This window comes from Eschrichtius robustus, chromosome 9, assembly GCF_028021215.1.
Source record: "Eschrichtius robustus isolate mEscRob2 chromosome 9, mEscRob2.pri, whole genome shotgun sequence".
NCBI classification, from domain to species: Eukaryota; Metazoa; Chordata; class Mammalia; order Artiodactyla; family Eschrichtiidae; genus Eschrichtius; species Eschrichtius robustus.
Window position 1 is genome coordinate 28664218 of NC_090832.1, and position 72089 is coordinate 28736306.

The 72089-nt window shown below is 39.5% G+C and overlaps 1 protein-coding gene across 8 annotated transcripts; it reads right to left on the reverse strand.

Annotated features, from left to right (window-relative positions):
• Positions 1–4130: 4130 nt before the first annotated feature.
• MYB (MYB proto-oncogene, transcription factor) lies at positions 4131–36712 on the reverse strand. Of its 8 annotated transcripts, none has more exons than XM_068550900.1 (16): positions 36615–36687; positions 32050–32167; positions 30143–30214; positions 28544–28636; positions 28077–28297; positions 26134–26368; positions 24710–24790; positions 24174–24269; positions 22597–22851; positions 21325–21687; positions 19679–19821; positions 18574–18688; positions 18356–18481; positions 17131–17241; positions 14622–14729; positions 4131–4247 (listed from the first exon to the last, which is right to left on the reverse strand). In XM_068550900.1, exons 1-16 carry the CDS (start codon positions 36635–36637, stop codon positions 4131–4133), a joined length of 2277 nt encoding a protein of 758 aa, XP_068407001.1. In that variant the 5' UTR covers positions 36638–36687. The 8 variants fall into 8 exon arrangements, with proteins under 8 accessions (XP_068407001.1, XP_068407002.1, XP_068406998.1 ...); XM_068550901.1 differs by having other exon boundaries at positions 22645–22851; positions 24165–24269; XM_068550897.1 differs by having other exon boundaries at positions 24165–24269.
• Positions 36713–72089: the final 35377 nt, after the last annotated feature.

Consider the following 72089-nt stretch of genomic DNA (forward strand, 5'->3'; position numbering starts at 1 on the left):
CATAAGCTCACAGAAGGCAGGGAATTATTTTTTTAGATTTATTTATTATTTATTTTATTTTAAAATTTATTTTTGGCTGGGTCGTGTTTTAGTTGCAGCTCGCGGGATCTCCATTGAGGCGCATGGTCTTCTCTCTAGTTGTGGTGCACGGGTTCCAGAGCTTAGTCGCCCTGGGCATGTGGGATCTTAGTTCCCTGACCAGGGATCGAACCTACGTGCCCTGCGTTGTAAGGCAGATTCTCTACCATTGGGCCATCAGGAAAGTGCCGGGATTTTTTAATCTACGTTGTTCTGAGTTCTAACCCCAACTTCAAACACAGCACTTAGCACACAGTTGGTGCTGAACATATACTAGTTGAATAAGAGAAACATGGTGCATAAGTCAGATATCAGTCTCTCCAGTTTCCACATTAGCATCAAGAACATTTGTGTCAAATGTTAATTAAAAAGAATTCTAACCTATTTATTGCCCAAACGCTAAGTTCCCTAAGATTTATAGTTCAGCTTCCTCTTACTGTAATTCCCAAAGTTACTACATATAATTGTATACAATTTCACTTCATTTCTCAAAAGAGGTTTTGCCTTTTAGCTGATTTCTTTCCTTTACCCTCTAAGAATGATGAATAAGGAAGACCTTATTTCATAATAGCAAGATTAAAGGAGAAAAATAAGCACCAAATTTGTAAGTATATTAAGTACAGTGTAACAGATCTGCCCGTCACATTTTATCTACTAGATAGTTTTCTTTTTCGAATTAGAAACCCATGCATTTAAGGAAAATATACCCCATATTTCCCACATACAGTTGTACCAGAAGGAGGAACATATATTTAAATATGTTTAGGAATATTTTGAATGATTAGGAGTATTTTGAAAAGATATAATTTAGATCTAAAGTTAATTTTAATACAAAGAGTAGATTTAACACACAATCAAGGATGTGGGCCTCAGTGGTACTCACTTCTCCGTTGCTAGGTTACAGACCTGCTTTTTCTTTGATGATAGTCATTATAGTGACTTATGTCATCAATAAGCCCGACAACATTTTACAAAGACACAAGAATGCATTTACTATCTCATATAATCTTCACAATACCCCACAACCTTGAGATGTATTTTTATCTCCAATATAAGTAAAGTGAAGTTTAGGGAGATTAAGTAAAACTTACCAAGTCACAGAGCTGGTAAAGGGCAGAGTCTGAACTTAAAACAAGACTGTTTGGGCTCCAAAACTGATTTTCTTTCAATAAAGCAGTGTGGAGAACCTCTTATTGGAAGCCCCTCATGTTGTTAAAGGTCCCTTGCAGTTCTAATGTTGTATAATTTCTAAAGAGAAAAAGTTCTTCCTTGTACATTTTATTCACCTTGGATTATCAGCCCTATTAATGGCTGAGAGACAGTTTAGAATATTCTCTGTGTCTCTCCTATTCTCCGGATGTGCACATGTGGACTCAAACTTTACACACAGTGACTCAAAAGGACAACCATCATTTGGGTGGCAAGTAATGCTGTTTCTATTTATTTTAGTACTGGAATCTCTGCGGTAGAGAGCAGGAGGATTAAAAAAATGTCCAGGACAGATAAAGGTTTTAGAGATGCTTGTGAAATGGGTGTTACATTAATGTATTTATACGTAAAACCTAAATTTACACTTCTTTTCATTAGTTTAGGTGTTTAGTCTCTAGTTATTACGTTATGTGCTTATTGGAAAAGTAAATATTTTGGTTCTATATAATGCTGAATTCACTCTTGCCATTAATTTATTTTAATAGATATTCAATGACCCCTAGGTTGAACTCTGCAATTGGCAATGCACATTATCGATGAGATGAACATTTGACACACCACACAGCATGCATCACTTAATTATGGAAAGCTTATGCAATAACGAACATTTGTATAGTGCATTATTTAACAAAAGTGCATTGCAGGAATGAACTCATTTTACAGAAGGAGAAAAAAGGCTCAGAGAGGTTAATGACTTGTTCAAGTTCAAGCTCCTAGCAAGTGGCAGAATTAGCACCTGGAAAAGACTCTGCGGGTGCCTGAATGTAATAAGCTTCCTAACACTGAGATGATGTGTTATTATCTATTAGAAAGACAATCAAAGAATACTAAGCGGTCTTAAAGACTAATAATTAAGGGCAACAAATCCTTGGCTCTAGGAACACCAAGTGTATCATGCATATGAGAATTCAAAATCTGAGTTGGAAAGGAGGGACTAAAGGAAATTGTAAGGAACCTTTGTGAAAGGGATATTGTAGCACAGTGAGGAGAACACTGAGCTGAGAGATGGAAGCCAGTGGGAGTTGGACAGAATGGATGCCTCGGCTGGGTCGCCCTGTCCTTACCCCAATGGAGAAATGTCCTCTGGCTCTGCCCCAGGAGGCTGATCAGCTGCCTTGCATCCAGGTACTCCTGTGCCTTCTAGCTTCTGGTTGGTTCTGCCAATGAGGACCCTTGGCAGAGATGGGAGGGGCAGGGACTATAAAGTTAGGGATTACCCTTGGCTCTCTTTCTGTGAGAATTCCAAAGGTCGCTGCTCCTTTCAAGAGCTCCTGCTTTCCATGACTCTCCCCTTCCACGTGACAGTGTCCTTCAGGCCTGCATCCATGAGTACGTGCTACCCTTTGTGGTCCTGCTACCCCCTGCCCACATCCGTGGTATCAGTACCCTTGTAAACGACCTCTCCTTGCATTATCCCAATTCAAATGCTGCTGGAACCCTGAATGATAGATTCTGGAAGATTCTTCCCAGCTGTCATTCTGCACATGATTGTTTTGTGAACTATTGAACTTGGTTTGCTTGTCCTTCTTTCTCCAAAGTTATAATTCTTGGCTTCTTCAAGTGAAGTTCAGATGGTGTGCAAATTATTAACAGAGGAAAGTGCTCTGCTTTCACTCCATTTTCTTAAAATTATGACTATTGTCCACAGTCGAAAGTAAGACAGAAGTCAAAAGTAAGTAAAATAAGGGCACAGCTTTATTTCACTACAAGGCAGTAAGTACACTGTCATATCAAAAGTTCAGTACCGGCCATCTTGCACCAAATGTTCTTAAGGCAGCAACTGGCTATCGACCCCAGCTGCAAACACAGGTTCTGTGTGGCAGTTCTGAGACCATACGCTTAGAGACCACGGGGAATGCTGATTAAACACATAACTCCTGAATTAAAGAACAGTCAGGCGGAACTCAAAACAAAACACAGGACATCAACAACACAGATCTCCCAAGAAAGAAGTGCAGTGCATGCTCTTATAAACCAACAATAACAAAAGACAAAAAACAACCACAAATGCAAAATCTCCCAAACAAGTTTTCCAATGTATTACAAAAGGAAAAAAAGTATATATATATATAAAAAATAAAAAAGTTTGAAATACTAGTGCATAGTCAATTACCTAACACCAAGTTTCTTTTCTCTCCGTCCCAAGCTCTACTGCCCCTCTGATACTAGCAGCATGTCTACAGGCTAAGACCATAGCAGCAAAACACATTTTTTTTCATTTGGCATATACAAAATTAAGTTACTGAATAAAAATATAATTTTTTATAAAACTATTTCATACAGTAATAATTTTTAAAGCAAGCTAACAAAAAAACCCTCATAAAATGGTTTAGTACAATAAATGTACCTCCAATGTTATTAACCATAAATGAGCATTTACAATATTGATTACTTATTCCATGGTGTTAAGCCAACATTTATAGTAATGCATTGTGTTTAGTGATTGAGAAAAGTGAAATATTGGAGTACCTTTTTGTGTAAAATTTCAAAAACCCCATCACAGAAAAAATACTGGTCTGCTGGATCCTCTTAAAATACAGATAAATCATTTTATGTTTTTTTAAAAAAAAAATCTGCAGTAAGATACTAACAACTGACTACAATTCATGACCTAATAATTTAGGTAAGACTGTTATTTATTAATTTTTTAAAAAAAATTCGTTTAGTTGGGTGAAATCTGATACGATTTCATCCACCTAAATGCACTTGGTGCTGCTCTCAACTGTTGTACCACAACAAAAATAGGCTCTTCTCCCATTCATGAAAAGTTTCATGTAGAGGAATGCTATATCCCAAATCAACTTGAAGTGTTCTGAAAACCATAATGCTTGTCTGCAAACGTCTCACATGACCAGAGTCCGGGTTGAGAAGGCGTTCACGTATTTACGAGCCTGACCGGAAGCCGTCATCTGATCGTCTGTCTTCCCACAGGATGCAGTTTCCCAGGCACCGCTACAAGGCTAATGGGGAGAGAGAAGGCAACGGCAAGGTCAGACCGGGAAGCACACACTTTAGCCCACAAATGGATTCCCAGTCCCAGCAGGGCCAGCAGAAAAAAATGTTGACCTCCAGACAGCAAGTAGTAGACACCAGGGAGCCTTTGTCAGATAAAATCTTCCCTCTGACAACCAGGAATCCAGCATTCTTAAGTGATATTAATTATCAGAAATTGTTTATCGCGAAGAGAGAAAACCCACTCCAAGCAGTATGATAAGATACAGCTGTATCTTCACACTTGAGTGCCTTTTGTCTATTAGGAGATTTTACAGAGTTGGAGACAGGAATGAGTCTAATCCCCCAGATACCTAAGGTGAGCTGTGGGCATTTACTCATTAAGCAAACTGGTCAGTGCTTGAGCCACCCAGCAAAGAAGCTCCTGTAGGTGCTGGAATTGATCAACACCTACTAAACATAGTATATCTTTTTAATCAATTAAATTAAGTTGAGTTATGAAAATTTAAATTTAGCAATTAAAATGGATATTTATCAATTAAATACCAATTAAGAAATATCGGTTTACTTGGATAGCTTACTTTTTAAAGATACATTGGAAGATGCAGAAGATACAGGATGGAACTAATATCTCATGGGCAGCATCTGGATCCTTCACACACATGATCTCATTTACACAGCACAACTAACCTGGGTGGGAGGTTCATTCTCTCTTAAACTGGGCAGGAAATGGAGACTCAGAAAGTAAGGATAACTTGCCCAAGGCCACTCTATGGGTAAGTCGTGTAATGCTTTTGAACCTGTGTCTGTCTTCTGCGAGCCCTGGCTCCTGCCTTCCCTCCATGTTGCTTCAAACCAAAATATGTACTATTTGTGCCCTACTTATTTCCCAAAAGGATTTAAGATGCTTACAAAATAAATATAAGCAAAGAGAGTTTAAAAAGTGGACAAGGCAGGGTCACAGAGAAATGTGGAAAAAATAAATAACATGAAGATGAGGTGAGATTTGTATTCAAAACACTTGCCATGAACTATAATGCACCAGTAAGATGTAAACTCCAAACATGGCTCTGAGCTCTCTAGCAGTCAATGCAAAGAAGGAAACAGAAACACAAGCAGATATAAGATTTGCTGTCTGTGAGCTCAAAACTAAATCAGTGGTTTTAAAAAGCACAACTATTCCTAGTATTGATATCTAAGAGGGATGTTTTTCATGGGCAAAAGAAGAATAAGAAAAGAAAGGCCTCTGCTGTCCTTTAAGAGAAAAAATGAACACATGTGAAACTGGTGGAGTGACGACAGGCAGATGAAAGGTTTGTGGTCCCACGGCCAGATGAGGAGGAGACGGGACACCAAGGAGCAGCCAGGGCAATGCTCTAGGCAAAGGGCATGAATAGGCAGGGTTTAGATAGACAAGTGGTAAAGAGGGTAACCCAGGTGGAAAAATAACATGAAAGAGTCAGGAAGCTGCAGTTTGTACATTGCTTGTGGGAGGGACTGGGAGACAGAGAGGAAGGGACACAATGGATTAAATGACAACATTTAACAAGTGCTTACTACGCACCACTCACGCTTCTAAGTATTTTACATGTATCATCTCATTTAATTCTCATACAAAACACCAGTGGCATAAGTATGGCTCATTACACCTGTTTTACAGAGCAGGCAATTTTAAAGGAAGAGAGAGCTGAGGCAACGTCCTTAAAGTCCCCCAGCTAAGAAGTGATGAAGTAGAAATGTGAATCCGGGCTCTAACTTGCTGCTTCCATTAGAGTTCTTATCAGTGGGAAATTGTAGGGTCCTGTCAGCAGGGCCTTGGAATGCAGGAAGAAGTGCTTAGATGAGGCGTCAAAGTCATCAGACTTTTAGCAAATAGGCAAGATAATTCTGAATGAACGTGGTATTTGTATGGTGATGGGGCTTCCTTGCCTAGGGTCTGGAATAAATTTTCAGTGACATAAGGTTTACAGTGCCATGTTTCTAACTTGTAAACTTTCACAGGACACAAAGTAGATTACCCAGTTTCTGCCCAATCTGTCATGCCATCTCACTGCCAATGTAAAGGCACCATCCAAGTTTACATATATTTACTCTCAAGGCTCAGAGGCTCAATACATAACTTGAAATACTACATAGGCAAGATTGATTATCATAATATTTTCCCAGAACTGTGAATCACAAAAATGGCAGGACAAAGATGACAAGGCGTTCTGGGCTGACTTCTGCCATTGAGTCACATTTAATGTTTTCCTAAGTAAAATCACCAGAGTAGTTTAAGCATTCTTTGATACAGTTCTGAATAAATGATATTTCTCTAGTTTGAAGGAAGTGGATTACATATACATATTTCTTTGGTGTGTTATCTGCCCATCCAAATCTCATATTTTAGTTTAGTTGACTGCTTACATGTTGTTGCTAACGTTTTTCAGTGCAGCACTGAAACACCTAATTGACACAAGGCATCCAATTAACAAAATAAAATTTAACGTTATCATTGTAATTTTGAGCTTGTATGTGTAGTGACACACATAGAACATATATGACAATGTGACATATAATAACAATGTGACATCCTAACATATGACAATGTGACATGCAATAACAATAGGACATATACTAACTACCATTTGAGAGTGAATAGTTAAAGATGATGGCTGTCCATCATGAGTACTATGCAGGGCTTAGAATCAATGATGTACACAGAACAAAGTACATGGATCTTAAAAGCAAGTGACTAAAGAAGATGCAGAATAAAATATCTTAATATGCTAATATATGTAAGCAAAAAATAACATAAAGATACACACAAAACCCAAAAATACATGTTTCGAAAGAATACATACAAACAAATGAAGGGGAAAGGAGAATGTAGGTGAAAAGGGAGATAAAAGTGAGGAGCAAGGAAGAAAGGATTGTTTGTGTTTTTCTCTGGTTAAGAATTTTTCTACTTAGCTGTGCTTCAGTTAACATAGAATTAATTTTCTATATTAAAGTAAATTAAGTATCTTAAAATCCTATATTAAAAGAATCTCATGCTTGCTTTTACAATGCCTCTTGGTAAAAGTCAGGTTCTGATCCTTGACAACATAGTACTTAATTCGGAATTCCCAATGTCTGTTCGAGAGAATCTAACACAGTTATCGGCTTAGTATATTTTCAACTTGGACTTTGACTGTGTTCTTGTTGGATCTCCCAGATGGCTCATCACTTCATTCATGTTTGGCTCTTCCTCCAGGACCAGATATTTAAAACAAGATCAATATAAAGAAGGTACCATATATTTTTAGTTAGTACTTTGAAAACACTTTTCAAACAGTCAGCTTCCCCCAAGTCAAAATGAAATTTATGAAGAAATAAATCAAATTGACTAACTATCCGAATTTCAGAAAGCAGAGCATTTCAGGGGCACCTAAGCCCTGAAGCTTAGAGTTGAGGGAGGGCAAGACGACTTGGAACACCTGAACCTCCCAGTGTAGACAGACACCAAGACACAGTAGCCACTGTGTGCAAGAACCACTGAGTGCAGAACAAAAAGGCGAACGTGAGTGGGCAGCTCCTTTTCCGCACCGTGAGAGTACAAAGCAAGCACTTCTTACAACCATGAATGGAAATACTGGTCAGAGCAGACACATACCTACCCGAATACTCGGGTAAGAAAGGAAATGCTGAGGTCCACCAGCCAAAAGGGCAGCTGCCTCCTCCTGCTATTTCTTTCTCCCTCCTTACCTTGAAGCCCTGGGGCCCTGGGCCAACTTTTCAAGCTGATGGAATAGTTCTGACAAAGGAGGATTAAACGTCTTCGTGCTAGAAGGATGTTTTTTAATACTGTCATGTAGATCCTTGTGCTTCCTCATTCCCTCTCCTTAAATGTTAGTTTCATTTACACTAAAGAATTAGTAAGAATTACAGATTTCTGCACATGAATTCTTGTTAAATGACTAACCCATGGTGCTGTTGCAGACATGTCACTCTACCCTAATTCATTTCAACATCAATAATCCTACCGCGCACATCCTCCTCCTCTTGCCCGCGAGTTATCTTACGTATCCCATAATTTACCTTTAATTGCCCCTGGGCAGAAGTGAACTGAAAACGGACTGTCCGAGGTCTAACTGGGATATCCTGCTGGAGCACTTTAAATAAATACTCAGATCCTTTCCAGAAAACAGAAGAAAAAAAAACGAGACAAGACCATGTCCACAGGTGGTTTTCTGTCAGAATTAAATTATCTCCACATTTTCACTTAGAATATGAATGGTTTTTTCATCATGCTGAACAAGAACTGCCATTGTTGTTATATTCATAGAGCAGCTTCACACAATAGCTGCTGATGTCAATAGCCTTGGCAGGGTATGTGCTTTACAATTCACAGACCTCATAAGAAACTTGCGTGAAGTCATAAAAAAATGATTTTGCAAAACCAAAACAACTTATAAGATGGTATTACGTTTTTCTGTTTCAGTTTTTAAAATAATAAGCAGATATAAATGGTGTCTAAAAGACTAAGAATTATTTGATAATTCCATTTAACCTATCTGAAGAAAAGACTTACTCTGGACTAAAATTCTAAAAGTCAGAATTCCTTCCCAGTGGGGCATCTTTTAAAATGTATTAGTTATCTAAGAGATAATGTTGAAATCTTTAGCTGTATCTTGAAAGTCAAGAATAAACCTGAGATGAAGTGTGGCTAAGGTAAGGTTAATGGTTATCAAACTTTTCCCACGCATAAATGCTTCCCTATGTCTGCACAAAACAATTAAATGCTCCCAACTTCAGAGTTGCTAACTTTTCATAGAAAAGAGACCTAAAAGTTAGGGGGTCAAAGGTCCAGATGGTGATGGAGGGTGTCCCATCCACCAGTGCCTCCACATCCCACCCAGGTCTAAGTTAACAATCGCTAATAGGGATGGACTTTTCCCAAATTTGGAGTTTGTCCCCAATGTCTCTAGGGTTCTTTTCATCTTACATGTTGATAGACTTCCCAACAGTTTTAATCACATAGCCTCAGATGTCACAATTTTTTGGAAGAATAACTCTTTCCTTAGTCACATATTGGTTTTCAACTATTGAGATTGAGATAAGTGCTAAATTGCTCTAAAGCAATTCTATCTTTGTTGGCCCAAGGAAGATTCAATATCACAGTGTTTACCAAACCCAACCAAACAAAAAAATCCAGGTCGTGTACTCTGTAGGGTAGAGCACTCTGAATTTGAGCTCAACTTGCCTTCCCCACTCATTTAGCCTTTCTCAGTTCACCCCAAAAACTGTACATGGTAAACTTGCTTATTATACAAGATATATTGAAAGCAGGTCACTGAAATATTACTGACAGCTATGTGAAATCTTGCCAGGGCAAGTGGAAAAAAGTGACCCAAGGGAGAACCAAATGGATACAGAGGTATCTAGGGGAGTAGGTCAACAACAGCACACTAAGAAATGCCTGGAAAGATCTATGTCACATGGAGATGGACTGTTTCTATGTCAGTTGACATGCCAACACAAGCAGCAGAAAAATAGAGAAGACCCGTAAATCAGTTGTTTCATCTCCGTAACACCAAAGAGATCTGACTACCTTTATTTCAGGAATCAGTTGAATCAGCAATCTCTTTTGGTGACCCACTGACACAGTTCTGCCAGAGTGGAACAAGGAATGAGAAAGAGCATGTGAGAGGAAATAATACACCAGAGTGCAAATGGACCTGGCTGTTGGTGAGGCCTCCTTGCCTATGTTTCTAAGGACAGAGACAGTGCATACCCTTTGCCTAAAAATAGGTACCACCAATGTACATTGGCAAGTGTGCTGCCATTTTGAAAGTAATATTATATCCATTTGCTCTTCATAGAAACCTTGTATGATAAGTGGAGGAAATACTATAGTCCCCAATTTAAAATGAGAGCATTTTCATCTGAAGAAGTTAATGAATTAAAAACATGCAGTTAGAAACTGGTGATGTCTAGACTGGAACCCAGGTGCCTGTTGCCTGCATGCTAGCTTATTACACTCCTTAGCAATGCCGATCATGCAAAAAGCAATCCAAAGCACTTGGAACTGAAGAAGTGAGCTTCAACTGCTTGCAATAATATTGTAAGATTCTTTGATGCTGTGCAAATGTGTTTAAGTATTAATGGCTTGAGGAATTTACTTAAATTAAACTCACTGCTTTAAAAAAGTAAGGCTAGGACAAGCCAAGTCAGGAAATTAAAATTTAAGGCTGTCATTCTGTGGTTACAAAAAAGAGGAAAGTGAGTGAGTAAAAAGCATATGAACACATCTTTTACATTTGGGTTTTAAACAGGAATAAAAGGAAATTATAATTTAAGAGAAAAATACAGAAGTTCAGAGGCTTATAACTTAAGTACAGTTTCAGATCTACCAATGAAAATGTCTACCTTAGGAAATGTTTACTGGCATAATGTATTTATTTCAAAATGTAAAGCAAATTGAAAGCACATTGAGAAAAACAGGCAGTTCTTTTCTCCTTGCTGACGGAGCTGTGTGTGTGTGTATGTGTGTGTGTCTGCCTTGGGCTCTTTCAGGGTAACTTTTGAACAGCAGAATCCAGTAGTGTTCCACAGTGAATCTGCCTGTCCTGCCCCAAACTGCAAGCTTTCTAGGCTGAATGTCTATTTCCTCATTTGTGTACAAGCTTCTAGACTCCATTCTCTACTACCATACAACGTGAGGAAAACAGCACAATGGTCCGAAAATCTCACATATTCTGAGCTACATGAAAGACACAAATATCAAAAATGTCTCAGAACATTTTTATTATAAGAGTCCCTGTTTGTTTTTACAATTAAAGTTAAGGCAACTAAAAAAAAGAAGAAGAAATCCAACTATTACACTATTATGCAGCTGCTGCAAATTCCTTTTAAAAAAAGATCAAGCATAAATAATTTCAAAAACAAATATAACATTATGCATAATGGCTTATAATAGCCTCTAAACATTATAGCTTATGGACTAGGGGTTATATGGAAAGCTCTGAGTTATTAAAATTCTTTGCTTCTCAATGACAACCTGCATAAAAAATGGGCATACTTAGCACCCTGAGTTTGGTCTCTACATACCATTTCCCACTAAAAGGATCACAGCACCTTAGGGAAATGGCTGGTTCCAAGAAGAGAGGAAGGAAATGTAACTATTACACGTATTCATGTGTAAGCACATGCATTTATATGTGCATTAGAAGCTGAACTATAAAGCCCCAATATTTGGGGCCTCAAAATAATAACTACTCTGTCTAAAGTGTTACAGCTATAATTAAGCTAAAGATCATTACCACTGAAATGACAGAACACAGAATTGTACAGTTAGTGTAGTCTTCAATAAACTTTTCTTGTACCTAAGTAAATTTATTTAGTCAACTAGATGGATAGACAATCAACTGTATTATACAAATGACATTTTACATTTTAGAAGTATTGGAAATTTAAAATATTTTAGGAGTCACATTTAGTTGTTTTAATTAAATGCACTCTAACAAAAATGTCTAGATTATTTGGTTAAAATCCCATTTAACATTTGATTTATTATAAGTACAAATGACAAAATTTCTAGGTTATATAAAGTACTCAAGTTGAATAGCCAGATCATTTAACAAGTGCACAATATGTTCAACAATACTGTTCATGAGAAATCTGCCTAATTAGGTCAAATTGAATTATCAGTGGAAATATATGATAAAGCATAATGGTTTTAATAAAAAATTACCAAATTGCTTAAAAACCTACATAAATATTGAGTCAGGGTTATATGAAATATAGGCAATATATGCTTAAATATTTAGAATTACCTGACGCATTTTCTGAAATTTATCACAAAAGTTTGAAACATTTTAGAAATCACATATTTCTATGGTACGAGAAGCTAGGTTTCCATGACACAAAATGAAGGAGATACATGGTGCATGCCATTCACTCATTCATTCTTAAAATGAATTAGTTATCTATTATAGCAGGTTATTAAAATATATTTGAGCGGTGTAAATCACTAAAACCATATAACGTAGATAGAAGCATTGACTCCAAAATCAACTTATAGGTCTCAATTATTTAGTTTAGTGGAGCCGACAAATGTTACCTTCACCATGTGATGTACACAGGTGGCTTAATCTCAATATACAATATCAGAATCTGTAGAGTGCCACATACGACTCACTGATATACTAGAAAATACTAATTAATAAAAATAGAGCTACTAGACTTCCCTGGGGTGCAGTGGTTAAGAATCTGCCTGCCCATGCAGGGGACACGGGTTCAAGCCCTGGTCTGGGAAGATCCCACATGCTGCAGAGCAACTAGGCCCGTGAGCCACAACTACTGAGCCTGTGCTCTAGAGCCCGCGAGCCACAACAATTGAGGCCGCATGCCACAACTACTGAAGCCCGCGTGCCTAGAGCCCATGCTCCACAACAAGAGAAGCCACCACAATGAGAAGCCCGCGCACCGCAACGAAGAGTAGCCCCCACTCGTCGCAACTAGAGAAAGCCCGCACGCAGCAACAGAGACCCAGTGCAGCCAAAAATAAATAAATTAAATAAATTTAAAAAAAATAGAGCTATTACTTAATACTGAGTTTCAAACATAAGTAATATTTCCATCAAATAAAATATAAATATGCTGATAATAAAGTTCCATACTGATTATTTTTTTAATTAGTGTCATTAAAATTTTCAAGGTAAAAATTAGACAACCGATTTTTTAGAAATCTGACACTCTTGCCAAATTTTATGTAATATATATTTTATATCTGTACCATGTTTGGCTGGATGTATTTTATTTATATCTGCATAAAGGTTTAGATTTAGGTTTTGCTAAACACTATTTGGTTAGGCCAAAAGCTTTAGGATTTAGTTTTAGGGAAAGAACCAGGGGTTTTCAACCTACATAATGATAACTGTCCCTAAATATATATATATGTTGCACTTTGCCACTTAGAATGCACTTTTTTTATACTATGATAAATATAGGTCAGATCCTAGCCTAGGTTACAAAATACACATAAAACTCAACCTAGTTTAATTAATGCACTAATAGCACTAGTCAAATTCTATGCTCTGGAAACCTAGGGCCAAATAATTCAGGGAGGAAGAAGGAAATAAAAACAAAAAAAAGCATTTTCATTCTGGATCTAGGATCAGCTCTAGGTAAAATTTTGAAGTGGCTGACCTTTGCCTTAACATCCTTCTAACCCCCTTTCTTTGTCCCCCTTATGTCCCCCTTCTGTTCTTTTCCTCATCTTCCAGTTCTTTGCCATATTCTGAGTCTCCTTCACATGGCTACCCAAGCCTGATTGACTCAGGAAAGACTCCAGATTCCCCACAAGGACAGACCTTCCCTAGCCCACACTCCAGTCAACAGTCACCTTTCATCAAAGCAGTTGGATCAGACAGAAGCCACAAGGAGAGCAATCTGATGGAATTAAGACACAAAGTGTGCCTACAGCCCTTCCAGCTGTATCTGTATTTCTTAAAAATAATGCTAAATATCACAAATGCTTTAAAGGGGGTAGTCTTAAGAGTCTCACAATTTGGAGAGAGAAGGCCTTACTGCAGTGATGGGAAAGCCCTTCCAGGAACAGGACACTCTTTCAAATCACACTGCCTAAAACAGTGCCTTTCCGTCACAGCACAACTGTGACTTTCCACTTCCTACTCCAGGTTCTCTACATGCTGCAGGGTCTATGGCTTTTCCCTCGGTGTAGCGAGCTCAGCAGGTGGCTGGGTATCGGGCTATTGAATGTTGGGAACTGCTTTAAATAATGTAAGGGAACAAATTTGCATTCTTATTTACATTTGGCTCGGGATTAATTTGGAATTTGTTGTATTTCATCAACACACACCTCCTTCAAAAAAGGGAAATCTCTTTTGATATTAAAACCCGGGAGCAGATGTTCAACTACAGATTAGCCACATAACACTGACAGTTGACTTTTACATTCTGATAGTCAAATATGTTGTAATTCTTTTCTAGCTATCTAATTTCAAACTTCATTGAAAATCTAAACAGGGTCTGAGCTTGGATGGCTTAGTGAGGGAGCAGAAAACATAAAAAATTTCGAAACTAAAATTAAACTATACCAATTTTTTATAAAACCTTTAAAAGCAGAAGAAGGAGATAGTGACACATGTGTAATTAACAATCTTAGTCTCAGTCACAGTAAGAAATGTTTCACTTCATCAGGCTTTGGGAGCCTCCTCTAATAAAAAATTTCCCGCGAGTCTCATATGAGTGGCAACAAGGAATTTTAGGAGTTTTTTAGACATTGGGAGTTGTTTAAAAGCATCACTCTTCTATGTCTAAAATGTTTTTCTTTTTTTTAAAAAAAAAAGTTTTTTAGTGAATGGCTTTTAAGATACCAACGTTGGAATAATAATTACCTGCAAGGGACTCGCCAGGGACCTGTTTTTAGGTACTGTAAATGCTTTGAGAACTTTGTCTTCATCTTCTGACACTGGTGTCATTAAAACGGAACTTGTAAGAATATTCTAAAGGGAAAGAGAATAATTTGAAATTTAAATGAGTTTGGATAATAGGAGAGCCGACACAATTCTAACACTTTAGAGAGTAGATTACTATGAGTTGACACACATTGGCAGGAAAAAAATGCAGGTATCTGCCAGAAATTCTCTTCCCAATGAGCTAAAGTGAGAACTCCACTATGTACTAACCCTAATCCCACTGTGGCAAACATCACTAAAACAAAAAGCCTCAGGGTCCCACACAGTTCTAGGCATGAGGCAGTCACTCAAAATACATCTGCTAAATGGATTAATAAATTTGTGCTTTTAAAAATTTACTAAACTCTGGTGACAGAACTGTTTATTTCATATATTGGTAAAGAAATATTTTTGAGTTACAGATTAATGGCAGTATAGTATAATGGTGAAAAGTATGGAATTTAGAACTAGACTAAAGTTCTAACCCAGAACCGCCACTTATAAGCTATACAATCTTGAGTAAGTGACTAAGCCTCCCAGTGCCTCAGTTTCCCCCCTGGTGTAATGGAGATGATAATGTTACCAACCTTGTGAGGATTAGATGAGTTAATGCATCTAAAGCTCTTAGACTATTACTCACCACTTAGTACACACTGAATAAATATTAGCAATTGCTATTAGCTCTGATTCTTCATAAGAGGAAAGGGCAACCATTCACAAGTTACAAACTTTAAAATCGATGGTTAACCAAGGGCAAAACAAAACAAAACAAAACAAAACAAAACAAAACTACCAAGCCACGAAAAGACACAGAAGAAATTTAAGAGCGTGTTACTAAGTGAAAGAAGCTAGTTGGAAAAAGCTACACGCTGTATGATTCCAACTCTATAATATTCCAGAAGAGGCAAAACTAGAGACAGTAAAAAGATCAGTGGTTGCCAGAAGTTGGAGGGATGAATAGCAGCAGAACACAGAGGACTTTTAGGGCAGTGAAACTACTCTGCACGATACTATAATGGTGGATAAATGTCAGTACAAATTTGTCCAAATCCATGGAACGAATAACACCAAGAGTGAACCCTAACATAAACTCTGGGCTTAGGGTGATGATGTATCAATGTAGGCTCACTAGTTGTAACAAATATACCCCTCTGGTGGGTGTGTTGATGATCGGGAGGCTGTGCCTGTGTGAGGCCAGGGGATATATGGGAAATCTCTGTACCTTTTGCTCAACTTTTCTGTTAACCTAAGACTGCTCTGAAAAATGAAGTCTATTTAAAAAATGGTGGTAACCAAAGCAATGCAATATCGGGTATAATAAAGGGAATTTACTATAGACACTATGATTAGCACTATGCTAGATGCTACATAAAACCAAACAGGAGACAACTTAGCAAGGAGGAAATACAGGTATCCCCTGCTATTCAAAGGTTCACTTCACACCACCTTGCTTTTACGAAAGTCCTACATCAGTACCTAATATTTTCGCTAACTGCTAACCAAAAGAAATCCTAAGAGAATTTTTGCTTTTCTTTTGCAGCCACCTGTTACAGAGGCAGCACACACCCTGAGCAGTTAGAGTGGCCCCACCAAGCTCCTTCCCCAGGCACTACACTCAGCATCTCGGCATCAAGCCCCATAGTTTTGAATTGTGTGAGCATCTGTGCTTTATCTCAATTTTGTTATTTTTATTCACTTTTTATTGAAGTATAGTTACTTAAAATATATTAGTTTCAGGTGTACACCATGGTGAGTTGATATTTTTATAGATTACACATCGTACACAGCTATTAAAAAATACTATCTTATCTGTGCTATACATTACATCCCTGTGACATTTACTTTATAACTGGGAGTCCGTACCTCTTAATCCAGTTCACCTATTTCGTCCCTCTCCCCACCCCTCTCCCCTCTGGCAGCCACTAGTTTGTTCTCTGTATCTGTGAGTCTGCTTCTATTTGTTACATTTGTCTTTTTTTAAAAAAAAATTTTATTTATTTTTTGCACCTGTTAGCAAGATATGTCCCAAGGTAAACTGCTGCTTTGCTTTATGTCATTTTGGCCTTCTAAAGGTATCATAGGAATGCTCTACTTTCAGATAGTAGGGGAAACCTATACTACCTTTAGAAGACAAATAAGTAAGTTAAAAGAAAATGTAAAACTTAACATTCTGTTTTCATGGAAATGTGTATATACATGCAGCAGATTTTTTAAGTGGCAAGGACTCTCAGATCATAAGAAAATAAACAAGTCTGCAATGGAACAGAGTCATTTCCAACACATGTAGAAAATCTCACTTTATATTCAACATTAATAATCATAAGAAAATAAGCATGTGAGAGAATATTTAGAAGTATGATGCACTAAATGCCAAAACCACAGTGGTCCCACATGCCACACACAGAATTCTGTGAGCCACCAACATCTCATAACGTGGGCGTGTACTTACTGGCACATCTGCCACAGGCGATGCCTGTGAGAACAGCTGAGTGTTCAGACTCTCCCCTTCCCAGTGGTCTGAGCAGAAGAAGTTTCCTGCTTTATCAGTTGGAGATTCCACCTAAAAGCAAACAGGAAGTGCTTTGTTGTTTCTAGAGCTAGAACTTCCCATGAAACTGTTAAACTCAAGAGTAAACTTCTGTAAGATGAATAAGGTCTGGGGATCTAATGTATAATACGGTGACTGTAGTTGATAACACTGTATTGTATAACTGAAATTTGCTAAGAGAGTAGAACTTGAATGTTCTCACTGGAAAAAAAGGTAAATATGTGAGGAGATGGATGTGTTAATTAACTCCATGGGGGAGAATCCTTTCATAAGGTACACATATATCAAAACATCACATTGTACACTTTAAATACCTTGTAATTTTATTTGTCAATTATATCTCAGTAAGGCTGAAGAAAAAGTAAATCTATGGCCAATCTCTCAACCACTTATCCTTATGTGAAAATAAATTCAAGAGGCACTGTATCAAACCTGTTGGAAATGCTTCTTGACACCAATGTAAAACAGTTAGCTAGTGGGAAGCAGCAGCATAGCACAGGGAGATCAGGTCAGTGCTTTGAGATGACCTAGAGGGGTGGGATAGGGAGTGTGGAAGGGAGGCTCAAGAGGGAGGGGATGTGGAGATATACGTATGCATATGGCTGATTCACTTTGCTGTATAACAGAAACTAACACAGTATTGTGAAGCAATTATACTCCAATAAAGATCTATTTAAAAAAAAAAACTACAATGAGATACAATGTCACACTCATTAGAATGAATAAAATCAAAAAGACTTACCAAAAAAATAGATACTATTAATTTAATTAGTTTCAATTTTCCATGATGTCCAAAAATTAAATATCTATGTATCAACCAGTCATCCAGCCATCTATATATCAGTGATTTTAAAAAGTACAGTACAAAACTGCTTCCTTCTATTTCCTTTATACTCTCTCACACGTTTTCTGTTCAAACAGGAAGGAAATAGAAGTGGCTCGGCTTCCCAAATGCAAGATCGCATGCCTACAGCTTGGCAGTACCTCGTAACTGCATCTTATATGAAAATCTTTTATGAAAAGTGGTGCTGTTACACAGTGCCTCCCCCCTCCCCCAGACACATCAAGCTGCCCCACAAGGGACAAAAACAGCAGGGTTGTTCCTTCCAAAGGATCTCGTGTTTACCTCTTGTTTGATCTTCTTCAGTAAAGGTGGTCCATTTTCGTGAAACTCAGCAACAATTCCAGATTCATCAGATTCCTGTTTAATCACATCTTGTAGGTCTTCTACTAGATGAGATGGTGTCTGAGGCTGAAGGGATGATTGGGTACATTTGCATCAGAGGAAAATTTCTGTCTGTGCTAATAAACCAACTAAACCCCAAGAACTTTGTGAGAACTTACTAGCATCTTCAGGGGACCATATTTAATTTCTTGAGCTGCGAGTGCATGTTTGAATGGTGTAGGAGTTCTCGGAGAGCTTTCTAGGATTGACCTTTTGATAGCTGGAGTTCTGAAACTTTAAAAGGAAAACAAGTGTTGGTTAAATATAAAAGAACATATGTCTCTAACATTTCTCTACCTATTAAATTTAATATTTTTCTACTGAATACAATAAACTCATTGATATGGAATAGGGTATGCTGATGAATCATATATGTATTGTTAGGGAAAAGATAATATGTACATCACATATTTCAAAATATCATACCCCAAAACTAAGAGCATTAAAATATTTCTCATCTTTCTCTAATCATTCTGAAAACACATGAAGTACCCCTAAGCCTTTATAATGACCGTAAGTATTGTGAAGATCTGATGTCGTTTAAAAATCAGTTTTATCTATTCATTATCTCTTATCTACCCACAACAGAAAACATATGTTAACCTTTTAAAGTGTATTTTATATTGGAAACAATAAAATTGCTTTTTTAAAAGGTTTCTTATAATTCTTATTGATGTTCTCTCCCATTTCTTTATATTGGTTAAGGCTTTATTGACTATAAATGACTACTTAATCACTCCTTGGCTTCTAATCATGTAATTTTCCTGGGGATGGCAAAAGAGGTCCTATCTATAGATAAATTTCAAAAAGAAAAAATAAGATTAAAAAAATATGAACTAAGTAAAGAACCATACTCATTCTGAAGTTTATAATCAAAGAGGAAAGGAGGCTGAAAAAGCTTGTTTTTGGTGAAGAAGAAAAGGACTTATTGAACAAACAGAAAAACTGAATGGAAAAGTTATTTTAAAATTACCTTTGCATATATAGGAAATTTTGAAATGAACTACAAAAGGTAATTTAGTTTATTCTCCCACCTTCTACCTCTAGGTAGTTCTAACATGCCCAGGACAGACATATTCAATGTGGAAATACACATGACTATGTATATAAAAGTGGATCAGTAAAATTACATATATAAATAGATCAGACATTTGGGGATTATATTCTATTAATTAAATATAAGTAAATAAAATAAATAATTTTTTTCTTGAAACAAGGACTTACATAGTATTTTCCTTTTGAGTTTTCACAGTCTGGTCTCTATGAAATGGTGTTGTAACAGTCAATTTGTGACCATTGAGAGGGGTGGAAGTTAAAGAAGGCATTTCCAAGTCTAAGTTTTCATGGTTATTGGAAGTGTTTAAGAACTAAATATGGGAAGAAAGAAAAAATACTTAAACAGTGATCCTTTACTCAGCCCAATTTAAAAATCACATGTTGTTAACAAGTAGGTATGTTTTACTGACCCATTATATGAGATAACAATGATGTTAACAAGCACATAGTGTTTTATTTCAATTCAGCACCCAAGATTTGGAGTATGATTTCCAAAAAATAAAATCTAGAGTCAATGCTGAAAAACTTGCAAAATCCTAAGGAAACATTCTCAATAAGTGACACTTGTCATTAAAGAGAATGAGATGCACTTCTTATTAACATTAAAGGTGTTAAAGTGATTTTTTTGGGAAAGTAATCATTTTTTTCTTTCATACTTTGTTTTTTCTCTTTAATGATCTATGAACCATTATTATATAAAGTTGACATTATGTGGAAAATTCTTGAATAATTTAAGCTGTATCTCTCAGAACACTGATGTTCTGGGAAAGTACTAGGTGTTCCTCAAATGGTTCCAAGGTAAAACAAATTTGGGAAACACACATATTGTAATCTCCTCCTGGAAATTCACAATGCACATCCGTAAATTAAAAACTTTGAGAGGTCCTGCAGTAAAGAAACCATTTTAATTTTGTTTGATTCAGTGTTTCCCAAACTCATATACCTATATATTTAGATGCTTTTCTGGAACATCATTAAAGTCTTGTAGAACTAATATACTTTAGAACAGAGTTTGGAAAATACAAGCAAAAAATAAGATCTTTCTTTAGTGGGCATATCATTTGCTCATACCTAAGTTGTTCTTAAAACAGACTCAACAGGCATAATTGGAAAAATGTTTTAAAGAGCCAAATTATCCTTTAGCTTCAATTATTTTCATAATTAAGGACCACAAGTCTTTGACAAAAATTCTAATTTCCATGCCCTAAAAAAGCTGTACGAAATAAGAACATTCATTGGCAAAAACTGCCAAAAAATATTATGGCACGACTCAGAAGAGCCAATGCTGAGAAATTGGAATTAAAACATACGTTATTTTTCTTAAGCATTTGTTCCTCATTTTCTCCCAAAACTTTTTCACTTAAAGATGGACTGGAACCTTTAAATTTTCTAGTTGCAGCTCAAATGTGATCTAAACATAATTTGGTTCCCTCCTCCCCTGGGTCAGTGAATCACATAGCAATAAGTGAACAAAGAGGCAGAAAATCTGTTAAAGTTTTTAAAGGGATGGGAGAAGAGGAAGAAATAGAAATGTTAAACTCTAGTGTTGAAGGAAATAAAAGCACATCCCAGGCAACTAACTCTCTTTAGAATCACCAAAAAGTCAGAGAGAGAACTAGGACAAAATCATCAGTCTACAGACAGCCTACACTCTGGGAGGCGGTATGACTTAGCAACAGCCAGAGGCAACAACGGAATGAAATCAGTGAAGACAACAGTCATGAGTCATTTGTTCCAAAGGATTAGTTTCTAGATTATTAAGGTTCAGGTGTCTGTTGAAAATTAGTAACAGCTGTGCAGAAATTGTGCTCTACCTGCGAGGGGGAGAAAGGTAGGCTTTTGACAGGGGAACGCTTGGGAGTTGAACTGCTGACGTCAGCAAATATCAAGGAACTAGAGTGTCCAGTGGCTATGGGGCTGGCCTGGCCCCGCTTTTTTCGAAGGATGACCCGTGGAATTGTGCTGGGCCTCGCAGGAGGGAAGGGCTTGGGCAGGTCAAGTGAACCCTCACTCAACTTGCGTTTGTTCGCCCTCGTGCTAGGCTCTCCTGCAGGTCTATTCACATTGCCCTCTCTTTGCTGAAGCTGGAGGGCTTTGCCTGCGTGGTGTTGGCTAGGTGAAAAAGCTGCTTCTTCAAAGAATTCAAAACTGCTGAGATCACCCCACGATGAAGGATCCTGAAACAACGTGGGAGGCGCGGAACTTTGAGACAGTGTGTGCATGATGTGTGCCATCACCTGAAACACAGCACTGAGAAAGAGATGCTGAATGCAGAGAAAACACCTGGCCCGCTTGCTTGACCTCCTAAGAAACAGCTTCGGGATGAACAGTTGTTCTGGTACACTGCATGGTGCGTCTCCCATGCTGCCTCAAGGCTGGCCCTACCCTGGTGCTGCAGGGACCTCCTGGTACTCTATCACTTGCATGCAGTTCAAAGCAAAAAGAAGACCTTTTTGATAGCACATTTTGGCAATGTTCATCCTCTGTCTGATGGGGGATGCAGTAAATGCTTTTTAACCAACTGGGAAACAAAGGAAATGAATTGAGTGTCTGCTTTTGTGATACTGAATTCAAGTTTGTTTCACCAGAGATGGTTTGTCTCGGTGAACCAGTTGGGACTGGTAATCAATGTTTTGTGGAGAAAGCCATGCGCCAACCAATGAACATATTACCACTTCAAATATATTGAAAGATGGCTTTAAGCTCCGAGTGAACATAATTCTTAATGTGCTATCCAAAAGCAAAGCACAATTTTAGGGAAACACAAAGGAGTAAACAAAGTACAAAAAGAAAAGTTAAAAATAATCCAAATATCATTCCTATCACCCAAGCTCTACTTATAGGTCATTAACTTTACTATTTTAAAAAATATGCATTTTTGAAGGAAATAAGTGAAAAGCTACCTTTTTTATCTGGGTAGCCTAAGAAATCAGATATTGAAAAGATATATACACAGAAACTAAAGTCATACGTTTACGTTAACATATGCTAGTAACACGATATTCGCCGTAGAAAATGGCAACAATTTGAGGAGTTTCCTAATTCCCCTTCCAAAAACATTAACTTGTCTTAAAAATTCTACTTACAGAATCTATAAATTGAAGTGTTTCTGCAAATTCTAAGAGGTTCTTTACATTGTCCAGAATGGTGCCTTGGTGGACGATCATGCACCTGGCTGGAGAGGCGCTTTCTTCAGGTAGGGAACCAGGATCCACCGGCAGAGATGGAGTGGAGTGGTGGTCTTCCAAACAGGAAACAGGTGCACTGTCTCCATGAGGTCTGGTGTGGTCGGCAATGGTGGTGCTGTGCCACCCAGGGTAGCTGCATGTGTGGTTCTGTGTCTAAGGAGGGGGTGGGGGAATAAAGAAAAAGCGGGGAGGAAAAAGGGAGAAGGAACTTAGCAATGAAGTTGCACAAGGTATCAGATGCTGTTAGAGGAAAGATAAAAGTCATTGCATCATCCAAAACTTGCGCCTATGAGACAGTTGTCAAGATGTTTCCTTTTATCAATGCAAGACCCTGCTTTTTAATAATGGTATAGCCTGTCATCTATAGGATTACCTTCACTGTCATCATTTTGTTAAAGCTGCAAATAGAGGGATTATGTTACAAAGTACAACTCTCACATGGAATGTCTTAAAAATCTACTTTGACATAATTTCCAGTAGGATCATAAATGTTTGCTGCAAATTAAGAAGTGGGCTATTCTCATTCTAACCTACAAAAAGGCTGGAGGATTCAAGAGTTAGAGTTGCTTTTATGTGCATATATTCTTGTGGCTTCTACTCCTTTTTTAATGCTACAGATTGCACTGATGCAGTGAAGGGCTGCCAAATCAACGTGGTTAGGAAAGCAGAAGAGCAAATTAACAGAAGTCTCCTTTCAGCATGACCACGCAACAGGAGAAATTGCAAAACATTAACTAAAGTTAAAAAGTGGTCGAACTATCATATGCACATAATCATTTTATTATTTAACCAAAAAGAAATCTACTCCTCAGAATACCTGCTGGGTATCACATCTTTTATTCTCTTTGTTGGTTAATTACATACGTTACAAAGTGCAAGCTGCTTTCCCAGTTTGCTGCCCAATCACTAGAAAAGATGTCAAAATTCAGTAATGGTCCACACAGCTTTTGTGCGTGCAAACAAAAGAGTCATTTATGTTGCTTATGGAAAGATTTAATATATATCTTTTTTACATGTATATACTGGACATACATCAAATCATGTCTGAAATGATAAAGTATGAAAATCTAGCTTAAAAAAATAATAGAAAAAGAAAAAATCGAATGAACAGGCACCCGACAGATACACAGCTTTGTAAAAAAAAAAAAAAAATGCAAATTTTCATTTTTTCTCTGCTAGTCTTTGAATTGATTACAGTCCTTCTGAAGAAAAAAACATCAAGGATGAGAATCACAAATGGATATTGAGTTTCTATGGCAACACCAAAGGACTACTTCCAACTTAGTCAACACACATCGTGATACCAACTGCATTTTATTACAAGCAACCTCTAGTGTTTAACCATTGTTAGTGGATATACAGAGTCTTGATTAGCGTGATATTTAGAAGATAAGGGAAAAGATACAGAAGAGCACTGGGGTCAAGCATTATCCCCCACCCAGATCAAGTAGGCGGTGACGTCTTACTGGGACTGCCTGCTGTCCTTTGAGTTCATTCTCAGTCGACATTAGAAGCAACTCTAGCTCCTTTATTCGCTTTTCTTTCTCAGGGTCTTCATCGTTATAGTGTCTCTGAAATTAAAAGTTACGGGAGAAAAAAAAAAAAAGATCTGGTGGGAAAGTGTAAATACAATGGTCGTGGCCTGAGGTTCACGAGGGACCACACAGAACCCAAAGAGCCCTGGCGTGGAACAAACGCCAACGGAATCTGGCCACTGTAGAAATCTCTGAATGTTATCCCAGACATAAGGGAGGGATGTGAAACCTGAGGCTAGAGGAGATGCTGACGGAGGGGTTGTTTCAACTTCTAACATCAGAGAACCTGAGAATTCTGGCACTAATTCACTCTGGAAGTGTAGCTTGCTGGCCAGAACTCTGCCCACCTCTCCACGGCCCCCTTTTCTTTTAACTTCAGTGGATCAGGTGCAAATAAGCATTTGGATGAAAGAAACAGAACTGTGCCTTGAGTAGCTAATGAGTTTCTTCACGAAATGATCTTAAAATGGGCTTACCTGAATGGCTGCAGCAGCTGGCTGAGGGACATTGACTATATTTACATGTAACGCTACAGGATATGGGACGTGACTGGAGACCTACGTCAAAAAGGCAAAACACATATACACTAATATGTATAAAATAGATAACTAATAAGAACCTACTGTATAAAAAAATAAATTAAATTAAATTTTTTAAAAAAGGCAAAACAAACAAAGGCCGAGTCATTCATGGTTCCACGTGCTTCAGGGAACTTGTTGGCTTCCTGAAGTTTTGCTCTAGGACTAAGGAACACAAACAAACAAACAAACACTCTTCTGATAAAATTCACAAAGCAAAATAAATAAATAAAACCCAACTCCAATTTGAAATTTTAGCCAAGCCTTTAATAATGGTTAAAGAGCTAAAGCAACAGAGCGAAAGAAATTTAAGGTGCTCATCGATCCCGATAGGAAGTATTCCTTAGAGTAAAACAGAAAGAAAAATATAATCTAAAATACATTCACGAGTGTATGAAAGAAGTTTTGATGGTAAAAACGGATGGCACTAGCTGTTTATAAATAAAAATATTTTTCTGTGAATTATTATGAGCTTTAGGAAAGAGTATAGCACCTCTTAAGATAGTTCATTCACCTGAGACCAGTCAGGAAGGTCTGTAGTCAAATATATGGAACAGACAGAGAAGAGTAAAAACTACTTCTGATATGTTTTGCATAGAATTTGCTTATGAGCTCTGAATTCTTGGATAAGTTTCACCATTTATTATTGTTGATTTTAAGATTCAAGTTTCTTGATTTTTTTCTCTTTATTCTTCTTTTCCCACCCAATTTGAAGATTTTTTTCCATAAATATAAATATCAAGAAATGAAGAAAGAATCACACCGATTCAAAGGAGGATAAAAGATGTCAGATGTCAGTCACAAAACTGCTCCTGATTCACAGTAAGAAGGTAAGCACTTACTGAATGAATAAATTAAGATACTTCAGCTAGATCACTACCAGAATTGAACTTACGATCATCTGTTAAATTTCAGTGTCAAACTATTTCCTCTTTAAATGTAATATTACATTCACTTTTCATTTGAGAAAAGTATTAGATACAACTGCACCTCCATCCCCCCATTCTTCTTCAGCAGTACCTTGTTAAGTAAATTTATATTCAAAAGCTAACTTCCCAAATTAGATTCGAAGCAGCAAGTTAGAATCAAACAACTTGGATTTTAGTCTGTACTATCTCTATGAGCTGTGTAACCCTGGACAAATCACTTAACATCCTCATTTCCGGATCCATATCAGGGATAACAACACCTACCCCTCTCGATTGATCGTGATCATGACCATGTTCATGAAAGCTGAGAAGTATGCACCTGAAAGGTATCATTATTACCTGGAGCTAAAATAACATCTCTCTCATTAAACTAAATTCTGAGGAATGGCTTACGTTTTGTGCTTCAGAAACGTGGTAATAGGAATAGTCATTGTTAACTGAGGGCTGGCCAGTTGGAGGGAGTTGAGCTGAAGGTAGAGCATGGGCAAAACCCATCAAATGGCTGTTCTTCTGAAAACTTGTGGCCACTGGTGGCTGGCTGGCTTTAGAAGACTCCTGCAGATAACCTTCCTGCTCGACCTTGCGACGCATGGTAGAATTCCAGTGGTTCTTGATAGCATTATCAGTTCTGCACAGAAATATATCACATACACATTTTACAAACAAAAATTTCAATTCAGATTACAGTTAATTGACAGAAAACTGTTTCTAACAGAGACCCTTTCTTTTGGTCCACTACGAGTGTTTTTTTCCTTTTAATTGTTTCTGTCTTCTCTGCCTCCTAAAAATCATGCTTCCACTATCACCTGATTAAAAATTGATAGGTTTCTCTAAGTTACATAATATGGAACTTATACAGTTTTCTATAAATGCTGAAATCTTTTAGCTATTTTGTTTCCTTGTTAAGAATATTTCCAATACAACACCCTTCATGTTTATTCTGATTGTGGTACAAGACTAATACAACTTAAAGTTCTGGCTGTTCTAGAAAGTTACTCCTTTGAGTGTGGCTTAGCAGGGCCTACACATCACAACAGGCACTCAGTAAAGTTTGGTGAGCAATAACAATGTTGCTGCCGCCTCAGTGTCTACTCTTTATCTAGAATGGCACTAGCCAGAGATTTTGAGTAAAAAAATTCCCACCTTTTGAAAACTACCTCAAATTGTTCCATAACCAGGCAAATGAAGCCATAACCAGAGGCGAAAATGCAAAATGGGATCCAGAAGGGAAAGAGGCTAACTCCCCAATATATTTTCAAACTGCAAAGCATTTTTACTAAAGTTTTTCAATTCTCAGGAAAACAGTTTCTCAATTCAAAAAAACCGTTTTAAGCCTCCCTTTTACTATTTCGATGGGGGTGGGGGAGTGTATGCTAAAGAAAGAGGAAGTTCAATTGCCCCTTAAATTTTTGGAAGAATCAACAGCATATCCTTTCAGACCATGTGGGAGAAAAGGCTTCCTTTTATCAACCTCTTGAATTCTCTAAGCTTATACTGAACCAGGAGGGAGGAAATGTTTTAGAACATCACAAGAGAACACTGCATAGACCATGAGAGCCATAGCCTTCTTTGAAATGACCCTTTCTCCACTTTGGGGTTATGAAGCTCAAGAATAAAAATATTTAAAATATTTCCTATCTTACAATATTTTTATGTAAGATTTATAATTAGTATCTTCCAAACTAAATGGCATCCGTTATAAACTGTTTAAATGGGGAAAGTGGGACAAAAATGAGCTTCCATAGATATCCCTCATAATGAGGTCATTTTTGTGCTTTGTTCATTAAAAAGAAAGCTTAACAACGACATTATTTAAAAACCTGGAAGCAGTACGATAATTCTAGAAGTACAATCTTTCTTTATTCAAAAGAAAAAATTAAGCCAAGTGGTATAATGAAATGAACATGGTATCAGGAAAATGGTAGCCAAATTCCTTCTGGTCACTTAACCAGCTGTGTGAACTCAGACCAAAGACAAACTGTCTACCTTTGGTTTCCTTCTATGTGTTTAGAGTTTCATAGTTTACAAAGTGCTCTGACATTCGTTTTACTTGATAGTAGCATCGGCCCTACGAAGTAGGTTATACTCCGTTTTGCAAATGGGGCAACTGAGGCTGAGGAAAGTTGGCCCAAGCTCACTGTTGGGTGGATTCTGGAAGTCCTCAGCGAGGTAAACTCTAAGATCTCTTCCAGTTGTAAAAGCTATGGATCTAGTTTATCTCGTGAAACATTTACCATCGATAAAATGTAATTCACTCACCATACATTTTAAAGCAGAATGTTCAATACCCACTCCCTCATTCTTCCCAATCAATATATTTTTTGACATATTATTACCGTCCAGGCAGTAGCTTTGCGATTTCTGCCCATCTGTTCCCCAGTCTCTTGTGTGCCTGGTAAATAATTCTGTCTTCCTCTTCTGTCCAGGAGGTTTTCTTAACTTCTGGATTCAAGTGGTTATGCCACCTCTCCCTACATTGTTTTCCAATTCTCCCCTTTAAGTGCTTGGCAATAACAGACCAACGTTTCGGACCGTATTTCTGTACAAGCTCTATCACCTTCAGATAAACACACAAAAATAACCTATGTTTTAATGTTATGTAATGAGTCAGTGTAATCATTCTTCATGTTACAAGATCTTTAGAAAATTTCTAAAAATCTGCTTTCATTCATGGGAAATATGGGAATGGAGTCCTCTGCTTCCTGTTTGCACACTTTACCTGTTTCTTCAAGTTGGGAAACAGTCAACAATGTTGGGGAATATTCATAATTGTGATTCACACACCAACGGAGAAAGAACTTACTCTCTGATCTTCTTCTTTGGTCCAAGGACCCTTGATGAGCTCAGGGTTTAGTACTTTCTGCCATCGGTGCTGGCACTGCACATCTGTTCGATTCTAGGCAAATAAGATAAAGTATGCACTGTCATACAGATACGATGTGATAAGCACATGAAGACTGTTGTAATATAAATCACACACGGACAATATGCAGTGAAAACATTCAAGAACATATTTTAGGGCATATTTGGAGAGCCCATTACTTACAGCTAAAGAACATACAAAGAATATATCTATCAAAGTTGCATCTAAAATTAGAAGCTCTGCCTGCTGAGGGAAATAGTCCTGCCATGTGAACTAAAGGATCATCGTACTGCATACCTGGTTGTCAATTTAGCTTAACCTTAACCTCAGTGTATTGAATTTGGAAGTACCCACGTGGATTAGGACTTCTTAGAGATTCCATATTGATGTTGGACTTTTATGGGAACCCACTCGAAGTGACTCAAGTTTGATTCCCATTCAAACTAAGAGATGTGCTTCAATTTAGGACCACAAGTGTTAATATTGCAGAAAGAACAAAGATGAATAAAGACAGGCCCTGTTTTATAAGAGTTTACAATCTTGTAAGAAGTAAAAGACAAATATATAATTAACTAATAGAGGGCAGAATTTGATTCATATGCAAGAAGAGACCAAAGTAAAATGATATTGGGGTGGAAAAAGGAGCATCTTCTGAGGAGGAGAAATTATGTTTCCTTAGAAGGAGTCCAGAAAAGCTCTTGGCATGGACTTTGAAGGATGGATAGAACATTTTAGGAGGTGGCATCACCAGGGACAAAAGCCCTCAGGAGGGAAAGCAGAAATGAATTCAACCAAACCTGCTTACAGAAGGGAAGTAGGAAACAGAACTGGGGCTGTAAGTTGAGGCATATGGGAAGGCCCTCATGTGCCAGGCAGTTTACCTGATGTGTGAGACTCGAAGTTACTGTTGCTAGTTTTGAAAAGTAAAGTACAGCTGCATTTTATGAAGCTCCATCTGTCAGTGGTGCCTGGGATGTACGGGAAAGTGGAAAGCTACAAGTAGGAAAGCCAGTGATGAAGGCAATGCAATCGGCCAGAGAAGAGGGAAAGGGGCCGAACATACGGAACAGTGAGAAGAATAAACAAAGGAATCCCAGATTCCTTAATCCTTGCTTGGTTGTAGGGGATGGGGGAGTATGATAAGTCTAAAAGAATGCCAAAATTTTAAACCAGGGTACCAAAATTATGGCTATTGAAAAAATAGGAAATTTAAAAGAAGCTGACTTGGGGGAAATACCATGAGTTTAGTCACCTACCATACAACAAATCATCAAAATGCTAATTTATATTATCCTAAAACATTAAAGGATAAAATAAGAAGCAAACGTTTAAAATATATTGTAAAAATCCTTTAACAATATATTTAGAAATTTTAATTATACGCATTACAATAGAAATATAAGTTACAGATAAGGCATTTCTCCCTTACTTCCTATATACAAGCAAATATGTCATGTCTTAATATCACCTCCTACAATATCTTATTTAAATCTTTGGGAGGAAATTTCCTTTTACAGAAAGAAAAAATTACTAACTTACCGGGAGATAATTGGCAATAACTTTCCAGTCATCTGTTCCATTCTGCTCCACCAGCTTCTTTAGTTTTTCATCCTAAGACATTTAAAGGTAATCCTAGGATATTAGTCATTTACTGTACAACTCTATTCAAGTTAGAGTTAAAGGAGAACCAACCCGCCCCCCAAAAAAGAATCTCTCAAAAATAACCAAATTCAACAAATATTAGGGTGATATACTGGTTTACAGCATAGATTTATTTAGAGTCAGACAGACCACAGTTTGAATCTTAACTCAGCTACTGATTAGTTGTATAAACTTGGGTATATCATTTTGCTTTTCTGGACATTAGTATTGTCATCTGTACAATGGAAACGATGATGTCAACAGGGTTATTTGGGGATTATATGAGTTAATTATGCAAAACACTTAGCATAATGCCTGGCACATTGAATGTTTAACATATGGTAACTTTTAAAATTTTACTTTGTGGGAAAAAAGTAATGAACTCCAGTGTTTGACTTCAGAGACATTGAACTATGGCAATAGATAGGCTCTCAGTAAGAAATAGTTCAAGCTCTAGTCTAACATTTAGTAAGTTCAACCTCTTTCATATAAAAAAATGTAAGATCACTTTTCTTAATTACACTCGAAGGCATGTATGATGTAAGAAAATCATTTAGCTTTTGTATCAATGTGTTGACAATTTAAATGAGACCAAACTTATTAGAACACAGAAGACGCTAAACGTCAGGGTGAAATCTTTCAGTTCACAAGTGTCTTTCTAAACATGTTCAAGCAAAAGAGAATCCTCATGTTTCTGCAAAGGTAACTTTCACACACAATGTGAGTCCCCGCTATGACACAGTCACAGGAATTAGGAAAACAGTGTTACAAACAGAACTTCTAAATCACTGAGAATCACCGAAGTGCACAATTTCCATAGGTAAAATATGGATTTCCTATGGACCTCACTGGAAATCCCGTCTGCCTGTCAATGAGAGCTCTGGTTTAAGTGAAGGAGGACAGGATGAAACTGAAGAGGAGTCAATACCATTTATTCTCACATGAAATCTTCTACAACTGGTAGCAAATTTTTTAAAGAACTTTGAAGAAAAAAGCAATTTTTCTCTTACATTAATAATTTTGCCTCCTAAGCATTTTTCCATTCCCATAGAGATCAAGATTTGATAAGCTAGCAGAAAAAGAGAGGTGAGGAGACACATCTCCATCCATTTTTGAATGCTTTCAGAACAGACATCCACATATATTTCTCTGTGTAATATTATATACCAAGAATGTTAAATGAACCCATTATAACAAGACAAGTTCTGTGAGTGCTTTGCTTTATTCTTTTGTTTTGTTTTTGGAAATAGCAATTCATTCATTTGTTCAGGGAACATCTGTTAATATCCCACTTTGTGGCAATCGATTCTGGGTTCAGGGAACGCAAAAATGAATAGACGTTTAGCCCTGCCCTCAGCAGACTTACAGTCTACTGGGCGGGGGGGAGGGGAATATACATTACAGCAACAATAAATAAGAACATGTATCCATTGGCTGGAGGACGAATCCAACCTGTCTGGGGAAGCCAAGGATGGCTTCACAGAAGAAGTGATGTCTTCACAAGTGATGAAGAAGTAGTAAGAAGTTGTGGGGCAAAGGGACAAGAGCAGAATAGGCAGAAGGAAACGCAGATAAAACAAAGTGAGGAGGGGACCTTCAAACAATTGCAGAAAGTTTGGAAAAGGATGGTATAGTGTCCATGTGGGGGAGTGGTGAGGGGTATGGACGCGGCACAGGCAGGCTAGGATAAGAGTCAAAGAGCCCGCTAATGAGTTTGAACATCTGTAGTTTAGCTGAAATTTTGTTTTTTTATAAATGGATGCACTCTAGGTTTTTCCCCATGTTTTGATTACGTGATTAGTTACCTCTTCCCTGGTCCACCTAGTTTTCCCCAAGTGACGCTTTCCAGACTTGGGAAGCAGCCCATCATAATCATGGTCACACATCTCAATGTCTTCATCATCCTCGTCACTACTGTAGATGCTGCAGAAATAAAAACGGGCAGATGCGGACTGAAACAAGAGGATTCAAACTACTGGATTACAAAACTTACGCCAAAACTCCTCAACAATCTTTTCAAAGGTTACGAAGGTAAAACTTTGAAAACTTGCATAACGAGACTGTTTTTGGCACTCTGTTGCTCTAGGATTGTAAACTGGTTCTGCTGTTATTGGTATCCACAGATACGGCAAAGGACCTGGCACTTTCTATTGCTCTGCATGTTTAAACCTGCTGTTAATGTTAGACCAGTGACAAGTTACACAATTGGCAACCTTCCAACCAATGAAGGTTTAAGTTTAAAACTTAATGTTAAGGACAATAAAAGGAACGAGAGCCCATGTCCTTTACATAAGTACACTCGTAAAACCTTTGGTATATGTCCCATCATTTAAGTAATATTTCCCAAATACAATAAAAAAAAACCTCAATTATGTTATCCTAATGGGACTGGTGTTTTATTAAGAGAAAAAAATTCAAGAAGTAATGCACCCAACAATATAATTATAGTCATCCCTTAAAGATTAGAAGATTAAGAGAACCTAAAAGGAAAGGATTTAAAAACCTGAGAAAGGATAAATGATCAAGTGATCAAACTGCTTTGTAAATAACATTAATACCAAACAGTTCAAAACTCCAGGCCAGGTTGATCCAACTTGTGGCCACGTTTACAATCCTCAGTTTCCAGAGTAACCAAGTGAATAATTAGGGCACATGATAGAATCTTACTCATGTTTTTCCTACCTCTGACTGAATGGTATTTGAAAGATCTTAAAATGTACCTAATTCAAAACTGAGGGATTCCCCCAGGTGGGTTTAAAAGGAACCCATTACTGTTTTCAAAAGAGCTTTTTCTTTTACCTACTTGACCAAAACTACAAATTTTGATGACTTTTGAAGTAACTCTATACTTAATGTTTATTAATCGTATAATGGATAGGTGAGAGTCATTTTACAGCCAGTTTACTTTTAGTTATAATTTTACTTATAAAACTTAAGATATGAGGAAAAATTATACTATCTTTAAAAATTTACTAAAATTTATCATTGTAATATTGAGAATTCCATCAAACTAAGAACAATAAAAATAATGATATAAAGCAATATCATAATGCAGGTTATTATTCTAAAAAAGAAAATATATGTTCATATCAGGTTTTGTCTTCCAAAAGTAACTTATAAGTATATATTACCCATCCCTTACAAGCAACCAAAAATGCTTACCAAAATTCCTGAATTTGAGGTTCTTATAATTTAAAACTATTATTTTGGGAAACAATCTGAAGGTCCAGGATGCATGGTGACAAGTAGGATGTGATCCAAACTTAAAATACCACCACAAAAAAGACCACCAAACTGTGTTTATGATCTATAACCATCTTTCATTTAGTGTCTATCCTTTTAAACAAGAGCCTGATCCTGTTTCACATTGTCAACAAGGGGCTCTAAACCAACTTCTGATTAAAAATTACAGTAGTTTCCCTTTAATAAAAAGCACAAGCATCATAAGGTGAAAAAAAAAGTTATTATAATCCTAGCGCTTTTGAAAGGTTCATAGGGAACTCCTTGGAAAGCCCCCCCCCCAAATGAGGTGGCACCCTTGTGAAATATCAGGGATACCAAGAAAACCAGAGTAATCTGAAAGTGGAGTCATAGATTCAACTGAATTTAACTTTGGGGGTTTGGGTGGATCTGGAGATCACGTTTTCAGAACTGAGGACTATTTTTTTTTTCAGGTTTTTATTAGTTATCTATTTTATACATACTAGTGTATATATGTCAGTCTCAATCTCCCAGTTCATCCCACCACCACCTTCCCCTTCCCCCCCCCCCGCTTGGTGTGAGGACTATATTTTCCAAACCAGTAATTGGACACCACTGTCTTGGCAACAGATCAACACTCAGGAATAAGCAACAAATTCAGCCGCCCATAGGGGGCAGCCTACACCAGGTGAGACAGAACAGACATCAAACAGGACTAGGGTTCTGGAGGCAAAGGTGCTAGTTCTGCCTCCACCTAGCTGCGTGACTTGGACAAATCACTTCCTCTCTCTCACGACCTCAGTTCCTCGCCTATACAGAGGGCTTGGATTTTACTTCTAAGGTATTTTCCAGGGCTAATAAGGGATAATTCCACATCTTCCATGACTCTTAAAAATTAAGCAGAAATGTGCAAAATCAGAGATGTGCAAAAGCAAAGTCTTGGGGAAAACTTGGTGTGTAACTTCCGCAGGTCCTGAAGAGGCCATGAGGGGAGCAGGGCGAGCCCAGGGCTGCTCACACTGTCAGCTCCTGGGTCCATCAGTAGGCTAGGCGCGGGGCTCGCCTTTGAGCTTTGCATGAGATTTCCTCCTTCTAAATTGTCCGGGTCGTCTAAGTAGCATGATTAATTTCTACTAAGGACCTGAAATAACTTTTCCTTTATCTACTCTGAGAAGATCTCAGACCCAACAGTCAGAAGACTCTCAAAGGCTGATTTCAAGCTTGATGCACCCGACTCCCCACCTGCTAGACCTGGTGTGGTTACAAGAGTACGACTATGAATATTACATTCTGTCAAGGAAACAAACCGTGCAAAGAAACGAAAAAGAAGAGAAGTGTTGGGGGTTGGGAAAAGGGAGGGGAGCGGGAGGAAGTGCCTTGTGGCCGCTACTGTGATTCTAGAAACAGGGTTCAGACTCATTTCGCTGACCTGGTTAATAATCCCTGCCGAGTTGACGTTCGCCTTGCAAGAAACGGCTTAGCGCCCGCAGCCGGGTTTCTCTTCCCCCTGAGGCAGGTTCAAGGCTCCCGCCCCTCCTGGCCGCCTCCCCTCTCCGCTACCTGGGAGCCACAGGGAACCTGCGCGGCCCCGCCCCGCGGGGACAGTCGAGATCTCGGGGCGCGGAGCCTCCCCCGCGTCTCCTCCCAGCACCCCTTCCCAGCTCCCTCCTTCTCCTCTTCCTCCTAGTTTCCGCTCTCGAAAAAATAGGTGACCTCCGCTGCTCTACTGTTAAGTCCCAAGGGCGAAGGTGAAACCACTTAAGGGGCAGCACCCCTGCCCCGCGCGGCCGGGCCCTGGGCGAGGCTTAGGGAGCCAGCGGCCCCCCAAGTCGCCTCCCTTTTTCTCCGGCACCCGGCCATGCCTTGGCGCCGCTCCCCGCCCGGCCAGGCCCGGCCGAGGGTGCTGCAGCGGGGCCCACACCCACGCTCTTTGCAACTTCCTAGCTCTGCAAGAGGACCCGTGCCCGCTGACTCGAAAACAAATAAGTAAAAGAAAATAAAAAAACCCGAGGAAAAGAGGGTGGGTTTACTTTGCCTCCAGGGACTTCTCCCCAGAACCTCCTGGCGAGGGTCCGTCCCGTCTCCCCTCCTCCGACAGGGCGACCTGAGGCTGCAGAGCTGGGCGCGGGGAGGAGCGGCGACCTCGGCCGGGTCCACGTGCGCGCGCCGCGCCGGGACCTCTTGCACAGGGGAAGAGCTCCGGGGGATTGCGTCCCGGTTGCGCGGCAGCGGCCTTGGGTGCTGCCCGCCTCAGTCCCTTTCCGTTGAGTGGCAACCGTGACGGCCGCCGAGCGAGCCCCTACACCCGGCCACCCGCAGGGAGCTCCGGCGCGTCCAGTCCGGAAAGTCCAGAGACTGGTGGAAGCGGGAGCTTCAGCAAGTGACAGTTCGGACCAGTCTTTTCCTCCTCCGCTCCCTATTCCCCTCCTTCCGGCCGAAATGTAAGGGCACTTCATTCAAGATACCCGGCGAGCCTCCCCAAGTGCGGTTGACATGTGCGTCGCGGGTGCGTGTGAGTGGGTGTGCAATGTTTGCTTTAGAAGTAAAAGCCTCCCAGAGAATAATGATTAGAACCTTCAAAACCAGGGCTTAAAACAATTTGCAAATGTAGAGACCCTTTCCTCCCCTGCAATCTTCTTTCCAGCCGCCTGTCAGCTGACACTCTTCTTCGCCTCCATAAAGAATGAATGAAATTTACATGAACTACCTGCAGCTACTATACAATCCGGCATTTTCCCTATATCTGCCATATGCTCTGCACTTCCAAGTCCAAACATATCGCAATGCATCCAGCAATTACGCTGCGACTCCCTCGCCGACACCCGCGGCATCAAGCCAGGGACCTAGTGGGCTCCCCGGGACTGGTGGGCACCGCTCTGCCCCCGGCTGGAACGTGCTGCTTTTTCTCCCTAGACAGAATGTACCCCCGTGCAACTTGCAAAATGAGGCGCAGGGCGTGCTTCCCAACGTCCTAATGCATTTCTCGCATAGACTCTTCCATTCATCAGTCCCTCGAGCTGCTTCTGCTGCCAAGGCAAGGGCTCTAGGTCCTCGCAGGATCTGACAGCCCCGCAGAAGATCCGGGAACCATTTCCCACCTGCTCTCCCGGCGCCTGGCGCCCAGCGCGCCCCCGCCCGCGGCCGGCCGCCCGCCCGGGATCCCCGTTACCTGTGCCGGGGTCTCCGGGCCATGGCGCGGCGGGCGCGGGGCTCCGCTGGGAGCCGCGGGAACCGCACTGGGCTGCCGCCTCCCGCTGCCCGCCGCCTGCCTGCGTCCTTCCCCGGCTGCGCAGTGGCGCTCCGCACCGCCGGGGCGAAGTTTCTCAGGAGAAAGAGGAGGAGGAGGAGGAGGAGGTCGCGGAGGAGGAGAAGGAGGAGGAGGAAACAGGTTGATATTAAAGTGTAAACTCTGTAAACAGAGATGCCATCAAACAAAGAGCTTTGGACACTCCCCCTCCCGCCAAATCTGGCGCCCCTGCAGTGCGCACGCGCCCTGTCCACCGCCTCCGCGGTAGCCTTGTCTGCCGCCCGCCGGGCTGCCCGGCCGGCGCGGCCGCCGCGCTGCTCCTGGCGCGCTGCGAGGCCCAGGCGGCGCGCGGGCGGATAGCCCGGGGCCAGGGAGGGGCGGCCGGGGGCTGCAGCGGCGCCCTTTGCTGAGCAAACCCCGCTCCGCGGCATGGGCCGCGCGGGGCCGCGCCACGTCCCACTGATGCCTCCTCCCCTCCTTTTCGGTGGCCGCACCGCCGTCGCCCCGCTCGGCTTGCTCCTGGGCACCCGAACCGAGCTCGCCGGGCTCTGCCTTACTGTCGCAGGGGCGGCAAGGGGGGCGGGGGGGGGAACTCCTCCGGCATTTGAGATTGGATTTTCTGCAGGGTTTAAAACTCAGCTCCCTGGCGATGGGGCAATGTTGAGTTGGGGGATAGGTAGTAGGGGATGGGAGCGTACGTTTGCATAGGATGTTTGGCTATGTTTTTGTTTTTGTTTTTTTAAATAAAGATCACCTCTAATTTAACTTGGTGACCAAAGACACTTAAGTACGAGTGGGGCTGGAGCTATCACCGCTCACACATGGCGCACCCCGGCGGAGCTTTCACTCTCCACCCAGATCCTGGAGCCAACACGCCACCTTCGCATTGTCACATGCCTTCATTCTCACCGGGGCACACGCCCGGCCCCACCCACCCTGCCCGGCCCAGGCGGCGCCCACCACACACCTCTGCCCATGCAGAATGCAGCGCGCGCCCTGGATTACACACCTGCAAAATCCACAGGGTTCCAAACAGCCCGCCCCCAGCAGAACTCAGGATACCCCACGTGTGCTTGCATGGTTTTAAAAGTTAAACAGTCTGTGATACGGAGGTCGGTATCCACGTTGAGCATAGTTTACGACTCTTTGTTTTACGAGATAAAAATCACGAAAGACCTTCGTGTTCATCTAACTAGGGGCTCCCGAAGAAGTAAAGGGAGAATATAAGTGCTGAATTTATAAGGATTGATGATTGGGGGATTTTAGGGGAGTTTTAGTTTTACTTCCGTTTATACACTTGTACCATTGGGGATTTTTTTTTTTTTCATTCTCTGTACACACTAATTTATTTTTCCTTTAATCTTATAGGAGTTTGAGACTTCTGCTGACTGGGTTTGTGAGTGTCCCATGTGCCCCGGCAGTTCAAACTTAGCTCAGAAAGCATTTTTCTTACTAAAAAAGCATTTTCTTACTGAAATGAGTCACAATTTTATTAAATGGTGAAGCATGCTTGGTTTCAAGATTTTATCTGGTGTTTTAAACTTTGTTTCTTAACATTGTAATATAGTTTAAATCCTTATCAAAAAGTGTTAGTTTCCAGTTAGGTTTTAACATTCCTTTCTTCCTGAGGGAAAAAAAAAATAACACTGAAACAAAATTATTGTGAGATAATTCAGTTCACAGTCTTGAAAGACAAGTCACTTGCAAGTTAATATATTTTAAAAGCCAACGTTTATTTCTAGTTTCTATAGTAAAGTTTCTTTCTCCATATCAAAAATAAACAAATTTTAAAAAATACCTAGAACAAACATCTAGAACCCACCCTTAAAGTAACTGCATCTGTCTTTGGGATTATTATGAATCTAACCGGCATGATTCCCAAATGCTGAGCCTCTTTGGCACAATAAGAGTGTCTGAACCCTTCCCCAAGTGAGTTCACCGCCTCTTTCCCAGGATTTTTAGGAGATGGAAGTGGTCTATGATTCCTAAACTCCTTTTAAGTAGAAAAATACCAAATTCAATTTTATTTCCTTTATTCCCTTTGTGCATCATTTTCATACATGTTGTTTTGAGAATTTATAATATTGTCATTCCCCAGACATTTTGGAGTTTAGGTTTACATTTTTTTCCCTCCTATGTGTGACAAAAATATGGATGGGGACAAATATAGTCTGATAAAGAGTATGCATGCAATGATTCTACTAGGCTAATTTGGGATATATTGCCACCTGATAAGTATGTAGAAGGATAGAATCAAATGGAATTATAAATTCTTGTATGGATGAAAATGTATTTTCAAAGACATTACAGAATATTTACTGTAACTATATTTAGAAGTTTCCTTCCTCCACTTATAATTATTACAAATGCATTTTTAGATGACAACATTATATATTTCATTAGTATCAAAATCTTTTTTTTTTTTTAAAGATCTGCTGCATCAGTTATTTTAGTGTGGCAGGCCTGGGTTAGATCTAAATTCAGATACAGCCTTTTATTTGCAATGTGCTAGACAGGGGTCAGCAAACTTTTCTGTAAAGGGCCAGATAACAAGTGTTTTAGACTTTTTGGGCTGTGTTGCATATTCTTCTACTTTTCTTTTTCTTTTCTTTACAACACTTTAAGAATGTAAAAACCATTTTGAGCTTGAAGGCCATATCCAGGCTGCAGGCCATAGTTGGACAACATTAAACCAGTGATCCTCAGTCTTTAGAATAAGAATCACTAAGTGTATCCATGAAAAATGCACAGTCCCAGGCCATCCTCCTAGAGACTAGATGATTCCGTAGGTTTGAGGCAGGGCCCAGGAAACTCTGCATTTTTAACAAGTATCCAAACAGTTTTCATGGAAGCTGTCTCTGGATCAGTCATTGACTATCTCGGTATTAGAGTGAAGTCAGGCTGCTTCAAAACACTTTTCCCTCTGCCTGTTGCCTCTCACCACCTTCCCCTACCTCATTCTCTTTCACCTCTACTGGGCTAAGGAATCAGGCTCTCAAAAACCCAAGACAACTTTGGTCCATGGGAAAGTTAGTGCCAGTGGCCGCTGGGCTGTGGCATCCTATTTCTTCTTCCTTTACTACTAAACTTCAGCCTCATGTTTGAAACTTGAAAGAAAAGGAATCACTTAATCACATGCTCATCATCATTATGATCATCTCCTCCTCCAGAAAGTAAGCACTTAAAGCATTTTATTTTACTCTAAACACTGAGGGGAAGGACTGACAGAAGAAAGATGTATATTCCAGCTTTTTTGCTTCTGACTGCTGAGAAATTCTGGGCACATGGCGGATCTTTAATACCTGTGAGCAGTGTCCCAAAGATGAATGAGGATTATCAATGGTGGTGACAGACCAGACCCCACGGGCCCCATGTCTCTAGCCACCCACCTTTTCCCACCCCCTCAACCCAATTTGGTTCAGAGCATTAAGAGGGAAATAATTACAGTAAACACCAAATGGTTAAAGTACAGACAATTCTTGATCATTTCAGTTAATGAATGACAGCTGTAGCATGTAAAATTGAAATCCATAGGTTTGAGATAAACCTCATGTTGGCTCACAGCAAACCTTTTAGTAATAACAATGGGGAAGTGCTTAGTGCAATATGTTTCATAGAGCCTCCATACAGGATGGTGACCAAAAAAATTTTATCCTTAAAGGATTCCTGGGTTTGGCATTTCCTGTTTGTTTTCAACCTCCAGACCTTCATAAACATATATGTATTCCTGTGACAACCAAACTGCATATTTTCATTGCCGTTTGAACTTTGTCTTAAATAAAAGGTATGAGGGTTTTTTTGTGTGTGATGTGGGAAGGACGTTCCAGAGGAAGGGAAAAGTGTGAGCAAAAGCACATGATGGGGAACCACAAGGCGTATTCCAAGCACAGGGAATAAGGAGGTGGCCAGATTTCCTGGAGCAAGGAGAGTTTTGAAGGCCGGGTCAGAGTGTATGTGTTTTGAATGGAAGGTCTACATTATCAGAGCGGTGCATTTGGAAGGTTAATCTAACAGTATCACAAATAGATTGGAATGAGAAAAAGGGGTAGGAGAAGAGGTCAGTCAGTTAATTGGGCTGGGCTAGGACGGTAACCCTATTTAGAATGGAAAGGAGGGGGCAGATCCTAAGAACACTGCAGAGGCAGAACCTTCAAGACTTAACAACTGATTGGATGGCTATTCGGAGGCACCATTAATAGAAATAGGGAAGTCAAGAGGGGAAGAGAAGTGAGTGCTAAGGAGATTCAAAGAGGAAAGTGAGTTTAGATTTCGGTATGTTAACTTTGTGGTTTCTTTTGGAAGAGATCCGGGTAGAGCTGTTGAGCAGGTGGTAGAGAGTGTGGGATCAGAGCCTGTGGGAGAGGTCGAGCTGGGACAGCAGTGTCCTGGGGCAAAGCTTTGGGAGCCAGTCCTTAGACGCGGACATTATTAAATGCTAAATTACATAAACCTACAATTAAATAGATTTTAAAAGGTAATAAATATTAAAAACTCATCATTTCCTAATTATTTTACTACATTTCAATGTTAAATATGCTTTTGAGTTTATCTCTATTATATCTGCATGATGGAAATACTATGTAATGTATGCAAATGTGCATTTCTTTCCAATTTTGTGTTCAGTGAAGTCGTGTGAGTAGCTTGAAATTGGCTCTGGTTGGAGTATTTGCCCCATAAAAAGTGGCAAATGCTACAATATTTAAGAGTTATCTGCATGAAGGCAGTAATTGTGCTATAGCCTGGCTTTGCTAATAGGCATTTGTAAAGAGAGATGGCCAAGGGAAAGTCTTTGGAGAATACTTAAGAGGTTGAAAGACGAGGTTGAGACTGAGTGTAGGAGCTAGGTGGAGAGACCTGTTGGGAAGTAAAGAAAGTTTCTAGATATATATAAATAAATGTTATTATCTTTTCTTCTTTTGATAGGATTCTGTATTTTATCAACTGACTTTGAAAGGTTTTCCTTTATTTTTTTTTAAAGAATGCTTTTTAAAAAAATATTTATTGTATGTATGTATGTATGTATGTATTTATTTTGGCTGTGCTAGGTCTTAGTTACGGCACTTGGGATCTTCGTTGCGGCATGCGGACTTCTTAGTTGTGGCATGCATGCGGGATCTAGTTCCCCACCAGGGATGGAACCCGGGCCCCCTGCATTGGGAGCATGGAGTCTTACCCACTGGACCACCAGGGAAGTCCCGGTTTTCCTTTACTTTGAAAAAAAGTATTTATTGGGCAGTGGCCTTCAAACATTTTGGATCATGACTCACATTATTCTACTCCATTCCATTCCAACCCATTCCATTCTATTGTTAATACATCCTGGTTAGGAACCCTATGTTGTTTTTGTGCCCTGCTTACAGGTCGTGAAGGACAGTTTGAAAATCGCTTCTGAGAGGATGAAGGCCTCACCTCTTTCTGCTTTAGACAGTAACTTTTCCCCAAGTGGCAGTCCTGTCTTTTCAAAGCTTTGGGAGAAAGTCCTCAAAACCAGTTTACAGAAGTAATTTTTCTCCCCTCTCTTCTCACAACTGTTCGTGGCCAATTCCTCCTCCCTCTCCATACTTCCTCCACATGTGTAATAAATGTAAACTAGCAGCTTTCAGAGTCAGTAAACTAACAAGCTTTTATTAATAGAAATTGTAACAGAAACAACAACAGTCACACTTAGGGGCTTATCGGAGTAACGAAATGACCAGGTGGGCAAGGCAGGTCGTCAAACATACAGCAGACGGCAATTTCTCTGAGCCTCGTATTCCAAACCTTCAAAATGCGGAGATTGCAGGAGAGAGCTTGAAAGGTGCTTCCAGTCTTTAATATTCTGTTTTCCCCCAAAATACCTAGGTCTCCCATTTTACCTCTATATACCTGACGATGTTTCCACAGTTTGTTTTTATTGCACTGTGTGAAGCACGAGCTTGCAGAAGGAACGGGGCATTTTGCGAGATGATTCTTGCTCGTTCAAGGCCTCTGTTCCACTCCTATTGTCACCACCTTCTCCTAGATTATCATTACTTCACCGTGAACTACCATAACAGCCCCCCATCAACGAATTTCCCCTCTATGATCTCTTTCTCCCCCATCCATTCTCAACTCACCGCAAGCGAGTCAATCTCACTCTAACCACTTTTGGCGGTTTAGTCATATGTTAAAATCCCATAACTGACTCCCTAATGTTGAGAAGATAAGACCTGAACTCCTCCACTCGGCATTCCCTGTCTTGAGCTTGCTCTGGCCTCTGTGCCTACTCGGCCTACCCCCGGGGGGTTATGGCATTTAATAACTGGCATGGCTCACGTACCGACCAATCAGAAGGCCCGGCTAAGCACAACCTGTATAGCTCCAGTTGGGCGCACTGGCTGAGTGTCGTTCTGCTTTACAACACACCTCCCTTCTAACCTTATCTCCTGCCACGCTCTGTTCACTCTGCTTCCGCCCCAAACAACCATTGGCAATCTCAGGGCCTTTGCTTACACCATGCCTCCTGCCTGCAATGCTTTCCTTCCTCCTCTCTGCTTACATCAGTGCCCCGCCTCATCCCTCAGGCCCCGATGAAGCCCAACCTTTCTTCTGAAATCCTCTTAGACTTCCCTAATCCACAATCAGCGTGCCCACCTGTGAGCTGTGTTCATGCCTCTATTCCCTGCCTTTTATTGAGCATATGGCCTGCATTACCTTCCTTTGATATTTATTTAATTATCTCTTTTCTCTGTCTTTATTTTTTCTAATGTGCCTTATCTCATGTTGAGTTTTGATTATTAACTAGAGGAGAGGGGTGTAGCTTCTGACTTTCTATATACTCAGTTCCTGTAGCTTCTGACTTTCTATATATTCAGTTCCTGTAGCAGGATCTTGAACACAGGTATGCACATAAATGTTTGCGGCGCTGTTGACAATGAATGAGGAATTAGCTGGAGCTGTCGTGTGCGTGTGTTGCTTTTTTTAAAAAAATGCATTAAATGGGGACTTCCCTGGTGGTCCAGTGGTTAAGAATCCACCTTCCAATGCAGGGGACGCGAGTTCGATCCCTGGTCGGGGAAAAAAAGATCCCACGTGCCGCGGGGCAACTAAGCCCAAGTGCCACAACTAGAGAGCCGTGCACTGCAACTACTGAGCCTGTGCGCTTTGGAGCCCATGCCACAACTAGAGAGAAGCCCTTGCGCCTGCTGCAACAAAATATCCCTCATGCCGCAACTAAGACCCGACACAGCCAAAAATAAATAAATAAATATTTAAAAAATACATTTAATGCTTGGTATTTAGGTGTTAGAGCTTACAACAGGCTTTGTCATATATTATCTTTAATCCCCATAGCAGTTCTTACCTTTCTGCCTATGGTTTTTCCCCTCTTAGATATAATTTTCCCTATTTTTGGGTGTGGGTAACTGAGGTTGAGAGAGATGAAGTGATTTGCCCAGGGTCACCCAGGTAATAAATTGAAGAGCTGGGATTGTTTAAACCCAGGTTTTTTTATTCCAAACCTTGAGTTCACTACTCTGTGGTAGCCTCCAACTTTTAATTCCTCCCCCTTTACGTTCCTGTAATTCTTCTCAAATTGGATTCCCTCACATGGATTCAATACTGCCCTTAGGTAAAGGTTGATAACCTTACAAATTATATCAATACTATTGTTTTAATCTTAGAAGTAGTGCTTTATTTCTAGTATTTATATAGATCCTTGTCCTTTTGGCAACTTGACTCTGGAGCTGTTTTCTTTCAAAGCATGTTTTTTTTCACATATTGTTTTTCTGAATTTTATTTCTTCCATTTCTATCCTATCATTATATATTTATCTTTATTTATTTACTTTAATATATCTTCATGTAATATTGAATTCCATTCCTTTACCTTAAGGACCCATCCATTTTGAAACTAGTCATAAACTCAGTGAGTGAATGAGTGCTTATGTCCAGTAAATATGAAAAGCTTTCTTAGTCTTTGTGAAAACCATTTGGTAAGAACTGGCATCTTTTCTAATCACTAGTATGTCTTTCCTCCTTCCTTCTTTCCTTTCCTTTCCTTTCCCTTCCTTTCCTTTCCTTTCCTTTCTCCCTCCTTCCTTCCTTCCTTCCATCTGAACCCACAGTCTAAGAAGATGAAGTTCTTTCCTCTACCAGAACAAGGACAGGGGAATAGCTTTAAGGTAGTTTTTATTTTCTTTGGCCCTTCAAATCAAGTGGGCTACATAATTTAAAATGTGAATGAACCCTGTTGGGATAAAGTATACCATCTCTCTACTTCTTCCATTTAAATTTATTGCTAGAAATATAAAAAAATCTGTGGAAGTGTAAAACCAATACTACAAAAGTTGTGACACCTATAGAAATTATTTATTCTAATTTACTTTTTGGTGTTAGTAGTGGGTCTAAGGAAATGAATAAAAATAGTCAATTAGCTTTTGAAAAATATTAGTTCCCAGAGTTATCTTAATTGCGTTTAAATACTTGTGTTAAGCAAACATTTCGCTTTTCATAAAGAAAATAGCCTCTAAAGAAATAGCCTCTAAAGAAAAATAGCCTCTAAAGAAACTATATCAAATTGTTTATAATCTTTTGTACTACAATTATGAAAAAAGTTCCAAAGTGCTAGCCCTGCTGGGAGCTTGGGGAGGCTTATCTGATCCTATTTTAGATTAAAGCTTAACCAAGAGCACTTTTGCAACTGAAAGGCAATATTTTATTTGAAAAATGTTAGGTACACAAAAGTTCTCCTATAACAATTCTAATTTATGTTTTAGTTTAGATTACATATAGTTTATTTTCTGAAAGCCCTATTGGTGCTTTTTCTTTCTTTTAAATGACTGGGAGTTAACGATACCCTCACAGGTCAATTAAAGAGCAATACATATGCAAAATGCTTTTAGAAAGAAGATACTTTTTACCTTCAGACTATTACTTTTTAAAATTCACAATTTGCTATATATCGATATATGAAGTAGGTGTTACTAATGTTTAAAAGTTTTAAAAAATCTCACTGCAATGTACTTAAAGATACCTTTCAGTATGTAATTATCAGAATTTTCATGATGATAATGTTGATTCAAATCCTAAAAGCATTTCACAGTAAATAGGTTTCTTTGAAAATGTAACGTGGGAACAGATTTTATTAATGCAAAACCTGATGCATTTCCAGTGTAGTGGTATACAATCTTGTGCCATGTTATGGGTTTATTGGTTTCTTTTGAAGACTGTCAACAGGTTTTGCATAGAATGACTCATTCCAAAGAACATGCCAAGCAAAGTTTTGAAATCAGAATAGGCTGAGTTGCTGGTGTTCTCTCTCAGCAAAAGGCACCACCTCCCTCTCATTAGTCAAACCAGGCACTTGGAAGTCACCCTAGGCTCTCTCTGCCCCAACATTCAATCAAGCACAAGTTCCTGCTAAACTTATTTCTTTAACATTTATCCAAGTTTCCCTCCTTTTTATCCCTTCTACCACCACTTCAGTTTAGACACTTGTCAGCCCCCTGATGCTGTGCTAGCATCCTTAAAAGCCATTTAAGGATGGCTTAAATCTCATTTAGTTTCATTTGCTTAAAATCCTGCTTATAGCAGTGGCTCTGGACCAGAATATCAGGGTCATCTGGAAACTGTTTTCAGACTACACATGCCTCTCCCACCACCTCCACCAATGTCCCCTTCACCCTAAAAAGCAACCTACCTACAGGGTAGAGGTCAAAATCCTTAGCATTACATCTAAGACTCTTAATAGCCTCATATCATTCTTATGCCCTCATAACAGTCCACTGCTCATATGGTACCACAGGGCACACTGTGAATCAATGCCTCTAGCAGAGTGCTTACTTTCTGTTTAACCTTTGTTTCATTCTGTCTGGTCCTCTGGAACAGTGGGTCTCATTTTTAGTGACATAAGAATTACCATTCAACATGCAAGATTCCTAAGTAACCATGTCTGTTCAATAGATCCTAGATTCAATAGAGTCAATAGACTCCAATTCAATAAACCTCCCTGGAACCTCCCTGCGTTTTTAAGAGGCAGAATTCGGTGATGCTGATTCGATGGTTTATGATAAGCACCTCAGAGACCAGCATTTTGGGTTCTATTAACCTACAGGTAACAAGTCACTTTCACTTTGTAGATATTTCATAAATATTTGAGGCACTGAATTAGACTGAACATAGCTTTTAATTCAAGAGTTATGTCCATTTCAGGATTTTTTTAGGTCTTTCGCCTGTCTCTCCATTCCTACCACTCACACACACAAACCCCAAAACCAAACTAACAGAAAACAAACAAAAAAACCCACATTCTTGCCTTCTGTCTGGCTGTCTCAGAGAAAGTAGCATTCCTGAAAGATCTTAGTAATGAAGAATCTGAGACTCAGTCTGGTCAAAAATTAAAATTTATCAATAAAATGAAAAGTGATATTGTCTGTAATTTTCCCTAGATACATAGATAATTGAGTTTTCTGTAGACTAGTGCTGACAAATAAAATTTAACGCCAGCCACATATATCTACCTCAAATATATTTTTGGCTGCGTTTTAAAAAAGTAAAAAGAAACCGACAACCCTAATTGTAACAATATTTTTATTTAACCTAATATATCTAAAATATTATCACTTCAATGCACCATCAATATTAAAAATTATTAAGAAAATACTCTGTATTCTTTTTTTGGTATTTACAGTGCATCGCAACTCACATGCTAAATTTTTATCAGAAATATTTGGGGGGCTTCCCTGGTGGCGCAGTGGTGGAGAATCTGCCTGCCAATGCAGGGGACACGGGTTCGAGCCCTGGTCTGGGAAGATCCCACATGCCGCGGAGCAACTAGGCCCGCGAGCCACAACCACTGAGCCTGCGCGTCTGGAGCCTGTGCTCCGCAACAAGAGAGGCCGCGATAGTGAGAGGCCCGCGCACCGCGATGAAAAGTGGCCCCCGCTCGCCGCAACTGGAGAAAGCCCTCGCACAGAAACGAAGACCCAACACAGCCAAAAATAAATAAATAAATAATTAAAAACTTAAAAAAAAAAAAAAGAAATATTTGATCTGTTATGAGAATTCACAAAATGTACAGTTGAAAAAGTAAATTTACAGTACCAGAGTGTTTCAAACATACTTAAAAGTTTTCTAGTAACTGAAGCAAGTGTCAGGTTTTAAATGTAATATTAATTTAAAAATAACTAAAATTTACAATTCAGTTCCTCAGTCACACAAGCCACGGTTCAACTAATCAATGGTCATATGCAGTTAGTGGCTACTATATTAGACAGTGTAGCTATAAAACATGGAATTGTTCAAGATCAGATACTTATTAATAAACTATCTTCCTAGAAACCTTACAACTATCCCCCCTAAAAAAAGGTAAAATTCCTCAATTTCTTTTTGGTTACTGGAGTAAGATAATCTAATTATGATTTTTGGAAATAATGAGTGAGCTGAGAATATCACTCATTTTGAGAGCGATTGTGGAATTCTAGGCCTAGAAGAGGGTTAACCCATTGCAGCAAGTAGAATGGAGAATAACTCCACAGAGATTTTTGAATAAGGATTTACTCCACATAATTTCCCAAAGGAGTATGTCACCTTCTGAGGTCAGTAATTGTTTTGCATTTCTGGCTTTGAGTCATGCCTGGAGCCATGGAATTAGTTGTCAATGATTAGGCATACCCTCTTTAAAGAAAACAACTGGGCTTCAGTAGAGTTGCGATCAGGTTTCATGTAAATCTAAGAGCTTTCCTTTTATGGAATATATGACTTGATGTTCAGAGAAGAAAGGGAATCAACCACAAATACTCAAACCATCAGAAGTAACCAACGCTGAAGTCAGCTACTTCCAAAAGTCAAAAAGGCAGGGCTTGAATTATATTTACTTATTTAGATATCCTCTTGATCCCCCATTTGTACCAAAAAGGATGTAAAACAGCTCCAGCAAAGTGGCTTACAAAATTTATGTTGCTTTGGTAGAGTAAGAAAGTTTTGTATTTGTCTTTTATTTCTGCTTCTGGGATTTAGAAAATCATTTCCAGGATTCACAGCAGTGTCATGTTGGCTGTATTTACATAAATAGAGCATCTTATCACTTCTTTGGAGGCCAGCAAACATTCAATCAGGGTTCACTCTGTGATCACCACAGTAGACTGGTATACCCCATCGATCTCCCCCTCAGAGGAGAGGCTCTCCACTGCCCTGGTCATGAGCCCCATCTCCTGGGTGCTGGGCAGACCATGGCCCCCTTCAGTGTGTTCCCCAGGCAGCCCAGAGGGCAGCTCCGATGGAAGGCCTCGAGCACGTTCCTCAGGGTCAGCAGCAGAGTGACAAAGCTGCAGGCCAGCACAGCCGCCAGCAAGTCCTTCAGCACTGGGGACAAAGATGAACATGACAAGTCCCTACCTTGAAGGAACTCAGTGTAGGGAGACTAGCATGTGGTAATTATCGTACAAGGTGCATAAAGTTCTGTGGGAGAGAGCTTAGGTTGTCCATAATTATCCACCAACCAGAGAAGATGTTGGTGAGGACTTGGCCTGTATTACCTAGTCAATGTGTTCTCAGTAGACTGTCCTGTCCAAAGATACTTTCCCTTTCTACCTGACACTTAGTCACCCTAGGGTGAGATCAGATTCCTGTTCAAACGATTGTTTTGAATTGAAAGACCATATGGATCCATTTATAACTATTACCTCTAAGGGTGCATTCATTTTTGAGTTGGGGGTTTGGTCGAGAATAGGCCCAGATTAGATACTGGAGTGAAAAACCTCATTCGCTAGGAGATAAATCCTAGTGAGAGTACCCCATTTGGTGGACTTGAGAAGCAGCCTAGAATTAACCTGGGTTTTTTAGTTTTGTCTAATTCTTCCTCTGCCTCTAATAAATACAGTACCCCTAATGTGCACATTCTATTCAGCGTTTTAAAAAACATTTTCTTCAAAGACATGAAGTCTTTAAGATTACATATTAGATTCTTATTTTCCTTTTTTTTTTAACAACCCTTATTTAAATCCATTCACACTTGTATTTGAAAGTTTTTTAAAAAATTAATTAATTTATTTTTGGCTGCGTTGGGTCTTCATTGCTGCAGGACGGCTTTCTCTATCTAGCTGCGGCGAGCCGGGGCTACTCTTCGTTGCGGTGCACGTGCTTCTCATTGCGGTAGCTTCTCTTGCGGAGCACGGGCTCTCGGCGCGCAGGCTCAGTAGTTGTGACTTGTGGGCTCTACAGCGCAGGCTCAGTAGTTGTGACGCAGGGGCTTAGTTGCTCCAAAGCATGTGGGATCTTCCCGGGCCAGGGAACCCGTGTCCCCTGCGTTAGCAGGTAGATTCTTAACCACTGCGCCACCAGGGAAGTCCCAGATTCTTATTTTCCTTAATGTAAACGGTCATGCTGAGGCCACTTGAACTACTGTGTGAGAACAACTACCTACCTAAGTGAGGTGAGTTAATCCACTGATGGTATCAGAGACTCCATTTGTTGTCCAATATGCCAGGATAAACTCTGTGGCCAAGCATGTGATCCTAAAGTCTTATTTACTGTGGTTGATCAAGAGATTAGCTCCTGCAATTACTTGGCAGAAGGCATAAAACTTCAGGTCAGTATGAAAAATGCAGTTTTCACATCGCTTTTCCATCTCACGATAGATCTAAAAGAACCTTGATTTGGAAGGTAGCGTTGCACAGCTTAACTAAGGGCTTTCAAATGAGATCACGGCTTGGCTGTCACCAAGTAGAAGAGAAGCAGCAGGTAATTTCCAGGAGACTCAAATCCCTTCTCTGAGGCTGGTGCAATAGCTCGTACCCAGATGCTCTGTTTATTGTTACAGTTTTGGGGATGGTGCTTCTAGGGATTCAGAAAATGAGTAAGATCGCTCCTATTTTGTTTTCTCCTCACAGGCAGGCCCTCCAGCCTTTACTGGGTTTATTTGCAAAGGAACCTGTCTTCAGAGACACGCTTCGCCTTGAGAAGACCAGATTGCTCTTAAGGTAGGTGAATCCTGATGTGAAGACAGAAGCCAACAATCTGGAGCCTATGGAGAGATCTGCTGAGGCTGCCTCACTCGGGGCGGGGTGGGGAGTGGGGGGAGATATGGTAACACTGATAGATCAGAGAGACAATGTTACCTCAGGAGTATGTTGAAAAATAGTTTATATATATAAACTATTCTGAGCCTTATGAAAATTCATTGAAAGAAGGAAGGATGGGGGAGTGGAACAAGCAGCATTTGTAGTATTTGTGTACTAAAAGTTGGTCTGATTTCCTGACCAGTGTTTGCACTGAAATATTGCCAGTATTCTGTATTACACATTATTATCAGCCATGATTTTCTCTCATTAAAGACTTTTGGTTAAAAAAAAAAAAAGAAACTTTCAGTTGATTTTTCACTTCAGTCCAGAGGTCCTAACAGAGAACAGTCACAATCCAATAAATATTAAAAACTCAAAGTGTATTTTGTGGGTTCTCAACCTGGGTCCGTGAGTAGACTTTAGAGGACACTTTAAATTGCATGTAAATTGTAATGAATATATTCATTTCATTTTTAAAGGGGAGAATTTTGTAGTAATCATTAAATTCATAAAGTCATTGCTGGACCCAAAAAGTGAGGTATGTTATTATGTGTCATTTTGTTTAATGACAAAATGAGTTTGAATGAGTTTAATTCTGCCTCAGGAAATGAAGTTGAAAGAAGGCAGAGATCATAATAATTCAAATCTAGTTTTTAAATATCTGGTTAGTCCCTAAATGTGAATTTGATGGAAACTTAGTCAAGTATGTTATCTGCTACATACAAAGATTAGAGACAAATGGAGGTATTATATTTTATAATTATTGAAGATAACATCATGTGCTTTCTTCCAAAACTTAGAAATTTCTACTTCAAAGAATTAGAACTTTTAGAATGTAGATGTTTGTTTCCAAAAAAGATGAAAACTTTTGTAAGATTTTGGTATAAGAACAAAGTTAACCTTTTCCTCTCCCCAGAAATAAACATTAAACTAAAGAGAATCAGAATTCTAGTCATAAGCTCTTATTTTTTGCACTTGAAGAACTGAAAGCTTTCTCTGTTTGTTATTTTCTGAGGGAGGGGGTTTCCTGTGTGTCTTTCTGAAGCTCTGGGGATCCCCTCATCTTTTTAGTCCTAGTTACCTCTTCCTATATAGCAAGCATCATTGGAACCAATAAGGGCTTTTGTGGCCATCATTTGCCATCCCCAGGCCAAGCGGTCTGCATTTTCTCTTGACTGAATCAGGATACTATTTCCTGGTATAAGGCTTGAAGTACCTCCAGGCAGTAGGGCCTGCCTCAGGGGAAGGCAGAAGCTGTCTGATTTGAAAGGATAAGAGACTGGATTCTTAGCCTCACAAATCATGCTCACAATGTCTGAAATTCTATCTTTAGAAATGTAGTACTTTGAGATTTTCACTCTTCTGATGTTTGTATCCTTTAAAATGCAGTCTTTCCTAGGAATCCTACTTATTAATCCAATATTTTGGCTAGGGCCATTGGGACAGCTACACATAAACGTTGAGAAAAGAGGTTAATAGTTAGGTACACGAGAATACAGGAGGGAACAGTGGGGGCCCCGTCCAGCCTGGGAGGCAGACATGTCCTCCTGGATGGGCCTTGGCTGTGTCTTTACCAGGGGAAGAGCTCAGAGCTTAGGCCCTGCCCACTTTCTCTGCAATTCCAGGAATGACCGCTAGGTAATTGGGCCCACTTCTCAATTTGCCTTCTACCAAAGTTGGTAATAAAGGAAGTCTAAAACCTGATCAGTTTTTCAAACCATTATGGGTATGAAAGATAAAATTTTCTTTTATGCCTGGGATCTTGACCTTTAAAAATCACAAGTGGTGTTTTAAATGGATTATTAGAGCAGAGCGCTTTATTGTAATTCAATACAGAATTCTATGTCTCCATTACACAGACTAATGACACCTCCAGACATAGTTACAGTAATTTTCCCAGCTGATATAATTTAATTAATGATATAAGGACATAATTACATGTTTCAGTGATCTCTTGCATATTTACAGGAACTGCTGTAACTAGTTTAATTAGAGTAATTATGTAAATAGCTGATAATGCACAACAAATTACAGAAAAAAAAAAATCTCCTAGTCTAGTATGTTCAGTTTCTAAGCAAGCTTATAAAAGGAAAACATTTACATCTGAGGATTAAAGTTAAGACTCTATGACCTCTAAATTTTGTTGTTCCTAAACCAGGCAGAACATAACTGTTGGAGGTTTAACAGTTAACTTTCTTCCTTTTGTAGTTCTGTTGAAGACCTCATGTCCGTTGTTGTTCTATGAAATTGCTCATTCTGCTTTGCCACTGGCTCCAGTTTCGCGATGAGTTTTCTGTCATATTGGGTAGTCTATTGCACTCACTGAGAATTGGAGAGGGTGATTAGGGAAACAAACCTCACACCTCTCTGTCATTTCCTTTCTTGTCCTTTCTTTAACTGATGTAGTCTGTTTCCATCACATGCACAAAGATGTTTCTTTGGATCAGGCTCCAAGTCCTCTTTCTGTAGTTAAACACACATTTCTAGAGTCTATAATTGAAGTTCTACTGTGAAGTTCTAACTCTGGTTTGCCCATCACTCAGTTCCTTTTGATGTTGCCTTTCCTATTGAAGAGATCAGTCTCTGAGTCCCTAGGAGGAAGCAAGAGCCTCCTTTTAAAGTGAAATAATGTCCCTCCTTAATCAGCTGGTGTGTTTCTGATGACTGATGTCAGGCACACCCTCTCTCTTCCTCTACTTTCGAAGACTGCTGGATCCATGTCCTCGTGCTTCTTATGTAAGAAGACCTCAGGAAATTCAATACAGCCCAAAGAAATACCAACCTTAAGTAGAGTAGAAGGGGACTTCCCTGGTGGTGCAGTGGTTAAGGATCCTCCTGGCAATGCAGGGGACCTGGGTTCGACCCCTGGTCCGGGAAGATCCCACATGCAGTGGAGCAACTAAGCCCGCACGCCACAACGAAGAGTAGCCCCGCTAACCGCAACTAGAGAAAGCCTGCGTGCAGCAACAAAGGCCCAAAGCAGCCAAAAATAAATAAATAAAATAAATAGATTAAAAAAAAAGTAGAGTAGAGGGTCAAATTTAAATTATAATTTGCTCAAATTAATGACTCTTGCAGGCTTTGCACCATCTTCCTCTGCCTAGATTTTCAGTCTTTCCTCTGCCCTGCCTTACTTCCCATTGTCCCACAACAGGAAGCCTCGTCTCTTGACTGTCCTATGAACACATTCCAGAATCTATGTGTTCATTTCCTTTTCATAGTCTCCTTTTCTACTGGATTTTACCCATTTTTACTCCCTTCTCAAGTTCACCTCCTGCGCGAAGGTTTTCATTACAATGGCTTTTTTCCTCTTCCAGGACACAGTCTCCATTAAGTAAATCAGTGAATTCTGTACTGTCGTGTATTGTGCTCTTGGTGGAAAGAGGACTGTGTCTGTTACTTCTTTATTCCCCACCAGCGCCTATCATGGTGTTGGTTTCACAGTAGGCATTCAGCAAATTCTCACTCATGGATTCAAGTGTATTTAATCAGGACTTCTGTAGGTGGCTGTACAGGCTGTGTATGCACAACTCTAGGGTACCCTTCCAAGATCAACTCTGCAATGCTGTTTACTGTTACAAGATGTCAGCCCCTTTCTTCTTGGTGCCACTTGCTACAGTCACCTCTGTCTTTAGCTCCAAGCCCTTACCAGTCAGTCTCACTCTGTTGAAATCTGGAATTAGTTCCATCACCTCCACAAGAAGATCCAGTGTCCACCCTTAAGAAATTCACAGGCTAACAGGGAACACAGACATAGAAATACATAACTGCTAAATCTTTGGATATACGTAAAGATAAAAGTATTCAGGAATTATAGAAGTGGTATAGGGGAGGAAGTCATATTTAATTGTAGAATTAACAAGACTAACTGATGTCGAGTAGAGAAAGAGGTCAATAAAGGAGTTTAGGTCACTCCTAGGTTTCTGGCTCTGGAGACTTCATAAATAATGATGCATCTTGTAGGAAATGTAATTCTGGGTAAAGAGGAGAGGGTTTGAAGAGAAAATAATAGTTTGGACATGTGTGGCTTTTGAGATGCCTATGAGAGATGGAAGATGCCCAGTGAAGTATTATTTTTGTTGGATTGATACTGAGAAATGGAAAAATGAGGAGCATCAACTTCATCAGTATATGGTTGGTGGTTGTGTGGGGTGTTTGAACTCCCAAAGAGCGACTTAGGATGAGACAGGTAATGGTCCAAGAAGAGAGCTCCCAGGAGTTCCTGTTGGGGAGGAAAATCTAGCCAAGAGCAGAGTCAGGGCAGAAAAGCTCCAGGAGCTCAAGGTGTCATAGGCCAAGTTATGGTAACTGAGGATCCTGCTTTAATCAATCTCTAGGAATGATTCCTAATAAACACATTCAAATGTCAATATTTTACTTAATATTTTCTTTGCACATGAAGCAAATGGATAAACATTTCCTTTCTAAATTTTTTTTTGCATTATTTATTTGTATAGTAAGTCCTTTAGTGAGCTGTTATCTGTTCAAAAGAAAAATTAAGTTAGAATTAAACAGTGAAGTAGGTGTCCCTCAAATGAGAATGGAGAGTAGTTGAGGTGTAAGAACTGATAGTAAGATGAGATCATCAAGGCCCACTGGTGTGCAAGGAGGCAGAATTGCTCATCTTTGTTCACAGCCCTGCCCCCATGGCCAATTTCCTGTTACAGTGAGCTGTGCTTGGTGCCCTTGACCTTGAAGCCCCTTGCAACAAACTATTGTAACCCATCCCCTTCCATTTCCGTGTTCTTTTTCTCTGCTATCTTCTACTCTGCTTGTTCCAAGTTTGTTTTAGGTGTTTATCCCATTGTTGCTTTAGAGTTTGTTACAAATGGTTTTAAATACCTTCTATGTACTCCTATATACCTCTGATTCTGAAATGTTATCTCCAGTTTGGATCTGTCTCTTGATATTCAGACTCATGTAGCGAAGTGCCTGGTTCTCATCTTTGGATCCTTCCAGATCTTTCCTTCCTCAGTAAAGGGCAACTTCATTCTTCCATTTATAAAACTTGGAGATTATCCATCAAGAAATCTTGTTGGCTTTACCTTTAAAAAATATCCAGAGTATGACCACATCTCGCCACCTCCATTGCTACCACCCTGTGAGTAGCTGCTTTCATCTCTCACCTACAAATTATACTTTTCTAACTGACTGCCTTCAGTCTACTCTCAACACAGTAGCCAGACCCTTTCAGAAGACGAATCAGGCCATGTCACTTTTCTGCTCAAAACCTGATGGTTTTTCCAATTTAGAGTAAAAAACTAAGTCCCAGTGATGACATATGTGTGATTCACCACTGCTTTGCCTCCTGCACTGGCTTTGTACCTCGTATCATCCTACTGTTCTTGCTCTGGCCACTCCGCTCACCGTGACCTCTTAGCTGGTCCTGGAACATGATAGGCATGCTCCTGCTTCAGGGCCTGCTTTTCTTCTGCCTGGATATTCTTCTTCTGTCCACATGACTTGTTTCCTCTCTTGCTTTAGGTCTTCACTCAAATTTCCCTTTTCAGGGAGATCTTCTTATGTATTCTATCTAATATTTCTGCTCCCCATCCCCAAATTCCCAATACCCCTTTCTTGCTGAATTTTTCTCTCTAGCACTTAACCACTTTCTGATGTACCATATATTTGGACTCACCCTTGTAATTGTCTCTTCCTCCACTAGAATATAAGTTCAAGAAGGAAAGAGGCCTTGTTTCTTCACAGCTGTATCTTCTTTGCCTAGAAAAGTGCCTAACATACATTGGGCACTCAGTAAATATTTCATGAATGAATGAGGGAATTAAAAAAAAAAGGACATCGTTACTTTGACACAGCCTGTCAATGAACCCCACTTTCTTCCCTACATTTCCTGGACTGAGTGGAGAATTCCTGAATTCTGTCTAGGATAAAGGGCCTGAGTAGGGAATAACCAAAAACCATTCCCTTCTCTTTTTCCTATCCTCATCATCATGTCATCATCTTTGCTGTCAGTATCATTTATTGATCATGTTTTCATGTTCCAGGGACTAGACCAACAGCTTGACATACATTATCCCATTGAATCTTTACAGCAACACTAGAATTTAAGTATTGTCCTCCTTTTTGAGATGAGGAGACTAAGAGTTAAATCTTCCCAAGGTCACACAGTTAGTAGGTGGCAAAGTCAAAAGGTCTCAGACTGCTCCCCACCCCAATTTCCCTAGATCCATATTTGCATATTTGATATATACATGTAAAAACAGGGCTTGTGGCAAATGGCTTGGACTGCATGCTAACAGGCAATGTACTGAGCCCAAACACAAAATAAAGCTACAACAACAAAACAAAGCATTCTTTTAAAAGTATATGCTCAGTTAAGTAAGTTGAATTATGGTAGGCACTGCTATATTTGGGAGGTCATTTATTTCAATGGAAAATGATAGACAAGAGCTCATGCTGACTAATTTATTTAAAAAGAGATAATGAACTTTGTATTCTGAAACGTCAAAGGTTAATTTCTCCTATGGTAAAGAACAGAAACAGAAGAAAATAAGACTGTAACTAGTGTCATTTTGTCTTAAATATCCTGGTGAAATTTTAGTCAGTTTTCCAAAGGAAGCAATTTAGCTTCCTAGGATCAAGAAAATAGATTCAAGAAAGCAGTTTTTAAAATATATTTATAGGCTGTGAAGCCTATACATTTTGCTATTCATTCAAGTAAAATAAAACATTTAATTCTAAAAACTGATGACAGGAAAGGATTTGATCATGATAATAGATGTTTTAGAATGATAATGTGGAGACATACTTTCTTCCCCTCAGAATAAGACATTTCAGTTCTTCCTCTTAACATATCTACCTCTTATTTGCCTATAGAGCAAAAGTTTAAGGGGCATGGGATTGAGAACGAATGTTCTGATGCCAGGGATCTTCTAACGGCATAAACTGAAGTCAGAGATATTGAACACAGTGCTTAAAGAGGCTGTTATTTCATCATGAGTTTTGTAACTTCATAGAAGATACTTGAGGAAATTAGTATCTTATACTTAGATGTGTATGTTTTATTTCTTCAACAGGATTTTGTAAGAGAGAGAACACTTTTTTTAAAAAAAAAATTAATAGCACACCATTGACTTGACGTTATACAAGAAAAATAAGAGGGTTCCTTGAAGTCATTGAAATAACACTCCCACATAAACTTGTCACCTTACAAACACTACATTTCTTTTCTTTCATTTAAAAACTTGGCAATTTGTCTTTCTAAGTCAATTACTACATGCGCCTTCTTTTTAAGCAGCTAATGGAAAAGAAGTAGGAGTAAATTAAGAGTAGGTAATAAAAAAGATAAATTTAAATGTATGCAAGCACACATTTGTCAGAATACTTTAGTTAGAAGCTTTAAAGGAAGTGATCTAGAATTATACAAGAGAACATGTGTACCCCTTAGAGTGATAAAGAAGAATCCATTACACAAACCAGACTATTGTTATTTATTAGCGCAGAGTATTAGTTTTGTTGTTATGATGTGTGCAATCATTTTTACTTTTCATATACCTCATTCAGTAAACAACTGTTCAACTGTTTTCCCATATTTTTATTGTTTACTGGAATTAATTTAAGATGCAAGCATAAAAGATCTAACAACCATGTAGTGGTAAGTGTTGCTTTGGAAATATACAGCTGACCTCTGGTCACCTACCAGTCAAACCTTAAGATGTTAATGAATTCAGTAATTTCCTCCCCTTCTCCTTCCTTCTTTAGTGAAAGGTTCAGAAAAATGAGAGTTACTTTCTTCTTATTTTTGTTTTTTCTTCCACAACACACATTTGGGCGTTTGAACCTCTTACCTATATAATGTAGAAGAATAGGTTTATAAACAACTCCAGAAACTGGCCTTCCTTAATTGTAAGAGCAATATGATTACATTTGAAAATGTTCTTAGCTGGAAACTATAAATATTAATACAAATACTTTTGTATCCATATGTTTTCTTCACAGTTTTCCTCATGTGTACTTATTTTTTACCTATCTGCAGGGTATGTACAATTATGTGTCCTATTTTCTGAATTTGTTCTTAAGCGAAAATTCTGCTTATATTCTTAACTTTCTTACTACCCTACTTTTTTGCCCCACTTTCAACCACTGTTAACACATCCAATGCCTGTCTCAGAAAAAACCCACACCTCTTTCAATGTTGTGGGAATTAGTTCACCCTTTTCTATATTATATCATGACTCTCTTGGAAACTTATCCATTCACTGGCACCTGTGCTAAATATTGGCAATGAAGAAGTAAATAGATCCAGATTCTTGAATTTGAGGGAACAGGTAGTCAGGGAGTTAATGCTTATAATGAACTCTAATATATTATGATATTATTATGATAACAATATATGTAAGGGATTACAGATGAAACAGACAAATGAAGGACTTCACAGTGGAGGAGATGTTGAATTGGGACTGGTAGAGGTCTACCAGAAAGAAGCTCAGAAAAGCATTTCCCAAATAGCAGCAAGTATGAGGGAATAATATGGAATTGAAAGGTGCATGGCCCTATAGGGGACAGGCAGATAAAGAAAATGAATGACTAGGCTAGGAATGATGCAATGGAAAGGGGTGGGGATTGTGGAGAATTCGAGACTGCAGGCCACATCTACAGCAGAAAGTCATTTTTTAGCTTTGGCTGGTTGCCATGTAGGAATGTAGGCCCAATGTTGACAAATTTTCTATTTTTCACAAGAAGATAGAAGTCCTGTGAAATGTTCAAACAAAAATCTTTTTAAACACTGTAAGACCTGAACAAAACATGTCTGTAGGATGATTGGGTCCACAGACCTCTAGCTGGCAATCTTGGCCAATAACACACTCCAAAAATGGTTAGTTCTGGGTCAAAACAGGGCATATGCTCTGGGGGATGGGAGAGATGGTAGAGAGTGGCGAGAGATAAAGATGGAGAGATGGGTTGGAGATAGTGTTTCAAAGACCTTCTATTCCTTATCTTGGCAGTTTGGGTTTCATTCTAGAGGTAACAGAGAAAAATAAAATAATTTTACGTAGAAAAATGCCATGATAATTGGATTTATTGTAACTTCCTGAAGATGTTCACAATAATTTACATTTTAAAAAAATTTAAAACAAATTCGGAAAGTAGGTTTACATGGTCTGTTCACAGAGGTAGTGTGCATAGTAGTAGATCCAGTACTTGTATGTAGTTCCAACTGGGATTAATCAAGTACTCAGGAATTAAGTGAACCATAGGACAACTCTATTACCACCATCACCACTTCTGTTTGCAGATGCAATTGTGGAAACTGGGTGCTTGGCTGGAACTTTCTGCACTGTTAAAAAGGGTTGTCAGCACCCTCCCATTCTGAACATTAAATAGGAATCCATCTCGCTAAAAATAACTTGACATACACAGGTAGAATAAACAGGTAGACATTTACTTATTTGTATGCAGAGCTGGGCCAAGGTTCAGGTGACCTCATGCCAGAAGGATGTGGTTAAGCTGTACTCCACTGTTCACCTGCCCTCATGGCCATGGCTACTGGCGTTGCTTTAGCCACAGCTGTCTACCCTAGGCCACCTCCGTGACTCCCCTCTCTTTGCTCACTGAGGCCTGTTAATGAGTGGGCTTGAAGGAAAGACATCTGTGTTTTCTAGCAGAGCTTCAGGGCAAGGTCAATGCATTGCCATTCCTGAACACACTGCCAGATTGTAGATCGAAATTAAAGCTCAGTACTTTTTTAGGCATACTGAAACAGGTCTCTGATGATGTAGTCACATGTATGGAGAAATCTGACTGTGACCGTGAGTTAGTGTTCTTGACATCCTGGGTTGGGTTATAAGCACTGTGGGAAAGATGTGTTCTCTTGGCTGCCCCCTTACAGCTCTAAGTAGGGTCTCTGGGTTTACGTGGGTCCAGAGTGAGTGTGGGCTCACAAGCGGAAACTAATGACTAAAGTTGGGCTCTGAGCTCTTAGTCATGTTAGGCCCTAGAACTAGGACACTAGTATCCTTAACAGTGAAAATGTAACCTCAAACCTCTATCAACCCAGAGGTAATAAAGTGAGAAAAGTCATTTGAGAGTAGAACTCTGGATCGGGAGTGATGAGATTAGCCCCATTTGGAGGTCTGTGTCAAATCATTTTTTTCTCCATTTCTCAGTTGGTCCAGTTGTAAAATAGAAATAATATTGGTCCTACTTGACAGAAATGAGTATCCCTTGAGTATGTATTGAGATGTGCAAAAGTTCGTGAAAGAATATATTATTTTTTTTAGTTAAAAATTACACTTGTATAAAAAAAGAAAAGACAATTCCCTTACACTCTATCTCAATTGTGACAAATACTTCATATTAGGAGACTTACCATATAGAGGTTAGTCTTTAACTAGACTTTTACTTTCATTAATTTCTAACAAGTGGTATCATTACTTCGTGTCTCTGAAGTACAGTATAATTGGCAAAAGTGAAAATGAAAACAATTTTAAGAACAGATGATGCAAGAGAAAATTCCTGGCCTTTTGGGCCCTTCTGTATGGTGCGTGTTGACATTCCGGGGAAAGACAGACCAAGTTTCCTCACAGATGTTGTCCATATAAAACCCAAATCTTCCATTCTCACTTTCACCGAAAAAGGGGAAAAAAAGATATCCATGATTAGAGGGAACTTTGGGACTCAGTTTTATGGTTTGTCAACTTCCTTGTTCAAACTTTCACTACTTTCATTATCAGTGTCAAAGACAGTATATACTCTGGAATCACTTTTTGCTCATTTCCATTCCTAGTATTTTTTTTTTTTTTGTGACTCTTTTAACCTAGTCTTCAATTATTCTAGAAAAGACTCTGAATTCTTATTTTCCCCATCACTTTTTTATCTTCTTACCTACCCCCTACCTCAAGCTAATTTACAAGGAGAGTTTTGGTTCTTCCATTTAGTATCCAGTGCTGGTTCTTGGATCTTTCTGAGAGAAGTGAGCCATCTACTGTTGCCTTTTGGTATGACTTTTGAAACTAGAAAATTCTAGTGGCAGAGTTTAGATAATCTTATAAACAACAATTATAAGCAGTCACATAAATTTACAAATTAGGCTTATTAACAAAAAAAAATTTAAAACATTGACATTTTTTGCCGTTACCTTAGTTATACAATAACCATTTTTTTCACCTGCGTGGTCGGGATGGAGCCGGTAGAGAAGGCAGATGACGGGCTTAGGAAGTATTTAAAAATCACCAAGGCCCAGGCTCCATCCCTAAGAAATTATGATTTAATTGGTCTGGGATGGGGCCCAAATATCAGTATTTTTTTCAAAACTGCCCAGATAATTTGAATATGTCAGAGTTAAAAACTACTGCTATGATTTTGTTGCTTCTTATTTCTTGAAGCTGGGTTTTTTTCCAGTGAGCAAAGTGGCTGTGTGACAAAACGTCAGGCTTCTTACAAAGCAGAAGCTCCCGCGTGGAATATGTTTCTGAAAAGTTTCCAAAAAGAAGCTCATGCATTGACATGGCCAAATGATCAAATCCCATGAACTGCCAGTCAGAGCTTTCAAGTGAAAATTTCCTTTTTAACTTTTTGTATTTTTTGACAGTATGTGTAGAGTGAATAAGATAGAATTTTGTTGAAAATTCTGCTCCATCTTTCACTGAATGTGTCAACTTGAGCTAATTTACTTCACTTTTCTAACTCTAAGATGAGGATAGTAATAGTAGGTAGATCACAGGGGTTTGTAAAGATTAAATGAAATAACGCATGGTCTACCCTAGCACTGAGCCTAGTGCCTGGCACATAGAAACTTCTCAGTGAAAGTTAGAATTATTGGTAAAGGGAATTGTACTGAGAAGCAACTTGTAGTGAGCGATGAATCTTGTTCTCTAAAGGTGTCTTTTAAATTTTTGCTTAAGTCTGGCTTTAGACCCTAATGGATTCTTTACAGAAAGTAATATTAAACTGCATATAGGCAACTCTTGACTTCTGATGCATAGCTAAGCAGTTCAACTAAATTTAACTATGATTTTACTGCCAAAATATGTTCCTACTACAGTGACTAGACTAGGGCACAGCTCATATGGCTGTAGAGGAATAAACTGAAGGCTACTTTTCCTCTTAGAATCCTGAGCAAGACGCCAATGACAGTGTGTGGGTATGCTCTATAGGTCAAAAGATGTAAGTAGGGTTTTTAGCCTTTAAAAAAAATGCTTTACAACAATCTTAAATGAAGTTTTAAAAGTAAAAAAAGTCTACCTCTTACCCTATCCTCTTATTACCCCAGCATGGGTGTTTAAATTTCTTACCTTCTTCCAATTCTATTTACATGTCTGCACCTATATCATGTCTTCCTTGACTGAAGGTTACTCTATCACTTTTGCACTTGATCTTTTCCCCACAGGCCACAGAGCTTTGTCATTAGAAGTATGGGCTCCAGTGTCAGAGTCCTTACCTTCCCTGTCTCCACCACTGGCTGTACGACATTGAGCACTTGAAGGTCTCTGAGTCTCAGAGAGTTGCTATGAGGAGTTAGCACACCGCTACTCCATACATTTCAACTACTATTTAATAGTTTCTTTGTAAACCCTTTCAACTTGCTAACTATTTCCATTATTTAAATGCCAATGTCATTTTTCACTGATGAAATGTTAGTATTTTGAGGAGTGGAAATTACATATACCCTTAAACATTCCAGTTTCTCTTCTTACTATTTTCCAGATTAAATTTATTTTAATTGGATATATCCAAGTGTATTGAGCAGGTATGTATAGATAGAAAAGAACAAAAAAATATGGTTATTTGATGAAGGTTCTATCAGGCAACCACATAAGACACCGTTGTATAGCTCCAGATTACACAAAATGATTTCTAAACTGGTTTGCCAGTTTGCCTGGTTTGCCTCTGCTGGTTTGCCGTGTGGTTCCTCAGAGATGAAGAAGTTAGTGTAGATGCACGCTCAAGTGAGTCTGATCTAGTGAGGTCTTCTTGGTCTGAAGCAACTCCAGGTATGGTGCTGATAAGAAGAGAGATGACCTCTTTGTGCTCTACACTTTCCACCTTCAAATGAAAAGTGACCAGCTGCTGATTTACTAAGATTGGGGGATGATGTGTGATGCTCAGTCATTCGACAAATTGCCATCGCACACCTGTTACTCGCTAGGCCATGCAATGTGAACAAAAGCAGATGAGGCCTGACTCCTGGAGTTTACCATCAAGGAGGGGGGATAAATATAAATCAAATAATCAATTGAACAAGTATAAAATTATACCTGTGGGACTTCCCTGGCGGTCCAGTGGTTAAGACTCCACGCTTCCAACGCAGGGGGCGTGGGTTCGATCCTTGGTCGGGGAACTAAGATCCCACATGCTGGGCGGTGCGGCCGAAAAAGAAAGAAAAATTATACCTGTAATATGTTTTAGGCAGGAAAGGTGCATGGCGCAATGAGAGTCTAAACTTAAGATACTTGACCTGGCAGGGAGGTCAGAGAAAGTTTGCCTGAAGAAGTCACAGTTGTGCTGAGAACAGATGGATGAGTAAATATTGACTAGGTGAAAAGGAAGGAAAGTGCATCCTAGGCAGAGGAACAGAAAGCACAGAAGTCCTGAGGCAGGAGGAAGCAGAGCAAGTAAAGGGAATTGAAAGAAGGCCAGGTGGCCGGTCCTGTGACAGAGTGGAATGAATTGCTGTCACATGGATGGAGCTATCAAGTGTGCTAGAGCTCGTTTACACCAGCAAATGTGAGCTGATTCCACACATCTCTTCCCAACTTCACATTCAGTGACGTAAAGTTTGTAGCTTGAAATTGGCCATGGTGGGTGTATCTACACATAAAAACTGCCAACTCTTTTTTCCCCCGGAGAGCTGGGTTACCAGCACATCACTGGATTGAATTATGTGGAGCTATGCCCAGATTCAGAATCCAACCATTCCAGATGGTTCTTAATCTGAGAACTGAAGCAGCCGAGAGACATGTCTGGGGAAAGAGAAAGAGATTGTGACTTCCAATGATTATCACGCCTCATGCAGCAAGAGCAGACTAATTGGTACAAGGAATGTCCTCTAGCATTCTGGCTTTAACTTTTCCTTTCCGTGTTCTTTTCTTTTCTTTTTTCTCTTCTGTTCTGTTCTTTCTGTTTTTACAAATAAAATGGCTCAAACATCCATGCCAAATACTGAGGAAATCCTAGTACTCTCCCTGAGATTCTTAAGGATTCCCAGGATGGGTGCCTTTTTCCTTCCAGCCACCTCTCACCTTGACCTCTTGCAGAGTTCCCTATATGCTCTCTTCATCCTGCTGCCTCTGTCTGCTAGTGGCTGTCAGTACTGCTTTACCTTCACAAAGTCATCACTCATCACAAGGCCATCACCCATCTTTCATTGCCCAAAGTAGCACCAACACAAGATGCAAAAAAGAAATCCCCTTGAACTTCAGGATTAGATCTTCCTGCCCTAAAGTGCCTGCCTTGAGTGGCCTCCCCCTGGGCTCCCAAAGCTCTACTGTATCTCCTTCACTGCTCACTCCCCCACTCCCACTGCCTCCTTCTTGTAATATTATTTGGAAAATTTTAATTTGCAATCTCTATCCCAGACTAGGCTCAATATCTTTGCATATCCAGAAAGCTCATCATACTCTTTGCTAAACCAAAGAACAATCAACCAGACTCACCCTCAGTAGAAGAAAGAGCTAACAATACGTGTGAAATGATTTTTTTTCTTTACTTTTAAGCAGAGTTCACTTCTTCACCAATCAAGGGTCTTGGGTTTTTATTCTTCATTTTACAGGAACATTAATTTTCCTTTACCTTTGAAAATTTGTTAGAGCTGGAGAACCGGAAACGCCATGTCCTCTTTAAATCTTAGTAGCCCCAATTCACTTTAGACTGCAATAAAAAATCTTCCCGTGTTATTGAGGTTTGATTTGATTTTTCAGTTCAGGCTCTGGCATAATTAGGATGAAATGGTCTGCACTCCTCCTCCTCCTCCCTCAGTCTGGAACCCTGGACGCCGGCTTGTTGCCGCAGGCCCTCAAGGCCACCTCGGCCAGCCTGCCTGCTCTCAGCAGCCGCCCTCCTGGGCGCAGAGGAGGAGTGACCCTCAGGGTCTGCCTCCTCCACCTCCTCACCTTCTTACTCTCCTAACACAGAATGCTTAGGTAGACTTTAAAGAAAAGATTCTATGTGCCATTTCAGCCCGAGAAGAAAGAAGCTGTCACAGGAGAATAGAATGGAACCTGCATTATTATTAAGAAAATACCTGGCCAGGTAAAATTGAGCAAATTTTATCCTTCAGGAATAAAGATGCAGACGTAGAGAATGGACTTGAGGACACGGGGAGGGGGAAGGGTAAGCTGGGACGAAGTGAGAGAGTGACATGGACATATATACACTACCGAATGTGAAATAGATAGCTAGTGGGAAGCAGTCGCATAGCACAGGGAGATCAGCTCCGTGCTTTGTGACCACCTAGAGGGGTGGGATAGGGAGGGTGGGAGGGAGGGAGACGCAAGAGGGAGGAGATATGGGGATATATGTATACGTATAGCTGATTCACTATGTTATACAGCAGAAACTAACACACCGTTGTAAAGCAATTATACTCCAATAAGGATGTTAAAAAACAAAAAAAAGGTTTGTCCCTTCTCCTCAGACTTCCTTTAAGTTTTCCTTTCCAGACCTTTCCCCACACACATAGAATCTGTCCAGTTCCTTCACACTAAGGTATAAATGGCTGATAAGACTTGATCTGTTATTGCTTTTAGAGTTATTTGCATTTCATCAGGAGAAAAACATGTAGCCAAAGGAAACACACTGTTTACAGGATGGAGAAAACTATTTTGCGAAAGGGCACCTTTGTGACACCTTCAAAATTATTTGTCCCGGTTTAAGGGTTATTCCTTGAGACCAACATGAGGAGAAATAGAAAGTTTATGTTTTTTGGATGGGGAGGTCCTGTTATAATCAATTCAGCACTGATATGTGAAGTTAGTCCTCCCTTTTTAGAATTAGGTTGAATAGGTCTTGTTTTTTTTTTTTTTTTTTTGAGGCAAAAATCTTGGGGAGGTTGAGAGAAAGGAGTTAGTGGCTTCTATTTAATCTCTTATAAATACATATTGCCCGTCAACAATGGCCCCAATGCTCATCTCAGTAAACTGTAGAATAGGTCTAGAAAGGAAAGAAAACATTTAAAGCTTATGTCAGCCTTACTCTGAGAATAAGGGGTCTTCTCTGTGCTTTTAACTCTTGTCTTTCAGCAGATCTAAATCAAACAAGAAATATTATAAGAGCTGAAACCTTTTTCAATGCCAGGTCCTTGCTCACACTGGTAATGTACATTTTAAGGCTTCGACAGCATATTGAGGGAAAGTCAAATGAACGTCACGAGGTCATGACTGGGTTGGATTTGGCAATTTGATCTACTAATTCCAGAAATGAAGACTAGAGATCTGTGCAGATGGAAATGAAGGCCAATTAGACATATTAACATGTAGATTCAAAAATAAGATAGCACAGCATTTTACTCTGAGTCTTTGCCAGTAGAGTTTAATAAATTAAGATGAAATGCAGTCAAGTTGAGACATCAGAAAACGAGGTTAGGCAATATTATGCAAACAGCTCAAGACTTGGTTAATGGATCCTGGCACTTTGGGAAGATGAATTCCTTAAAGCTGACCGGTGGGTTCTTTCGTGGTTTGAGTGCCTTATCCACTTTCTGACAGAAAGGACCTGCACAACGAACTGGAGAGAAAACAGTACTTTTGGTTCAGGCAAATATGAAAACCAGGGATTCATACAAAGTTTTAGAGTTCCCCAAAGTTTTTAAAGTTACTAATATTTAGGAGTATTTGTTTCCCTTTATTTTTGCATAAGGTCTCCTACCATGAGGTCTGCTTGTAACGGCACTGCCTAGCTGCTATGAAAGGAAAACGAAAGAGTTAAATAAAAATTATATTTTGTGGATAGAGAGAGTAGGGGATTAGAAAATAGACATACGGATCGTAATTCCTGGATTATATTTTTAAGCACCGCCTTTGCTCCTCTTAAGATTTTGTTTTCATAAAGCTTTAGGCTCTTATAGTGCAAATTGCACCTTGCTTAAGGGCAGCAAGATTTACTTAATGACTATCTGCAAATCATTTTAGAATCTTAAGGGAGGAATGTTATTAGAGTGGAGAGCAGTAAATGCTCTCTGTGCAGGGGAAAGCTTCCCCAGCTCATGGCAACAGGCTTTGATCTCATCAGCCCCCATAATGAATTTCTGCCTTGAGTTTTTTTTAAATTAATTAATTTATTTTTGGCTGTGTTGGGTCTTCGTTTCTGTGCGAGGGCTTTCTCTAGTTGTGACAAGCGGGGGCCACTCTTCATCGCGGTGCGCAGGCCTCTCACTATCACGGCCTCTTGTTGCGGAGCACAGGCTCCAGACGCGCAGGCTCAGTAATTATGGCTCACGGGCCTAGTTGCTCCGCGGCATGTGGGATCCTCCCGGACCAGGGCTCGAACCCGTGTTCCCTGCATTAGCAGGCAGATTCTCAACCACTGAGCCACCAGGGAAGCCCCTGCCTTGAGTTTTACAGGGACTTTCTTCTAAGGAGAGCAAAGCTCAGTGCAGACATTATCTAATTCTTCCTCGTAACATTCATGTAAGTTTGGGTAGGGCAGGTGTTATTGTTACCCAACCCATTCTGCAGATGGAGAAATAAAACAGAAAGTTAAGTGACTTTCCCAAGGTCAAAGAGAAGTTGAACAAGGGCCAGGAAGATTCCATTTGGGGTTTCCCAATTGTCGGCCCAGAGCTTTCACCTGCTGACTCTGGGACCACCAGGTAGCTGTTGGGGGAACTGGCAGGTCATGCAGGGCTATGACAGGAGTGCAGTGGGTAAGGATTCTGAGTCAGAGGCCCCAAGTCTGCCCCTTTCTACACTAAATGTGAGATGTTGGACAAGTTATTGGGCTTTCTGGAATTAGTTTTCCTTCTTTAAAACAGGGTTATATTAGAAGTGTGTTCCCCACAAGTCTGCTGGATTAGATGAAATAATGCATTTTCAAATTATGGCTGTGATGAAATAGTCTAATCAAATTAATATCCTAAAGCGTAAAGTCTATAACCATGAGGTTGAAATTCATAAATACAAATTCAAAAGTTGATAAATCAATCAACTTTATTATCTAGATTCATTTCAAAATATGCAATCAAAATAGTCCACCATTATATTTACAGTAGATTTTAGATGATTTTAACACAGTAAATTTGTGTCTTTGATTCTTCCATCCATTATTTCATGATCCTCACTCAGACAGTCTCAACTGTGCTCCTAATAAAGCAAATCCTACTAGTGACTAGGGAACTGTCCTTTTCTTCCTTTCCAAGCTTTTCTCTTCACCTTTCTGTGTCTCCTGTAGCTCCTGATGGTGCCCACGAGAAGTCATTGCCACAAAGCCCAGTCGATATGCATTGGGCATGGCCACCACTGCAGTTGGTGCTCTGGGTTCCTCATGGAGCCTGAGGGGCACTGAGTTCTCTGGAATTTTCAAACTGCCACAGCCAAGCTGTGCCCTGCACTAGAGTGGGGGGCTCTGTCCACCTTGGCTGCGTTATACCTTTCCCCATGGCTTTCCCTCCTGTGTCCTTTTAGGATAACAGCTTCCAGAAGAATACAGCACTTGGGGTCTGGATCAGGGGAGAAAAACTGAAGGACAGTTACTGTTCTGTACTTAGAACCCCTTTTCCTCTGACCACTAAGGTTTCATTTTCTCAAACTGGATCGTAACTACCACGCTTGTCTGAATCTGTCTGTCTTTTTTTTTTTTTTTAAATAGTCTGTTTTACTGGTCAACTTTTTTTTTTTTTTTTTTTAACTTTGGGTTTTGTTTATTTATTTATTTTATTTATTTATGGCTGTGTTGGGTCTTAGTTTCTGTGCGAGGGCTTTCTCTAGTTGCGGCAAGCGGGGGCCACTCTTCATCGCGGCGCGTGGGCCTCTCACTATCGCGGCCTCTCTTGTTGCGGAGCACAGGCTCCAGACGCGCAGGCTCAGTAATTGCGGCTCACGGGCCCAGCTGCTCTGTGGCATGTGGGATCTTTCCAGACCAGGGCTCGAACCCGTGTCCCCTGCATTGGCAGGCAGATTCTCAACCACTGTACCACCAGGGAAGCCATGTCTCTCTTTTTTAAGGAAGGGTTTTCTCCTAGGAGGACCTCACAATTTCATGTAAATGATTTGTGGCAGGCAAACAATCTAGAATAATATACATGTCTGAATAGTTGGTTGAACGCAGACATCATTCTCTGTTTTCCCACAGAGATATAACTGTGAAGTAAATATATATGTAAAGTTAAAGTTAATAAATATAAACATAATTTTAAGGGTAGCTGTTTACTCGATATTTTTTATAAATCCTATGAACCCTTGGGCTTAATTGACTTTATTTAGTATATGAATGGTCTTCAAATTTATAGTAGCTAATTCTTACCCTTCAAACAAATGAGAATGAAAATAAAAGAGAAATATTCACTGACCACACATACTTAAAGTTTCAGAGATTATAGCATTTATCAGGCCAAATAATGTCCCTATTCATAGCTGAGAAGTCTGTTTTCCAATGAGTTAAACTGTCGTCTTTTTCTGAGGGGGTAAATTATCCTAAATATTTTGTTCCTTTGCCTTCTTCATCCACTCCATTTGTTCTATATCTAATCTCACATCTGGAGACATAAAATTTATAGATTCTAAAATGAGATTAACTGACAATTTGTTGTTCCTGTTTTTAGAGCATGAAGAAATTTTCCCCTGGCTGGGGGGAATGGCTAATGACAGTATTCAAAACTGAACTGGTCAATTTCTGCCAGGTATTTGACATCTGAAAAATGATATCACTTTTTTTAGCTTGGAATATCTAGAGGATTTCCTACTTACTATACAGGTATTATTGTTTTGGGGGTTTTGTTAAATTGTATCTGAGACTGAACAGAGCAGAACTTTCATGGCGCTTGAACACATGATGGAACACACACCACTGCCCTCACCCTCTACGTGGAAGCTTGGCTCAAATATAAATTCCAGAAGAACCTCTGTGTCCAAATCAGAGGTATGAAGAATTAGACTTTATATCTAGACTAGGCTTTTAAACATATCCTCATTAGAGTATTAAGATTTATGATGTTGTTTTTTTGTAACATTCTGTTTCAAGACACTAAAAGTACTTGAACAAAAGCATTGAAATTTTGTGTCCCAGGGTTTTTCGAGCACTATATTTATATGACTGGAGCAGGGGAAAAAATCTAAAAGTTTACAACTAAATCAATGCTTGTGAAATTTCCAGTTTGTTCTCCTTGGACAAATGATGTTAGACTAAATGTTAGAATGTTACACTGAATTGAATTTGGAGGTTTTCTTGAACCCTGAAAAATGTGTGTGTGTGTGTGTGTGTGTGTGTGTGTGTGTGGTGTGTGTAAAATCGCATACTGGTGATTACCTAAGGAAATCATTACATTGACTAAACTCCTAATTGAAGACATAATAGCTAAAGAGACCAAAGGTCTTTTATTTTATTGTTTTTTTTTTGTGCTATGGGTTTTTGACTAGCAAAGCTTTATAATATGTATACACAGGAACCATAATAGAAATTTTACTGCTTAACTCATTTTGAATGATCATTAGGAAGTACTTTCCCCCCAACCGTTATTTATTATGAGAGGAGAGTTTATCTCTTTGGTGATTTCAAGACTTGTATTAGTTACATGGCATATAAATAAAGGGGTTAAGAAGAAAAGCCAAAGGACTTCAGAATGACTGTAGGCTACAGCAGTAATAAGAAAGTGCTAACAATGTGACATATTTATAAAAATTGGCAAATCCCAGACTGAGGCTGGGGATGGAAAGGAGAGTTGCCTTCTTTTCGTTTGTCCCAGTGCAAAAGCAGTTAAATCAAGTTACAGCCTGACCTGCTGGGAAAGTACGGTTAGCAGTCTCACAATTATCACTGTTGTTCAGTTGTAAAAGAAAGAAGGGTTTTTTGTTGTTGTTATATTTTGTTTTGATTTGAAGAAGTGTTTCAGCAAGTTTAGGAAGAGGAAGTTAAATCCATGCCAAGGTATCTCTGATTTTTGCGGGTATTCCCTTCTACTCTCCTCCAGAGCTGGGAATTTCCCTCCCTTTCTCCATGTGTGCTCCCACCCCCAGCTCATCAGTGGAGCAGCTTGCAGATAAGCCTTTTCCTCGTTCTGCTCCCGTTTAGGAAATCCATGCCTAAAGAGCAAGGTTTTTGATCTATTTGAATACAGTACAACAGTTCAGGTAGAATTTTATCCTTCAAAGAATCTTTTTTTTCCCACCCCAGAAGACAATTCTTCGTAGGCACCATAGGCAGAGAAGAACATTTTCTCACCTGATTATCTCAAAGTTAGCACATATAAAGGAATATAATTTTGTAATTTT

Coding starts and splice junctions, on each gene's coding strand:
- MYB (XM_068550897.1), bottom strand. CDS start 36,637: ATGGCCCGGAGACCCCGGCACAG. Junction 22,852..24,164: donor AAGGACAGCAGGCAGTCCCA/GTAAGACGTCAC, acceptor CCCCCTCCTTAG/ACACAGAACCACACATGCAG. Junction 18,482..18,573: donor ATGGTCCCCTGAAGATGCTA/GTAAGTTCTCAC, acceptor TCATCCCTTCAG/CCTCAGACACCATCTCATCT.